The 69,290-nt window shown below is 41.2% G+C and overlaps 1 protein-coding gene across 1 annotated transcript; it reads right to left on the bottom strand.

Annotated features, from left to right (window-relative positions):
• Positions 1-31,381: 31,381 nt before the first annotated feature.
• Positions 31,382-67,487, bottom strand: gfra3 (GDNF family receptor alpha 3). Its single transcript, XM_080035048.1, has 8 exons — positions 67,131-67,487; positions 49,067-49,363; positions 45,346-45,417; positions 43,535-43,889; positions 42,734-42,843; positions 40,279-40,413; positions 39,081-39,217; positions 31,382-31,977 (listed from the first exon to the last, which is right to left on the bottom strand). Exons 1-8 carry the CDS (start codon positions 67,177-67,179, stop codon positions 31,756-31,758), a joined length of 1,377 nt encoding a protein of 458 aa, XP_079891174.1. The 5' UTR covers positions 67,180-67,487; the 3' UTR covers positions 31,382-31,755.
• Positions 67,488-69,290: the final 1,803 nt, after the last annotated feature.

Raw genomic sequence — 69,290 nt, 5'->3', positions numbered from 1 at the left:
CAGCTATCTGAACTCGGTCCTAACAAAAGGACTCAGATCACGGTCAGAAGCCAACACCTTGGCCTGTTTGGTGATGCCTCTACTGTGTACTCTTTGTGTAAGTCCAATCAATACTTGGATGAGAAATTGCAGAAAAACCTGAAATCTAGGGTTGTCCTGAAACAAGGAAGATGTCTCTCCAACCAATCAATCGGTCAGGAAGAAGGAAAGGAAAAGCCAAGTTTGTGGTTTTATTTAACCCTGTTGCAGCAATTGAGACTTTGTCATTTCTGTTGTAAATAGCTGTAAGTCCATTAATCGTGAAAAACACCAGTGCTCCAAGTACATACACACAATAGAGAGACCCTCATAGTAAAAACACTAGCTGGCTACATCACAGGTATACCAGCACAGTGACTTTGTCAAAGGGCCATAATAATTAGAAGGCAATTTTTCATGGGCTAAAATGAATCAATAAAACTGCGGTTGCTGATTAACTATCTAATTATGTGGATTGACACATTTTTGTATTCAGCTAACCATTTAAGCAATACATTATAAAGAGGTGCATATTTGAATATTCGATTAAAACAAAGCCATCGTTAGCATTAAGGAATTAGGTCAAATCCAAGCAGAAACATACAAGCTACCTTTGAGCAGAGTAAAATCTGTTTAACAGCACAATACGAGTATTGTTGGAAAGAATCACCTGCATTATCATTACTATATATGAAAAATAATCTATGGGAAGAAGTTTAACATTTAAAAAGAGCTGGGCTGTGTGGATATGGATTGAACTGATTTGACAACCCACCTACTATACTCTGATGCTGACTCGAATGTTGTTCAACTTTGATGCAGAAAAATACAAAATGACTTCTTCCACACCTAAAACCAGTGAAAAGAAACAGAAATAGAAATATTAAATGGGTAATAACCACAACAGATCTTCATGTAGCATCCCAGATCTTTGCTTTTAAGCAAAAACGTGGAACATAAGCTAGTTCCCCCCCTCTCAAATGTGAAACTGTAAAAAGCTTTTCTCTGTTTTATAATTGCCGTATTGCAATAGAATCGGTTCAGGATGAACTGTTCGGACAAATTAGGAATGCTTGTTAACTGTGATGTTTCCTCATAAGTTTTTTATGGACGACTTGATAAATCAATTACTCTAACGAGGATTAAAGCGCTTACTTGATAGTGAAAATAATCATTAGTTACTGCTCTCATATACTGTATATTTAATAGGATAGTTGTAATTTTGTGATGTAAGGTGTTATGGGTTTCACATTGGTAATACTAGTAATAAGTAAGTTAAGGCTGTAGATATTGAATCGAAGCAGCAATTTATTAAATAAAAATAATGTTAAAAAATCAACATAATGCCTCTCTAGTGCTGGATTCTCCTCTTAAATCTCTCCACACCATAGAACTATTCAATAATGTTATTCGATGAAAATGACCTCAGTGAACTGCAGATGGCAAGTTACTGACCCGTCTGATGTTTTATGGCTCCATACACTGGGCTGAAAAAGACAATGAGTGTGTGCCAGAAAAATGATAATTGTGCTCATAAACCACGCTTTTCCTGATTTGTCACCTCCTGTATGAGATATATACACTCACCGGCCACTTTATTAGGTACAGTAGTTCATTTTCTTGTTAACAAATATAACTTATCAGCCAATCACATGGCAGAAACTCAATGCATTTAGGCATGTAGACCTGGCAGGGAAAACTTATTCAAGTTAAAACCGAGCAACACAATGGGGAAGAAAGGGGTTTTAAGTGACTTTGAACATGGCAATGTTGAGGGTGCCAGAAGGGCTGGTCTGAGTATTTCAGAAACTGCTGATCTACTGGGATTTTCACGCACAACCATCTCTAGGGTTTACAGAGAATGATCCGAAAAAGAAAAAATATCCAGTGATCGGCATTTGTGTGGACGTAAAATGCCTTGTTGAAGTCAGAGGTCAGTGGAGGATGGGTATACTGGTTTGAGATGATAGAAAGGCAACTGTAACTCAAATAACCACTCATTACAACCAGGGTATGCAGAATACCATCTCTGAACGCAAAACACGACCAACCTTGAAGCAGATGGGCTACAGCAACAGAAGACCCCACCGGGTGACACTCCTGTCAGCTAAAAATCATGCCTGGTCTGATGAGTCTCGATTTCAGTTGCAACATTCAGATGGCAGGTTCAGAATTTGGCGTAAACAACATGAAAGTATGGATCCATCCTGCCACGCCACGTTCAAAGTCACGTTAACCCCCTTTCTTCCCCATTCTGATGCTCGATTTGACTACAGTACATTGTTTTGACCACGTCTAAATTCCTAAATGCATTAAATTGCTGCCATGTGATTGGCGGATTAGCTTTTTGTTTTTATAAGCCATTGAAGAGGTGTACCTAATAAAGTGGCCGGTGACTGTACAGTATATGTGTGTGTTCAACAGTGTGACAATTAACGAGTGACTATTTTTGCTGTTGCACCTCCACTTGTGATTTAAACTAAAAGGGCACGAACATTTTCAAATTAATACCTCCACAACGCAGCTCTGAGATAGAGACAAGTTCTTTTTCTGGTGATATTGTTAATTTGTGAGTGTTGGCTCAGCCAGCAAGAAACTCATTACCTGTTTTCAAGTTTAATCCATCCATTCCAGTCTGGCTGCAGTGCACATCCACAATGCCATTAAAACAACAATAAAACTCATCAAAGAGCAGGAGAGCGAGAGAGGGATAGAGAGAGAGAGAGAGAGGTAGAGACCAGGGGTGGTGGGGTGCAAAGCAGAAGATCGTGGATGGAGTAAATTTAGACTTTAAGTAACAACAGTTTCTAAACACCTGTGCCTTTGGCTCTTTTAAAAAGAAAGTCATAAAAAGCTGGATGTATATTGACATCCTGCAAACTACCAACTTCAAAATTAGTCCCTGTCACTTCACTTGAAGAGGCTTCAGGCTGACTGTCGCAACACACCACTGTTAGCTACACCTAATGAGATGCTGTGGGACAGGAAAAGACGGTTCAATCCATTTCTGACACAATGTCAAGCTCTATAAATACATGAAACCACCGTTGAAAGACATCCCCTAGACTTGAAAAACACCAGGCACCATCTTTATGTTGTGAGGTGCAGCTCAGATCTCAGCACAACGAAAACCATCATCATTATTTTTGCTTACTTGTTCTAAAACTAAAAGTCTCCATGTTGCCTGGAGTGGTGTAAATGAGTAATGAGTGGTGTTGCATTCACAATAAATGTATTTAAAGGTGGAGTCAACGATTCTGGAGAATGTTTGATGTCAAACTCGCTTTTTGTCAAAATCAGTGAATTTCTCCTTGCGATCCGCTTACCTGTACGTACTGTGTGTGCGGTGAAAAAAAATCTGGTGTTAACACCTAGCCAAGGCTCTGTGAACTGGTATGTAAACAAGGGGTATGTAAACAACGGGGGTCCATTTGCAGGGCCTAAATCACCAAATGTGTTGTTGAGACGGGAAAACGAGAATAATCCTATTGTTCCCCTTTATTAAAAGATGTAATGACATTTACATCCTATAGGGGCTGCTAGAATAGCTTTAGACTGTAAGTCTGGTTTATTTATCATTATTGATATCCTATTATGAACTGTAATGCATTTTGTGGGTATCAGTCAATTCCATTTCACTGCTTTTTGCAGAGTGGGGCTGAATTAGAATTGGGAGGAGATAGGAGGGAGAGATAGGGGGGATGAGTGGGAGCGATGGGGGTGTACAACTCCATTAGGACAAGAGTTAAAGCATAGTGGTGATGACTACGGAGCAGAGAGGAGACAGCCCTGACCAAGAATTATTAGTCAGCAGCACACTACTCAGCACCGAAAGACAGGGCCAGGGTCTCTTTGTACTATGCTTCAGTACACGTGGCGACGTGCTCTGTCCCCATGCCAAAGCGCTGCTGTAGTTGTTATTGGCAATCACACCTCTCTACCTGTGGCGGTGGCCCTTTTTTTCAAGCCCTGATGATGATGACTTGTTTCCGTTGCGGTGAGGAAGATTCTACCTGCAGTGACGACACCTCTGCCCAGGGTGGGGAGAGGAAGCACACTGTGACAATTGCATTTCCACCTGACTGACTCTGGCAGATTCCATCACACTACATGCTGTGTGCATTAAAGCTCACATTAATATGGGATTTTTTCTTATCCGGATGAGCTATTCCTGTACACAAATTACATATTAATAGCAGGTTAAAAACATAACCTAGCAACTTTTCCTCACTTTCCCTCTTCATATCACTTTTCTTTCTTTGTGTGTCTTAGGGCTCAAACACAGTGGGCCATCAGCTCTTAATGATGAAAGACGAAACCTACTGCTGTGCACTTCAGTTACTGCTATATTGTTCTGATACTGTAATGAGACTGAACGAGCAGTGTGTGTGTGTGTGTGTGTGTGTGTGTGTGTGTGTGTGTGTGTGTTATGTTATAGTTGTCTAATGGTTAGACTTAAGGGCTCAGATGAAGATTCAATTACTGTGGCCTGTTGTTGTTCGCAGCCCATGGCTACTCACATAGACACACAATCAGGCGAGGACACATTCACACAAAGGCAAGGATCCATATACTGTCACAAGATCGCCCGCACACACTTCATATAATGCCCATAGTTCATTGACTCAATGGAATTTGAATGCCCTCAACACGCAGATAAACAAGCACACACACAAGCACGCACACACTCACAACACACTCAACAACAAAGTCATTTGAGAACCCTGAAGGAGCAATATCCAAATCTGCCAAAGAGAAAAGAATGATAATTCTATTGAGAGTCAATCTCGGGGCGCTTTGTGATTATGGTTATTTATTTGGAGCCGCGCGGTACAGTCAGCTTCAGAATGAACGCAAATATCGATCTCTTTTAGGATATGAAAACACCTGCAGGCCTCAAATCATTCCTCGCACACTCTCTCTCCAAAACACATTCATTGGCTCCATCTCAACTTCTCTCCCCCTCCTCCTCCTCATCCACCACTTTAGTTTCACTTGCTCTTTACCGTCTTCTCATTTTCTTCTGAGATGGGTTATCCGGGGGGAAAAAAGAACATTGCCCACTTGTATTTGGAGAGTAGTTTGTGTGATCGCTTTTGGAACTTGTTCCCTCTCCAACCTCCGTAGACAACAGCAGCCAAATACAAATACCAATCACTTAAAAGAGTGAACTGTTGTGTATTTGCTCTATGAACGAGCAAGGCCTAAGGACTTAGGTCTATAAAGTCCGTCAATCCATCTGCCCAACACTTTTGTCCAGATTAAGATACTTCAACAACCTTCTTTCTTCTCAACAGACCAAAGTTGTTCCCATTAGAACAATAACTCTCTGTTAAACAGATTTGCAAACATATAACACTTTTACCTTTAGAGATGTTTTCATATGTTTGGGTAAGTTTGTTTTTAGTACAATACATCATTATAGTATCATTTCACAATTTGAATGCCTTGATTCCATGCAGTTCGTTTGAGCACAGCTATGCTCCCCTGAGTAGGAAACCTATTTAACTTGGTGTCTCCACTATTTGCTTTAGTGCCAAACTGAGGTCACACTTGAACATACTCATTACACTTGCAGCAATTATGTAATACACTCATTTGAAAACATCTATACTTTTGTGTTTAACATTGAAGGCTCTAAGGGCAAGTCATACTGCTTCAAGGTTTCAGCCATTTTGGTGTGTTAATAAACTGCATTTGGTACGGTTATTTACCAAACCCAATCTAAAATTGTCCAGTGCACCTATGTCTAGTAGTCAGTCCTTTTAAATTCAGTTTCCAGTCCATTCCTGTACCGGCTGGTCAAGTCATGTCCAGTCCATTCAAACACCAGTTCAATCCTGTCAAGTCGTGTTGAGTCCAGAAAACAACAGCAACTGAAATTTAAAGAGACACGCACAAAAGAAAATCAGTGGATCAATAAAGCAATAGCAATAAAGTGAGAGCAATAAAGAGAGACAGTGCTGACAAAGAGGACAGGACGGCTGTGTACTGAGGAGGAGCAGGAATATGTTTGATCAACAAAAGCGTATTGTGCTACACTAAGTTCAGGAGTCAAGCAGGCGATCTGTATAGTGGAAGTGAGTGATAAAATAAAAGTGATCCTCAGCATGGAAAGAAGTGTTTATGAATTATTTACAGGTTGGAGGGATTTACAGTATACGCCAGCTGACTTAGCTAAGGACCCTGCTTCCTCTCCTCTCTATCTCATTATTTACTCATCCCATCTTCCACTCAGTTTGACCCACACCCCTTTACACACACACTCACACTCTGCCTGTCCGGTGGATCGACGTATATAACACCGCTTTCATCTTTTTATGGCCCCCCTTTATGCCTTTCCCAATAATTTTTGTCCGTCTCTCCAAGCTTCATCTCTTACTCATCTTTCATGTTTGTTCTAGATTTTTTCCCCCAGTAATCTCTTTGCCTCTTCCTGGTCTTTCCACATTCCCTCTGTCACCTCTCCCTCTCATCGTTTTTCTTATTATTTTCTTTCATTCTGTTCATTCACTATCATGTTTCAGAGGTTGTTCTATTGGTTACCATCATCAACACATTTACTTCAATCTGAATCTGTTATGTTTCCTATATGTCTTGCTTTTTAGCCATGCTAGTTGCTTTACAATTGGCACTTTAGGCAGTCAGTCCATCAGAGTGAAATACTTTCTGTGAAATCGTAACCATTAGAGGTCCCTATAGCGGATGAATCTTTCAAATGTCGGTGATCTCTGGAATTTTCCTCTTGCACCACCATGAAAAATACATTTTTGGTTTTGAGGTAACATCTTGCCAGATATTGTAGAGGATGTGGTGCAGATATTAATTGTCTCCGGAGGATGGACAAATTCATTTTATGATCTCCTCACTTCAACAGCAGTCACCTGGTTGATATTTCTGGATTATAGTGAAATGTTTTGACAAACAGTAGATCGTTTGCCATTTAATACTTAAATGTATTCCCACAGGATTTATTTTAATATTCATCTGGTATCTTCATTGAGTCAGTTTATCAGTGAGCATGTGAGCATCCTGACATTAGCACTTAGCTCAAATTAGCACTCAAAGAAATGAAATGGGGACAAGAAACAACCTGCCCGGACAGCCTGTTTAAAAAAGAGGTGGTCTTGCAACTGCAGTCTCTTTAATCTTGTGAAGTTATCATTGATTATGTCAGCATTAAACCACAAAGGATTGGGATTCGGAAAGAACTATCTGACTTTATTGTGCGATTATTGCTGGTGATCGACTGTAATGTTACCATTTCACAATCTAATGATGAAGATTTTGGGACATTAGACAGCCGGGGATCAATTGAAAGTGTAAAGCAATTAGTTGGAATTTTGTGAGGTCAGCAGCTTTAAAGATACACTCAGTGAATTCATTATGGTGCCTAATGGTGCCCACAGAGGTGGAAATTGTGAATAACTTTGCTGGTTCGAATCAGCAGTCAATCAGTTCATTGTGTAGCTTCTTAGATAGAGATGTGTTTGTACATGTCCTGGATACATCTAGTGCCCACAAATCCCCAAATTTCTGCCAAGCTCACCGCTGTTATGTTGACAAAAATTCACAGTTGGATTTCATAACGCCAATTATGGACAAGGCTGTGAAATCCTGCAATTTGGGGACACAATTTGTACTATGACAAAACCAAGGAGTGCTGCTCTGAAAATGGAAGACTTGCATCTCAGCAAGCAAACAAAGATAATAAAGTGCCAGAGTATGTCGTCTGCTCTAAGCCCCCTGCCACAATGATCCCTTCACACCGCCTCATGATTTAAGACTGGGACATAACACACCAGATGCTCTCCTGTGGGGGAAAAAACTCATGCCATGAGAAAGGAATGGCATCAAAGGAATCAGTGAAGCTCGGATTAAATAATGCATTCTGCATGTAACTTTAAATATCCTCAGTATGGCAGTTATTTAGATGGAGAAGTTAGCTGCAGAGAAACTTTGTCCATCACAATGTGTGCAAAGTTTGTGTTTGATGTGACACACATCTTGCCAAATCTGATCTGATATACATACAATAGTTTGGATCAAACTTTGGTTAAAATCATTATTGGTGTATAGGCGTCATAGTAATGTATATAATGTTATGGAATTGTTAAGAAATACAAACTATTGAGATCCACTCATGCCTTAGTTTTTTCTACCCTTGATTTTTGTAATGTCTAATTGTCTGGGCTGCAGCTACGTTATAAACTAAAGCTAGAACATTTGATGAAATTGCATCAATTTTATCTTCCATTCGTTGGCTCCAGACCAGACTTTAAGGTGCTGCTTCTGACCTATAAAGCAGTCAATGGGTTCACTCCTTCACACTTGTCTAGTCTCAGTGCTCCTTATGCCCAATACTGGGCCCTAATGCAGGGCTCCTGTCTGTCCCCAGAGTTAAAAAGTCGGCAGACTATCGAGTCCTGTCAAGCTCCTTTCCTTTGGAACGATCTACCGGCTAACGTCAGACTATCTGACTCTGTCAAGGTGTTCAAATCTAAACTTAAAACGTATGTACTTTGTTCTATAACCTTTAATTAGTCAAATTATATTTTGACACCGTGGTGCTTGCATTTGGTTAACCCTCCAGAGGGATGGCCTCAGTCCCATTCAAATTTCACTCGAGTACCATGAGTCTGGTAACGATCGTGATCACAGTATATAAAGGATACCAGCATAGGAGCAGAAATAATCTGATACTTAATTGAATGTTATTCCAATCTTTACCCAATATTTTATAGTGTAACAAAAGCCTGTTTCGAATGGGTAATAATCTTCTGTCAATACATCACAGTGCACTTGAGTATGAACACTACCAATTTCTTCTTTCCGAGGGTAGGACATCTGAGGCAGTCCGCGAGGGTACAAGCAGCTGCAAGATGTGTGGCTCCCACTTATCTTAGATGAAAAGACAACCCAGCATGGAGATTACAGAAGCCATTTCTTTTGTTTAACTCCAGGCTAATAGAGCTCAGCACTCCTAACACTTGGCAGAGCTTGTGAAAGCACAGCTTGCTGTAAAGGTTTTTAGACAGCTTTGGAGATGTTGGCAGGCATATTACTTTCTTTTTATTCTAGCTCAAGCAATGTCCCGCTGCTTCCCGTCTCTGGGCTAAGCTAGGCTAATGAGGCCCTGGATTCATCTCTGTTCTGAACACGGTGAGATGAAACTGATCTTCTCATCAGACTCTGAGGTAGTTAATCCATATTGCGAGTCAGCTGTTAGATATCTAAAGCAAAAATATACAGGGAAATATAAAGTAAATGTCCTATCTAATAGATACATAGCCCACAGTGCAGTCCTAAATTGCATTAATGTTCACAGTAGCTGTAGCAACATAACCATACCAACACAGCACACTGGCAGTTCAGCTTTAGGGATGTTAATGCTTTTGAGTCTAGACTGAAATATCTCTATCTGTGGCTCAGGAAGCCGAGTGGGATTCCCATTAATCGCAGAGATGGTGGTTCGATATCCTTTTGAAGTGTCCTTGAGCAGGACACTGAACTGATGGGCTGCCCTCATGTCCCGACAGGCATGGTGTGTGCGAATGTGTGTAAACAGTCAAAGGGCTAAAGGTAGAAAGGCGCTATATAAATGAATTGCCATGACAGACAGACATTCAGAAGGGTCAGACTCAATGGATCAATTTGTCCAATACTTTTTTGTACTTCAAAATGGAATGATATTACCACCATTAACTTTTCAGAGTTGTAAAATCATGTCTTTATATATAACAATTGTGCAGTGTTTTGAATCTGATTAGACTTTAATTTGCATTTTGAGCATTCATCCTTTACTCCAATGACACCATTTGGATCGTAACACCCATACCTTAAACACCACGGGCTGCCAACACTGCTACAGATGTGTTGTTGGTCTAGATGCCTTATTAAGTGCAGTCTTGTTTTAACAAAGTGTTTTTTTTTATCTGAATGCCCTCTAAAAAAATCCCAAAATGCTGGACTGATCCTTTAGGGCAGATCCTGCAACAGGAATGGATGCATTGGAAAAAGCAGAGCAGAGAATGTAACTAATTGGAAGTCTGTGAACCTGGCTGAATTGAAGGCATGCATTTTTAAAGTACAAGAGAACTGGAAAATATTCTTGAGGGGAAATAAAATGAAAGAAATCCAGCTGTGACATAACTATCGACTGCCTTCTAACTGCCCATAGTGGGGTCTAATCACCGACCTTTGATCCATAATGAGCAATTACATTATCATTTCCCTGAAAAACAATGAAAGGCATTGGCCTTCATCCATCTGCATTACCAAAATTAAAGTTGTGTCACAGTTTAATTTACACTTTCAATGTGCTTCACTTCTTTTAGGGGAGGAATGAAAAGATTTGGAGATTATACACAAGTGGTTCAATCAGAATCTTTTTTTATTTTTTTGCAGTGCAGCTAAGATGTCAGGCACGTAGCCAGTCAGTCAGCCAAACAGTGTTATTAAGTTTTCTGCAATGCTTCACTTCTTCATAAAACCATAATAAAGGATCAGCTTTATGGATTCTCGTCAGGATGCAAAGCCATATCCATATTACAGTTACAATTCAGCTCATTAATTTTTGGGCATTATAATAGTTGCTGCTGGTGGTGTGTGTGTGTGTGTGTTAGGCTGACTATCCCGTTTTATTTCAGTGTATAGCTTCATTTCTGTTCGTTTATGATACTAGCTTTGTGTTGTTTGCTGTATCAATATGTAATTAGAAGCTAGGAGATACTGCAGTCTTCAGCCTGTGTGTGTGTGTGTGTGTGTGTGTGTGTGTGTGTGTGTGTGTCTAATGCCATGAAGTTCCTTTATGTGCCATCATTATACTTATGAGGTACAGACAACAGCCCTGCAGCCACTGGAGTGCACAGACACACACATACACATGCTCACACACACATACACACACACACACACACACACACACACACACACACACACACACACACACACACACACACACACACACACGGACGGTTTGCTGTTTAATGGAGCTCTTCTCTTCTTTAATGAGCGTTGTAGTCGTTCTTTTCTCTGCTGTCCCCCTCATTACCTCCCTTTCTTCTCTCTCTCTTCTTCCCCCTCTTCTCTTGCTCTTTTGTACCTGCCTCTCTTTTTTTTGTTCTTTTCTTCCTTCACTTCTTTATTCTGTGTCATCTCTCCTCCTCCTGTTCATACTTTCTCTTCCTTCTGTTGCGCAGGTCCTCCTCTTGCAGCCGTATTCTTGCCTTCTTGTCTGGATTTCCTTGTCACCCTCTTCTCATTTCGTCCATGTCTTCATTTCCTTTCTTGTCGTCTCTTCTCATCTCCTCCATTGCTCAGCAAAACAAATGGCACAAATTCACAATAACATATTGACTAAAACATTAGTGGTAAGTCAGTCATGGGAGACTCTTTGAACAACTTTGTTCTTCATTGACAAAACTCAGTATCGTGTTCTTATTAAGCTGTGACTATCGCTCTCTTCATTAACATAAAAACACAGATGACAGCTTGAGCGGGCTAAGCTTTAGAAAACATTTAGCTTGAGGAAGCCCAGTTACCTCATGCATCTTTGAAAGGACTAATTGACTGGAGCACACTGATAAATGTACAAGCCATTATTATGACAACACATTAACATTTGAACAGCTATCATCAGCATAATGCACACAACTGAGTCCACTGGCAGAGTGATTACGACTTGAAGGGTAATAAATATGACAGGTGGGTAATCTCACTGGACAATTCTGGGAAAAGTGTCAGCCAATTTACATGAAAGGGAAAACAGTTATTTTATTCTTTACAGGTCCATAGAAACGCTTGCACAAGCAGTGAATTAGAGCATTTTTCGTTAACATCATAGATCAACTCCACAAAATCAGACAGGGAAAGAGACGAGCAGTTAGACGAACAGACAGGTTGTAAGCAAGCCGAAATGTCTAAAAGATAAAACAAAAAGCAATATTGATTTTGTTTTTAAGTGTTAAAACTATGCACATAGTTTCGTAAGTCTGTGTTGGTTATTTATTCCTATCGATTACTATGACGCCTCCTGGGAAAATACATAATCTCTGCAGGCTTCCTCATTTTTGTTCCCACGAAGCATGGACACTCCAGCAGCCGAGCATAAAACAGCTGTGGCTTTTCAGCAATGTCTTCATCGTGAAGGAATTTGATCATAAACCCAAGTACTGGACCAATTGGCAAAGTCTTAAGGATACAGCGTTTCAGTAAACAAAAACACCTGCTGGAGGGGCTAGAAAGAAAGTCGTCAAAACAGCAAAGTCAGTGGGATCGTGAATGTCTCTACAAAAGTTACATTTCCTTGTAAAAATTGGTTTCTACCGCCAGACATTTCCATCCCTAGAGCCATGTTGCTGTGCCTATAGACACCCAGCTGTAGGCTATATTGCTAAAACTCACACGCATTTTTTCACATCAATAACGCAGTCTGTATATTTACAGTTTTAAGTAAATTATTAATGTACTGTGATTGTACACTCTAGCGTGTCTTAGTTAAAAAGGCATACACACACAAACTGTAATTTGTGCTCATTTATTATGTGATGTTGTGAATAGAAGGAAACGCAACACATTGTTCATCTATGCAGGATGAAACTATTCCTATGTGCCTATTCTCACATTTATATGCAGTGGTGTATATGGGCAGTCAGTTGCTTTTTTACTGTTTGACAGTCAGTTTTGCTTGAAAAACAAGAGCAACCTTGCAAGAAAAGCCAAGCTGACATGGTCTCATCCTTTCCAGCTCCGTGCCTTCAGTTATATTAAGACATGCTCAAATGAATCATGTAGAGTATTATACATTGAGGAGACCTTGTCTGTGGTTTTGGTGAGGGAAGTGAGGACATGTCTGGTTTGTGCTATTATGATCACAGCACTAATTGCACCTTCATCCAGACAAAGAAGAAAAGGCTCACCAAATGGCCCCGGGACTCAACCAATATAGTGAACCACACACATTAATGTTAGTGTTATACCAGTTATACATGAGGGCATGTGATATTATAGACAGCAAATGGAAGGTTTGTGTCCTTTTGAGTTGTCGCAATGGATACCATGGCAGCACACCTGCATCAGTCCATCTTTACTTGACAAATATAGCTCACGGTGCCAAGAAGCAAAAGTGAGTCAAGCCGTGTATGCCTCACAGAGGTACAATTAGGGCTACCCACTGAGAGAATCTTTAGATTAGGCATGCAAATGTAAATCTTGCCAATTAAACTTCCTACAGTGAAATTGGTTTGGTGCAGGTGTTCAATCCTCTAGACAAAAGTATAGATAAATATGATCCAAATGAAGCCTACTTCATCATGTCACGTATACATTACTTTGAGCTATTGTAATGCACAATTTACATTTAATTTACGCATTATCAGTAATGTCTTGCCATAAAATTCAACTTGTATTGTATTAATCTCTATCTAAAATATAAGCTTTTTTATCTATCTATCTATCTATCTATCTATCTATCTATCTATCTATCTATCTATCTATCTATCTATCTATCTATCTATCTATCTATCTATCTATCTATCTATCTATCTATCTATCTATCTATCTATCTATCTATCTATCTATCTATCTATCTATCTATCTATCTGTCTGTCTGTCTGTCTGTCTGTCTGTCTGTCTGTCTGTCTGTCTGTCTGTCTGTCTGTCTGTCTGTCTGTCTGTCTGTCTGTCTGTCTGTCTGTCTATCTATCTACATCTATCCATCCATCCATCAACCACTTTTTCTTCTGACTAATTGTGATCTTGATCAGTTAGAGGAATGCAGCAATAAGGCTCACTTCCTCTGTCGCCAAATTCATTGGCAAGCCACAGCCCAACAATTTAGGTATCCAAAGAATCTTTCTTCCACATATGGTGAAGATTGGAACAAACATGTAGAAGAAGATGGAGACAATCTGTTTTTGGCAGAATTCAGAACAGCAGAATGACTTGGCTAATACTGAAGATAACTTTTGGACTCCTTTCGACGCAACTTTAGGAAAAAGAGTTGTATTGATACATTAAACAGTTTGGGACAAATAAGAGTTGGACCTCGTTGAGTGTTTGGACTGATGGTGGAGTTTGGAATCCATTCCAAAAAATTACACAATAATATCATAGCCTACATCATTTTTCTTATACAATTATTATTAGAACTGCTACTTATCTACATACACCTTATATTTTAGGTTTGCATCTTGGTTAATCATCATGTTCAGTTACAAATGCCGTTTTGGATTTTAGAATAGCTAAACGGGCCTACTGTTGGGCATACACAAAAGCACACAGAGTTAGTAAAAATCACAAATGGATGTTTACACTTGGCCTCATATGTATGAGTCATGACAACTGTAATCTACCATATTATTCTAAGGGGGGATGCTGTTCTTCATACCTGAATATTTATTTTCTTTCTGCAATGTGCAGGTAAGGTGTATGTTTATCTGACCACAGCAATATACAAGATTAAAACATTTGGTTGAGATGGAGTTCCATTTTCTCTGCAGCAGGCAGTCATCCAGGAGATGTTATTAAGCTCTCTGCAATGCCCCTGCGTATCGTAAAACAATAATAAATTATTGACTTTATAGATTAGGCTCGGGATGCAGGCCTCATATTCAAATTATATTTGCAGTTCAGTTCCTTGGTTGGCCGGTTGGTTGAATGATTGGCTAGTTGGCTTGGTTGGCTGTAATAAGCTGCAGATCAGCAGTATTGAGTTAGTCGAATCTGGTAGAATCTATTAGTTCTGGAGAATTTCAAGTGAATGTGCAAATGCAGCCGACACTATCAGCTGGCTGCACACCTGGAGAGAGCGGGAGAGAGAGGGAGAGGAGAAAGGAGGAGAGAGAGCAGTGGGATGATGCCTAATGTGGTGTGTAATGCTGTTTTTTTGTCTGTGATTGGCTCCATTTAACCCTGAGTAACCCCCAAGCCTCCGTAGCTCCTCACCCAGCCAGCTGGATGACTGGCTGAGCCGCTGCCAACCGATAGGTCATACATACATATCGTATATGAGGTAGTGTACTTTTTGCTGCTATCTTTACCTGCTTTACGGAAAGGGAAATTCATCTTTATCTGTCCTGACCCAGTCGCTGGCTGTTACCTGGCCGTGCTGTCTCAGCCACATCTACGGTGAATCAGCACAAACCATAACCCATCAATGGTCACAGGAGGGAGATTTGGATAGGAGGAGAGAAGTGGAAAAAGTGGAGCAAGAAAAAGAGAGAAGGACCAGAAGAGAGATAGACCTACATAGGTAGAAAGTGACATCTATTCCGATACACTTGCCACATATTTCCCCAACACCCACATTTAATATTCTAAACATTCAGTTAAAGAAAAAACTGTGAGATACTGAAGAGAGATTGCTGTGGTGCGACTGCAGATCTATTCACTATATAGCGCCATGAGCAAAATACATAAATGTAGATTAGCCTACACTGTCAGCTGTCGTATTCATAGGGGATTAATATTCTGGGGAATGTGTGTGATTAAACATTAGTCATGCGGAACTGATCATTCATAACAAAAATTGTAACCGGTCCCAAAGAGAAAGGGATTCTTTTTTCCACAATCTATCGAGGATATGTGCCAAGCCAGAGGGCAGAAAACTCATTGGTATACCATGTGATAATAGCATTTAGATACAGCTCTACTTAATAGAAAAACAATGAAATTATGTGTTCAGTTAGTTATTTTAGTAAGTAATTTTTTTTTATTGGACACTCATTCCTAGCTTTTCCTAATCTTTTTTAATCCCATGTCACTCGATGATAGACAAGTGACAGCTTCTATCACAGGCCGCAGTAAGAGATATAGGCACCCTCTCAGTTGCAGCTAAAACTTCATGTAAATCACATGACACAAGCTTGCTAACATAACATGAACTTGTTAGAAAGAGGTGTATAGATTAATAAAAAAAAGATACGTTATAGAAGGAAAAGGCAATCATTGAACAGATACAGTACAACCTTGAAGGTGATGCAATCAAAAAACTTGATTCTAATGTTCAGGTAAAAATGTAGAATTTCTTCAGGTCCTTCATGAAACATGATGGAACTCCACCGCTCCTAACACTGTCACATTTAAAAAACAAGGTTCCGCAAGGTATACAAGTATAACACTTACCCCAGGGTATTATCTCACATAATGACTATCTCCAAAATAGCTTGTAAAATCCTACTATTTTCAGCTGTGAATGTAGCGAGTCATGAATTTCAGTGAACACACTTCAGTGAAATGAAACAAACAGTGTTTTAGGAGGGAACCGATAAGAGAGACGGAGCGATGTGTTTAGGGAAAGTGTTATATACAATGTGCTATATATCCTCTTTGACAGCAACACGATGCAGTTTATTTGCACAAGATTTCAAGATGACTATTTTAAGCGCTAATATATTTTTCTTCGTCTTCCCTCCTTTCTTTCTCTATTTCTCACACTGTCACTCTCTGTTTGCCCCCTTAATTCCCAGCCTCTCCCCCCTCCTCCCCCCACTCTATCTTCCCCTCACTCAGCCCTTCCGAGTAGGGCCCTATAACCAGCACTGTGATTTGATTACTCTGCGTAGCTACGGCCCTTCTTTGTTATCATCATGCCTTCATAAATGTTTAAGGAGCATTAAGGAGACGCTAACAGAGCAGACGGACGGAGGGGATATCTTAATGCTTAAATGACCATTACCCTTCTCCATTTACAGATTAAAAGCTTTACTTTGTTTCCTCCGCCTACCACTCATCCTCCCCTCGCTCCCCATCATCTCTCTCTCCCACTCTCTCTCAATCTCACTCTCACTCACTCTCTCTCTCTCTCTCTTTCTCTCTCTCCCTCTCTCTGCATATATCCGTCTGGGGCTCAGGGGAGTCTGTTTTTGTTTAGGTAGATGCAGAAGTGGAAAAGGGACTTAAGAGATAAAGGGGGTTGTGAAAGAGTGCAAGACGACTAACATTGTTTTATATATGAAGTCAATTTATTGAGGTCAGATCTGGAAATATTATTTATTATTCATGCCTGATACAATTGGTATGATGCAATATGATTGTAAGATTTGGAGCAGATAACCTCAAAAGTAATCAACTTTATTGAGAGTATTGTTACTAATGGCATTGTGGCATATCCTGGTAGATATAGACTATATGTGTTGTTTCTTATCCATCCTGGTGCATTTCCCAGGCCATGGGATTAAAGCTATATATACTTACACCATGGATATCTGAAGTCTTCATTTTTGTCATTGATTGTCAGCCCATATATCATTTAGTTCACTTTCTAAACCTGTCCACAACATGCGAGGGTTTAACAGTAGATCAACAGGAACATTGAGAGTGCTGTTTCCTAGATCAGCCTGTTCATTACGAAGGCAGTTTGCTAGGGGACTCCCATCACTGTGGACACTGAACTAATCTGTCTGCTGATTTCATGCTCCATCTTACCCTCGCTCATAACAACAAAAAAAACAGCCAAAAGGTCTGTATGCCTCAGATAAAGTGCTTCTATGGGGTTTAACCGTGTCTAAAACCTCCCTCCCTGCACACCTTTGCAAAATCCGAATGGGAGGGCTGAGTCCAGCAATTATTTGATGATTAAGAAGCATGCCTACTTCAAGCAATAATTATCCTGGGGTAGAGAGGTGGGGAACCACGCCAGGGTTTGAAGTAGGAATGTCTTGGTGTTTGTCCCAATCGCTACCTGAGTCCTTAAATATTGGATTTCTTCCATACGATACAAACTACAAAAACACTCTGGCCGTACAAAGTGGAATAGCAACTTGACAGAAGAGAGGTTAATTCCTCACAAAACGTGGCTTAGCACAGACACAAGTGTTTTGTAATGGACTGCTTCCAAACATCTGAAACAAACTCAAACCAATTGTATTTTGAGATGCTCAACCTAACCCTAACTTTACCTTAATCCCAATCAGCTATCTGTACTTTGTATAACAACGCTCTAAAATATGCAGAGATCAGCCCTTTAGGATTGGCTTTCATTTGAACTGTATTCATTCTATCATCATTAGTTTGTAGAACCAAGTGATACAGGAGGAATGCCTTTAGGGATAGATACTCTAAAATCATTTTCAAAGGAGGTTCAGAGAAAGGATCGGCATAGGATAGCAACCTCTTCCTTCCATTCACCATATCCTCCTAGACCTCCTAGGACTAAGTGTTAGTAGTGAGGAGGGTAAATCTCCAACAAAGATTGGTAAGCCTGGGGCGCTCTTAGCTCAGTTGGTAGGGCGTCCCCCCCATGGGCCTCGGCCAGCAGTGGACCCGGGTTCGATTCCAGCCCGCGGTCGTCCTCTGCATGTCACTCCCCTCTCTGCCCCATTTCAACTCTGTCTCTACACTATCAGTAAAAGCATAAAAATGCCAAAAAAATATCTTAAAAAAAATAAAAGATTGGTAAGTATCATTCCAACTCAGTAATGAGGAGAACCCAGGTCCTGTCACCATTTACAAAGCTCTATCTCAGCTGAAATCCATAATGGTGGTACATTGTTGTACCAGCAGATCTTTATCCTCCCCCTCCAGCCTTTGTCTCATCTTTCCTGAATCCTGTGTCTCCCATGCTGTCACCCCCTCCTCCCCGGAGAGGCGTGGTACATTAAGGGGACCAACGGGATGTCGAGCATCCCCCTATGGGTGTTCATGGTAAGGAAAGCATGCAGTAGATAAAGGGTGATACACCTGTAATGATGGCTGAAGCTTACCCAAACTGCAGTACTACAAATAAAATCCACGCCACTCGTATCACCCAAACCACTCCAGTGTCCCATATCCTGTCAAGCCATGAACCTGAAGTAAATGTATACAAACCATGAATACATGTATGGGACTGGGCCCTGTCAATCACAAAAACAAAAATTATCTTTGTGGATTCCAAACTGGCATGTTTAGCCTACTTTTCAGATCCGTCCATCCAAGCTGATAGAGTTCCAGGACCAACTTTGTTTGACCTGTGGGTGAGACGGTGTACCTACAGACCCTGGAAATGTATCGTGGAAAACAACGTACGTAGAAGGATGGGCTAATTTAATGACCCCTACAGTATCCATGCAAAGGTGAAAAGATAGTCCAGTGTTCAAAGACCAGAGTGGTATCTACATTGTTCCATTCTGATTCTCCAGTTTTCTTTGTATTCATCTCCATCATTTTGGTTGGTCTTATTTTGCATACATGAATAGAAAATGTTTGCAATGTCATTGTCTTTACATACAAAATAAGCACGAGTAGCCAAACTGTGTGAAGGGAGAAGAGTAAGGGGAAACAGCATGGGGTGAAAAAGTGACTTTTAAAGTGTACAGTGCGAAAATGAGTGTGCATGTGCATGTGCATGTGCGTGTGTGTGTGTGTGTGTGTGTGTGTGTGTGTGTGTGTGTGGGGGGGGGGGGGGGTATAAGATCAAAGGAAAGGAAGTGGATTTGGAGGTAAAGGGAGGCTGAGGCCTGGAATCAAACAGGGTCTCATTGGTGTGAGATGAGCCATGGAGGCTGAGAATACTCTGCTCTAATTCTGAAGCTACTCCGCAGATACGGAATGGGGATGCAGAAGGAGATGCAGAACAGACACATGATGTCTGTATGTGTGTGTGCGCACCAACACACTACACACAGCATGGAGAATGTTGCCAGTATGTATATACAGGGCTCTATCTTCCTGTCACACACATAACACACACATGCAGCAGTGTTGCTGAGGAGAAGCCAATTGGTTCTGATTTTTGCCAGTGGGGTAGAAACCTGTCTGATTATTTAATAGACCTCAGAACAGGGGGAGATATGTGTGTATGTGTGTGTGTGTGTGTGTGTGTGTGTGTGTGTGTGTGTGTGTGTGTGTGTGTGTGTGTATAAATGTGTGTGTATAAATGTGTGTTGGATACAGGTATTTCAATCTTTGTGAGGACATTTCATGTAGTCCCAAAAAATTTAAACTTAGTTTTATGTTTATAAAGCTTGTTTGGCATTTGGACTTTCAAGTTAACATAGTAAATACATGCTCACTTTACTACTTATTTTCATTGCAGTTTGCTTCAACACAGTGGTGATTCAACCAAAACCCCTTTTATGATATATTATATTCCATTTTCCAAACACCAGGGGCTCTATCATTGTGAATCGATGGCGCACAGCACAAGAGTACAGGGTGTGGCGAGTGATTTGTAGTAATTTTTGTGGCCTGAGGTGCACAGTGTAACTGCAGCAGAGTTGCAAATAGCATGGAATTAGTCAGAATACATTAACAGCTGGTGTGGCGATGACCAATCACATCACTGCTTTTTCTTTCCCTGTAAAAGCTGAACTCTATCAGAGCAGAGTGGAGCCATCTGACAAAGTTAGAAAGCAGTGTCCTTGTGAAGAGGAATTACCACGGCACTTTAACTTAATTATATTTTGATGAGACACAGCATTGAGTTTCTGTGTTGCTCTAGATGCAGGAGAACCACTGCAAAAATAGCAAGTGGGAATCAATGGAGGATGAGGTCACCATATCTGGACTCTATGCATTGCAGCACATACTAACAGCCTTCTGTAGATTAGAATAACTCATAACACAGACTTGATGAAGTGATTTGCTATTATCCATGTAGGGGCTCATTCAAATAAATTCTTATTTAAAGTCCAACTGTAAATTGCTTATTTGTTCTGCCATAACATACATTTTGCTTTGTCTATAACACAGCCTATGGGCTATGCTTTCCTAAAGGGAAGAATAAATAGTATCAGTCTAAATTGTATTGCCATTAAACAATATATGTGCCCAGTGTTTTTCTTAATTCAGTGTTTAGTTTAGGTGTAATTGTTATGTTTTTAAGTTAATCAAATGTGTCATACACATATACATACAGTATACTATACAGATACACATAACACATAAGTACTTGTTATACATAAATCACCATTTGAGATCCATTGCACATTGTGTATGTTTTGTCAGATGTACTGTTTACGTAACAGAAACGACTGGAACCAAACATTACAAAAAGCGTGTATTATAGGGGAGAACGGGGTAATCTGAGACACTTTTTACATTTGCTCCCCTCTAAGCGAGCTAAAATGATTTATCACTCAAATTTACACATTTCCCATTAATTCAGGATGTTTCCTAGAAATGGGCATTAGCAGAATTTTTTCAAGACAAAGGGCAGTGAAAATATTATTGTTTTAAAAAAAGTTGTCATGTGGCTCACTTTACCCCAGCTGTGGGGTAAACTGAGACAGACCAGAAAAATCAAGGGGGTAAAGTGAACCAGCTGATCCACTTACTTTTTCCACTCTGAAACTACCATAATAACACATATTGTAACAGTAAGAATCCTGAAAGCTAGCCACACATTCCAGAACTAATGTCGGACTAGTAACATAATGATGGGGTTGGGTCAATTAAGCGAAGCAAATTTTCCTAACACTTGAAAGTAACTCTGAACAAAATCAAATACAACATACTATAATTCAAAAGGTTTTGATAAGATTCAAATGAAAGATAGAACCCGTTAGATTAGAACACAGTCTGGGGGTCAGAACACAGGACCCTTAGAGCCAGCTTGTGTCTGGGGGTCAAAGCATAGGAAAATCAGAACCAGCAAGAACAGCCTGGGACTCAGAACACAGGAGAAGACCCAACTGGATTATAACATCAACCTGTCATACTCTACAACTAGGCCTACTCTACATTCTAGCCCTGAAGGTTACAGGGAAAGATGAGAAGGTGCTCTTTCCCTGTGGTTGCCCCAGGTCGTCTTCCTGGTGTATTTCCTTGGCATGATGGCTTTTCTACAATGTGTATGACATTAAAATAAATGTCATGTAACATTACATTAAAATATGTTTAAGACTAAACTTAACTTGTGCCTCATGGTGGGGGAAAGTGAGACAGTGGCTCACTTTGCCCCACCACCACAATTTGAGAAAAAACTACCTCTCTTAGCATTTCAGGCTAATCTTTAGCTAATATCATCACATGGTTTTTATATGTTGGTAGTTCATCAACACGTATTATATAAGTTTTTCTACATGAATACATTTGCTTTGGCACAACAGTTGATTAAGTTGACAGCAAGAAAATTTACTTTTACATGCAAAATACCTATTTTGGTGAAAAAAACATGCTTACCACAGCACCATGAGGTCCTCTCTTTCAGGGCCATGGGGAAATGAGAGGGGTTGAAAACATATATCTCACATGACCACAAATGTTTTCCGTTGCCTAGATACAGGGGGTGGCTCACATTACCCGATGCCTCAGATTCCCCCGTTCTCCCCTACATTTATTTATTTATTTATTTTTTAAACACTCATCCTTTGAAGAGTGAAAGTACTCCAGGTAGTTTCAATGGTCCTTGAAATAATAGTAATCCGGCCATAATACTTCCAGCGTTTGTGTTTGTTTACGTGTGTGTGTGTGTGTGTGTGTGTGTGTGTGTGTGAGAGTGTGTGGTGTGTTTGCGTGTGTGCGTGCTTGTTTGTGTGGTTGTTTTCCTTTGTGCCAACATCAAATGAGTTTTCAGATATCAGTGTGTTTCCATCCGTCCCACACTGACAGGCTCTATTAAAAACACCCTTGGACTCACTCTCGTCACAGTTTGACAGTTGAGTTATTCCCATGGCAGGCAGGGATGACGAGATGGAGAGTAGACAGGAGTTAACAACAACAAAAAAAGGTTTTAATGTATTTTCATTGAACTTTTATTTATTTACTACATCAGACCAATATCTGATATCGTAAATAAATCAAGCATTATGCAACCCAGCCATTCGAATAAGAACAACATGACAAAATAATTCACTAAGCATTGAATTGAGCCAGAAAGAGGAGCTCAGTGGTTGCTATTCTTAGATTATCAGATTCAGACTTTTGAGTGGGTTGAATGCGGGAAAATCAAGGTATTGTTAGCGAGCCTCGATCCTGCTGTATCAGGCCATTTCCGCGGTGTGCAATCTGTCCTGTACTTAAAACTACTGCCGGAAGGAAAATCAATCTCCCTGTAAAGCCGATTTAAATTATAGCAATCACTGCATGTAGTACGTGTGCATCATTATGTATATGTGCATGCCTATTACTGTGACCATATGTTCCAGCAAATGCCCTATACCCATTCAGTATGAGTGCCATTGGGAGACTTGATTAATGCAGACTTTCGCAGATGCGTAGAAATGTTTATTTCTAGTCATCCATCTGTGTGCAACACCGGCAGTCCGACATGTTCAAAGCAACAGTTAGTGTGGCTGTCAATCTCATTGTGGCGTGCGTATTATACATTCATGTTGTCCACTGAAATCTTTATTTTACACACTTTTCACCATAAACTATTCATAAAGTACTTCATAATAATATAATAATCATAAACACTTTTAAATGTGCTATGAGGAACTTTTGAATATTTCTGAAACAGTCTAATGTTTTCTCTGATGATCATAAATTCCATGTTACAGCAAACGAGAACATCGCTGCAAAGCATGCTATTTTTATATTGTTTTTTTTAATGCCTTTGTCATGGGTACGCTCACAGCTGGCGTAGTAAACATACTACTGCTTCTTGTCCAAAGGGGGTGCAAGAATAGCCATAAACTGAAAGTTCCTCGGAGCACCTTTAAGGGGAAGTTGTTGTTTTTTTGTTTGGCAAAGTGCTTAAAAACTTTAACAAGAACCTAACAGTTCCTTTCCAATCCAATGCCCTGTAGTACAAAACCAAGACAACAAAAGAAAGTAAATCTGCATTACAAAGTGTTAAAGTAGTCCTGTAAGAAGAGCAGACACTGGGAGTCACGGTAAAGAAATGTCAGCTTGTACATTTATTTCGTTATTCACAGGTGAACACAGCAGAGGCATGACGTGTTTCATATCCCCATTGAGGGCACATTCAGCAGGGCAAAATGTCAACGAATGATCATAAAATATAAAGATGTCATCATGCGGGGCCACATATATGCCCCCCCGGAGATACATAGTTTTTCCACCAACACAGTTTAAAACCAATTAACAACCGATCTTATCACTGAAGTCAATGTTAACTTTTATTCATTTTTTTTGGTGAGAGCCTGATTGGAGTTCATGTGCCTAGAGAGGCCTCACGTTTCACCAACAGGCAGAAAGCACAGGACCAAGAGAGCGTTAGGATGAATCACACACCAAAGTGTTAGAGCGAGGGGAAAGCCCTGTGTCAATGTGCTTCCCCAACTCTGGCACTGTACACTGACATGCTTTAGACAGTAGGGTGGGGGTGGGGGGTTGACAGGAGTTGTTTTTAAGCCTCGGTCAATGTTCTTTTAAATGGAGTACATTTATCTCCACCTTCTTGTCTCTCAAGCCTGGGCTTTAGTTTGGAATTACCCAAAGGAAAAAAGGCTTTACATTTGACAGAATGAAAGAGAGAGACAGAGAGAGAGAGATATCTGTCCATTTTCACACAGAGGGATGAAAGAGCAAAGCGAAGCAGAGTTCCCTTTCCAGTAGACAGCACAATCCGCGTGGCTGTCTGTCTTCCCTTTTTGGAAAGACAACTTTTCATCGAGTCAGTCTCTGTGCAGCGTCTGTCTTTCTCATTTCCGTGTCTGTGGCTGTGTTTGTGTATTTGTGTGTTTGCAAGAGTCATTGCCTCAATCTCCATGGCGATGATGTCCCATTCAGCCTGGCACCTGCTGGGATAAGAGGTGGGGGAGGAGGGGAGGTTGAGTCAGTCAGTCAAGCAGGAGGAAAATGTCCGCCGCGCCCTCGCCAGGTGTCGGTGTTTTGAAAGGAATCAGACGTTCCGTAGATCATTCAGCTCCATTTACCTTTTGAGATCACCCGGAGTGAGGCAAACCCAAGTGAGACCGGGGTAACTGTGGCAACCCATGCAGACGGTGACACGCTTGTGCATCTGTGTTGTCTCGAAAAAGAACCCAAAAATGAAACCATTCAAACTAAAGACAATCGGAAATGTCATTTCTTGAGCAATATGGTGAGGTATTTCCTGAAGAGTCCAAGTGTCAGTAATCCATGAGGGGATACCTGGGGGGTCCAAGAGGAAGCTCCCCTAACAATTCTTTACAAGAGGTTTAATTGTACAGAAATGTTCAGAATGTACAAGAAGGTGACTGTTACACAACTGAATACGACATAAACAGCATTAATATTCTCATATGGGCCTGGGATTTATGTGACATTATAAATAACCATTCTGATAAACTGTCAAATAAGAAGACAATTACACACACTCCCTTATTACACACAATAAACAAATAAAATGGGCAAAGCCGGTTGAGAGAAGCTGCTGTTACAAACTTCAAACACTACAGAGCTCGAAAAAGGAGATGTGTTGTCCTTGTTGAGGGGTTTCTGAGCAATATTTTGATTAAGTATAACATCACGTATATAAGTGGTCTGATCATAAGTGGTGGTCATAAGCCGCTTAAAGGGACAGCTTTTATCACGTTATTATTATTATTTTTCCACTATATTTTTGAATTTTCCGTTGTCTAATAAATGTTACTTGTGTCAAAGAAGCCACTGCTCAGCACTGTGTGTACATTAATTTGCATTGTTGTTGGTCAACAGATAGCTCCAATGCTAACTTCAGTAAACATTCAGTAAACGTTCTGTAATTAACTTGGATTATCAATCGGCCAAGTAGTTTTGAATGTAGCCATTTGTCAACTATTTCTCAACTTTTGTTTAAGTAAAGCAAGCACTTTCCACCTTCGTCAAGTCTTTTTAAAGAAGCTAAGCTAAATACATTGATTGCTGAACAAACAAGTTGAAATGTAAAGCAGCCCCAGAAGATACAACAACTTTTAACATGACACATCAAAGGGTCAGTTCACCCAAATTAGAAATAAGAAAACTGTGCAATTGGGTATTGGGGTATTGTCAGCGTGACAAAGAAAACAATGTCATATTATTAAGAGTTATGTTTTTATTTTCCCATGTTCCAGGCCTGAAGATAATCCCCGAACATATTGTTTTTGGATAGTTGCGTTGCCTTTTCATTGTAGTGGAGTGACTGCAGGAATATCAGACACACATATCCATAAAAGAAACGAAAACAATGTATACAGATATGGGAGCTACCATATGTAAGTGAGAACATGTGTTTGCTGCTTCAAGGGGAAAAGTGAACCCCCACAGTCTCCTCTCGGTACATTCTGTTATATTGTGATGTCTTGTAATTAACTTTTTAGTGGTGTCAGCTCTTCCATGACCTGACTCGACTCCTGTATTCCTCTGACAGATTTCTAACAGTATCAAAGCTTGTCATCGGGGCAAAATTGCAGCGCTGATGCAGAAGCATTTAAGTCAGTGCTTCATGCAACATCACAAAAGTTGTTTTAAAAAAGGCATTCAATTGTTGTATAGGGGACTTTTCCTTTAAAAACGTTTAAAATGTTTTGAGATCAGTGTTGCACTTTGAAAGCAGGGATCCAAAAAGCAGAGGGAGGCAAGGGGCAAAATACATTTAAGTTTAGCGGCTGTGACTGTGTTTGTGCATCTTTGTTTATCTGCGGTCATGACTGAGAAACGACGGCAATCGTGTGCACGTGTGTGTGTGTTTGTGTGTGTGCGTGCGTGTTTGTGAATTATAATTCGAAAAAGCAGGACAGAGCCTGTGTGTGTGTGTGTGTGTGTCTTTGAGTGCTGATGCGTCAGGACCTACAGAGTGTGAAATGGAGCAGGGAGGTTCAGGCTTCAGCCTTGACACACTGCAACACACACATCCCCTCTCTCTCTCTCTCTGTTTCTATTTCTTGCTCCCTCTCACATCCCACCAACCCCTCATCCTCCTCTTCTCTCCTTCCCTGATTTTCCCACTTCCATTTCCAATCCCTTCCACGGCTCCATCCTCCCTATTCTTTCCATCTCTTTCCAACTTCTTCTGTATCTCTCTGTCGCCGCTTTCTTCCATTATCTCTTTGGATAAAGCTCTCCCTGCTGTGGAGTTTGTTTTTCCCCCTGCTTTGCCTTTATCTTCCGTTTGGATGCCGTGTATGTGCAGTAGCACAGAGAGAGAGAGAGAGAGAGAGAGAGAGAGAGAGAGGAGAGAGAGAGAGAGAGAGAGAGAGAGAGACAGCATCCCCATGTCAGGCCAATGATGGATTAGAATACTAAAATACTGGAGAGGGAAAGCAGACACACTAGACTCTCAAATCTGACATGGTGTGTGTGTGTGTGTGTGTGTGTGAGAATCTACTGCACGGTACAATAAAATAATGCTTCTTTCCGAGCATACACAGACGCACATATTCTCCTTCTCTATTCCTCGCTCACCCTGAAGGCTTTCTTTCTTTCTCTATATATCTCCCCCCACCGTTCCCCTGTTGATTTAACGCATGGCTTGTCCGCTTGTTTATTCCCGTACGTATTAATGTAAATCACCGGTGTCCACTGCCTTCTCTCTCTCTCTCCCTTTCGATGTCTCTCTTTCCCCTATATAGCGTCCATCCCTCTTGTCGTCCTGACACCGGCTGTCGGCCTGACGACACACAGCCAAGACAACAATTAAAATGAACAACGGGCTTGTGGTAAAAGGCCGACACTCCGGGCCCCCGCCGGCCACGTCAATCAAACGCCCCCCCACCCCCCCTCCCCTTGATGACCTCAATTAACCCCCACTATTGGGTGGTGGGAGGTGGGGGCGTTGGTCAAGGGTTCTGACCAGGCTATCTAGTTCTATGTAACGCAATGAAAGGATGGATGGATGGAAGGATTCTGAGGTCAGAGGAAAGTGCTTATTGCCTTTTAAACTAATTTTACGGAACACTTAAGGCTATTGCACACTTGAGCTTGTATTTTTTTTCATCCAAAACTGTCCCACGTTAAAAAATAAATAAAAAACAAGTTCACGTTGTGTGAATCACATTTTACACACGGCCTCCCAAAAAATTCTGTTCGTCATTAAAGTTTTTTCGGATCAGGTGAAATTGTCTGCGTTTTTCTTTTTTTTTACAAACAAAAACTACGAACTCAGTGTGCAAGAGCCTTTAGAGAGGACATTTCAGAAGAATTTAGAAGATCTTTGCCTGGTTATTACATAGCCAGAGCTCAGTAGCCAGTAGTCACATTCCAATCATTGTTATCAGACTGAAATACATTAAAACAAATTGGTTAAATCAACCAACTCGCCCTAGATGGGATTATTATGTGTGAATGTGTGAAACGTGTACAGCCTTGATATCTGGAGTGTTGACCCTCACCTCATCACTCTCCACAAAGAAACATGGAGCTACCACGCACCAGGGAGTGGGGACTAGACTAGTGACACATCGCACAATGGGAATGTAGCCTTCAAGTGGATTTTTGTGAAGGAAGGGGAGCTTTTGAAATGCTATTAACAGCAGCAGTTGCAGCAAGAGTCATTTTAGCTGTCAGGTGAGCCATGTGTCAGCTGGCATTGATCATGGATGTATGCTGTATAGCCATGGGAGTGTAACAGCAATCTGGAGATTTACTACCTCAACTACAGTCATTTGAATCTTGGAAAAATAAACATATCACGTGTGTGTGTTTCTACCTGTTTTACAATACAAGTCAAGGTTTTTAGCACAGCGAAATTCCAACTGTGTATCCATGTGAAGGAGGTGACGCCAGATGCTTGGTGATGTAGTGACTAGTAGAATTTTAACATCACCCTTTACTTATTTATTTGGGGGTTCAATTTGACACCCAGTAACTCAAGACAGAACTTTTCCATGACTAAAGTGTAATGAAAAACACTTCATGGAGACATTTGCAGTCATTACAATAAATGAATGTTTCATTGTAATCAGTATCCTCTCTGTTATTAACACGGTGCCTGAATGCTGTTTACGACTCTTTGTTAATAGCATCAGTGTTTACGGCTAAATGTGTTGAAGAAGTATCTCGACAGCGCTTTGCCCTGGTCTCTTATTTCACTGATTGACATATGCTTTGTCTGAGGGGTGTGTTCAGACAGAAAGGCATTTGAGATCTCTGTCGGTGTGTGTGTGTGTGTGTGTGTGTGTGTGTGTGTGTGTGCGCGCGTGTGTGTGCATTTCTCAGTAGTCAACAGCACCTGCAGAAAGAGAAAGAGAGGTGAAAGTAAACTGATCTGTCACCTCTCTCTCTCTCTCTCTTTCCTAGTCCTTTCCTTCCCTTTGTGCTGTTGTTTCCTCAGTAGCTTCACAAAGCAAAAGCTCTTCTACCTGCTTTATCCTTCCTCCTCCTTTCTGCTCATCCCCTTCTCTTCTCTTTAATGTCCTTGTCCAACTCTTTCTTTCTGCTTTTTCGTTCATCTTCTCAGAACTTTTTCTCCTCTCCCAATCGCTCTAAACTTAGTTTTCTTCTCTTCCGGTCTTTAGCCCACTTTTTCTTTCCTTTTTCCTCACTCCTTTCTTGAAATATAAGAACATGTTGATGGCGGAAGATGTCGCAGATATTGTGTGGACAGTGCAAATAGAAATGTTTAATGATCAAACAAAGTACATCAAGTTCATTTTGATTCACGTTGCTAGGAGATGTACTTTTGGACCAGATCAATAAGAGTTAGCACAACCCAAGGGTTAGACGGACAAATTGTATACTTGTTGTTTGATTGTTTGATAAGCATTTTCAGGAACATTGACAGATAGGAAAATAAGAATGTAAGCAGTCAAAAGAGGAAATGATGGGGTGTGTGTGGAGTATGACCTTGTTTGAAAACTGTGTAATATATATAAATATAATATACTAAGCCTCCTAATGTCCCTGTGTCCGACTCTGAACAGCCTCTCCGATTCCTTCCCTCTCTTTTCTCTTCTGTCTCTTTGCCCTCCACCATCACTGGCGCCCCTGCAGATGGAAGTGAATTTCACACGCTACCAAGAAATTGGAAAGGAATAGGGTGACGGGGGGGGGGGGGGGGGGGGGGGGGGGGTAAAGAAATATGTCAGCAAAAGATTTATAAGACACAGAAAATCAAGAGCTGGCGATTCCCTCTGCTATATGTTTGCGCTCCGGGGTCCTTTCTGTTCTTGCTATAACACACTATTTCCTTCGACCCCTCCTCCTGTACATAAACACACACACACACACACACTCACTCCTCCACCCCCAAGGTGCCTGTCAGATGATAAAGAGATGTTGTCAGGGACTGATTATCAGCCTCCCAACTAAAAAACAAGTAAAACGTCAAACGCACAACGACCACACACAGGGACTTGGCCTTATTTTTTTGTTCCCCTTAATTTCTCCTCCATACATCTCTCTCTCTCTCTCTCTCTCTCTCTCTCTCTCTCTCACTCCTTCCTGAACTCCTTTTCATTGTGTCTCTGTGTGTCAGTGTCAGACGTATAGCGTGTGTTTTTTTCCGCCTGCCGGGGAGCTATTTGATTTGTTCTGCCGTTTTAGAGCTCATATTGTTTTCTGGTGTGTTGTTTTTATTATGACAACGTTATTCATATAGCGGCGCCCGTGGCAACTCAGGTCCCAGTCCTGAATCACAGGGGGGGGGGGGGGGGGAATAATAAAGCAAGAAAGAGCTGCATCGGCTCAATACATGGCAGGCAGTATGCGTGCAAATGTACCTGTGCGTGTGTGTGTGTGTGTTTGTAAGGTTGTGATTTCTTACAGTGTGTGTGGCAGTTCTGACATGGGTGGGGATGCAATGATGTGCAAGGCTCAAATTATAACAAAAAGCTTTTCCCGATATCCTTTATGCAATCTCTCTCTCTATCTCTCTCTCTCTCTGTCTGATCCCCGTACACAAACACACATGTGACACACTTGGCACTTGATGTTCATTAAAGAATGAGAGACAAGCGAGTCATTTGTCATTCACCATGACTGTAGAATTGGCTACGGACGGCAAGAGGACCGCTCCATTCATCACCATGATGAAGTTTGACTGAAGAGTCGTATATCAAGCGGGCTGCCTCCACCCTTCAGTCATTGTTAGCATGAGCCACAGACAGGTAAGTCGCGACCAGTGAGACAAATCACCATCCATCAGTAAGTTTAAAAAAACACAAACAAACCAACATAACACAACAAGGTTCGACTGCAGCTGTGGGGCATTCCTGTATGTGTGGGTGATCCAGTTTGCTGTAGCCTACCACTGCCAACCATTTATCTGTTGAGTTCCCATGGCTTATCATCTGCTTTAACTTCAAATACATGCTATAAAAACTTATTATTTATTGTATCGAGTTAGTCCGGATATTTGGGGTTGTTGGAAGATTCTTTTTTTTCCGATTGTTTACCCTAAATAAGTAACTATTGGCTGATTTTAGGAGAAGTCATAAATAAATATATAAATAAACAGTCTCTTCATCCTAAAAGTAAAGCTAATAAAGGTTGCTAGTTACAGTTCCAACAGTTTGCAATATCATTCTACTACTGTATATTTGCAGCTGAGCGTGCTACGTTTGTAGGCACTACAATTAATATTCACTAGACTGGTAAAGTGTGCTATGGTAAAGTGCCTTGTATGCGCTGCAGAATGGAAAGAACAGGGAAGCGTCTCATTGTTAGGACTTAGGCAGTTAGCAGTTACTTCCTCTGCTACCCACACCATTCAACCGGTACAACTGCAGCCACACCATGTTAAACAAAGTGCCGTTTTCAAAAGATGAAAAGGAAGGAAGCGAGGACAGAGGTGAAGATTGAAGGGAATGCTACTGACAAAATGTGAAGTCCATTTTCTTCATTCCTTATATTTTTAACAGCCATCAGTTCAGGATTGTTGGCCGGTCCATTAAATGTGCGTGTGTGCATGTGTAATGTATGTCTGTGTGTATGTGTGTGTGTATGTGTGTCTTCTCTATATTATCTGGTCTACCCCCAGTTGAGGGAGGCAGACAGAAGCAGAAGGAGCAGGAGTATGGCTTTAGGAGGGCCGGTGGTGAAGGTTGAAGCGCGCCCTGTGCCAGTGGATGAGCCCAGGTTGGAGACGGTGGCCCTCTCAGAGTACAGCGGGATGACGTCAAACTGCCCACCTTCATTCCCCTCCTCTTCCTCTGTCTGCGTCAGCTCCTCCTCTTCCAAACTCTCCACCACCTGTAAGGGACGTGTAAGGAAAACATTGTCAGTGCATTTATCAGCCTTTTCACATTTAACAACACTTAACAAAAACAGAACCATCATATGATGTAAAACTCTCTGACCTCACTGAGAATTCTGTGATCTCATATTTGTGAGAGGTATTAGGTTATTGTTCATTTTAAATAGAATACCACATTTCAAAAAGCAGAAATTGGTAAGTCTTAGTTTGTATTTTATAATTTGAAATTGTTGCCATCAAGGTCCCTACAGCACAGCTTTGGACGAGTATTTTGTTTATACTAGAAATGTGTTATTACTGGAAAATCTTACCACATGATTTACATGCCAAACATGCTGTGCCAATGCAGGACGTGCCATCAAAGACACACCGGCATCAAGGCATTTACCATGTATTACAGTAAGCAGATCTCATTAAAAATGATTCCTACAGATACATAATTGGAAAGTGAAGACGTGCATGTGTAATGCAGTGTTGCCCAAGCCAACAACCAAAGCCACAATACAGAATCCAATTCTCAGATATCAAATATGCACAAGTAAGTGTGTGATCTCGCTATTCTTTCTCAATCGCCTTTGATGTTGACATTAGAGTGTTTCTTTTTCCATTCACATATTTAATATAACATAATATGATTAAACGTGTGAGAGCTTATATCAAGAGAAGACTCTATTCCAGAGTGTAAAGCAGTGAGTATGATTCACTGCACTGTACAGATGTTCTTCCTCAATGATATGCACCGACATCTGGAGGAGCCCAAGGCTGATTCTGAGTTATTGTATGTAGATAGTTATTCTACTGATAATAATACACCGCTCTGACTTTTAATTCAAATGCTGCCTCTGATACCTGTAACACGCCATGGTGTTTTATTTATTTTGACTGGCACTTTCGCACTAATTTTAGACTTTTCATCATCTAGTCTGACAGTCGCATGGGCACTAAACAAGGCAGTTATCTTGCTCTCCTTAGGGGTACAGAAATGGATCATGGTTAGTTCTTCCTACATCCTGTGATGATCATTTTGGTCATTAGTAGTTAAGGCAAGGAGACAATGCAGGGGAATACAGTAAGACATGTTACTTATCATGAAACTTTGTCTGTTAATATCTTATATTAAAAATACGATTGATTTTGGATTACAATCTTTTTCAGAAATGTATGAATACATACGTATGGATATTTGATCATAAAGCATTTGTATCTCTTTATAAATCAAAAATCTAGATGTCGGATAAAGCCAGAGTTAAAATCTTTATTTAATTTCATAACATACTAGTGTCCAAAGAAGAAGATGTATCATAAATTAAACAATTTACAACACATGAACAAATCATAACCTTCAGAATTGTGCTAAGAATAATTATGGAAATTATAGTTGATGTAAGTGCTTTAGAAGTTGAGATATTAGGTTCAGAGTATTGAAAAAAAAAACCTATGTTGTTTTTGCCTGCCTGTGTATTATATGATATATTTCAAATTATGTATGCATCATAAATCTTTCCCTTCAAATATGATCATCTAATTGGCTGAAGAGCACACAGCTTGGGGCTATGTCAAAACAAAAATGCATATGTACATCTATAAATTAAAATGAACGGGAAGCTGCTATTCAAAATCAAATTAAGATGGCATGCGCCGCGCTACACATTTCATTGTCCTTGTGGGAATGCAACACTTAAAACAAAGACGACAATCTTTTTGAACATTTTTTTCCTCTCTCCCCGCAGTAAGAGCGGATACTCAGCTTTTTGAAGAGAAACTTTTCAAAGTCTGGAAAAATCACTTTAGAGAAACAAGCAAAAGCTCTGCGGAAAAGACAAGACAAGAAGCTGAGTGACGGACAGATGAGGAGATGTGCATGGTATGGATGGAGGGGGGAAGGAATGAAGAGTACATTTAAGTTAAGTTACTTTATTAGTCAATGGTTGGTTACATTGGAATTTGTCTTTTTCGCATATCCCTTCTCAAGTTACCACACTTCGGAGCAGGGTAAGACATAGTACAGCGCCCCTGGAGCAGCGTTGGGGTTAAGTGTCTTGCTCAAGGACACAATGGTAGAGATGGTGGGCACCGTATAGATGTAATACCAGCCACTGCTAGTTTAACAAATAACACCCTCCTGTACGGGGCCAGGGATCGAACCAGCGACCTCATGGTTACTGGTCGGCCACCTTTCCTCTATGCCATCCTACCACCCCTCAGAGTACGGTGAAGGCTTAAGGATGCAAGACTGAATGAACCGAGAACGGAAAGAAAAATAATGAATGAGTAAAAGAAGAAAAAGGACAGATGGAAGAAGTGAAGAAAGGATAAAAGGGAAGGAAAGAAGGAGGAAGGAGGGGGAACAGAAAGAGGGGGAGACATATGGGCATGAATACATTTATACTAATGAAGCCTGACTGATGCACTGCTCCCAACCAACACCTCATCTAATCCGCTCACTGGGAGAGAGACACAGGCCGACACACAGAGAGAGAGAGAGAGAAAGAGAAAGAGAGAAGGAAGAGAGAGTTGGAATCCCCTCTTGTCTGGCGGCCCAGATTATCTCTGGCAGTGAGGCATGCTGGGAGCCAGGGAGCAACAGCCACGGTAGATTGTGGTCGGGCCAAGGTGGTTGCAGTAGCCAGCACCGGATTGGCTTGGACCACACTTAATGGTCAGTGTTGGACAATGGGGCAGAAGCTCTCAGAACACAGCACATTTCAGCATGCCTGTGTGTCTGTCACTGTCTGCACAGTACTGAGCTGCTGGCACATTCTGACAGCATCCAACAGGACTGAAGTCAAAGCACTTCAGGGCCAAGTCTTGTCCGCGTGCCACAGACCGTGTGAAGTCTGATGGGTCGCAAGAGACAAATTCAACAGTCGCAGTCCGGACAGTTTTGTGACCCTGATCCTCTCACCAGCCTCCTTCTAAGCACCAATAAATCCATTAATAAATCCGCTTAGAATCCTTGCCTGAGAATGATCATGTTTTTAGGGTTTTCTTCAACAATTCAAAGTAATCCAGGGATAGTTGTAGTTGATAGTACATCCCTATACGCACTGCAAATAGAAGCCGCTAGTAGCTTATTTAGCATCTGTTCAGGCCTCAACTCAGGTGATAGCCGTAGGCATGAGGCATTATGAGTTTGGGTTGTCTGCAGTGGCGTAACTTTGATGTTCATATTGGTGGGGACACATTTTGGCGAAACGTCACACAATTTGGCGAAACGCCCTCGCCCCAGACCCAGCATCCAACCGCTTACTAGTTTATTAACCAAACCAGTTTTAGCATGTATCTATGTACAGTTTAGTCAAGAGTTGAGCGGCTATCAATCGTTTTGCACAAAAAAACTTATTATATTCATACATCCTTGGCTGCTTATGTTTCACAGTAGAGCCGTCCCCGACTCGGAATTTCAGTTTACGAGTGAACCGGGGAGTTGGAGCGCAGCTGAAGCGCGAGCGTGCCCGAGCCTCGGCGAGCCGGCGAGAGAGAAACAACACAGAGCCGGTGACGGCTGCAGAGAATGGTGATTCGCGCGAGTAAAAAAGACAAGATGCTCGCGGCCTACGGGGGCTTAATTGTTTCCAAGGCGACCTATCTTTACTACAGCACATAGCAGAGCAGAATCAATAGGCATATGTGCATGGACCTATAAAGAAATGGACAGCGGACTGAAAACCGTTGGAACGTTGAAGCCATTCATTCCTATGAAAGCTGCTCATTGGCGCAGGGCGACCATACAGGAAGTATTCCTGGCTTCGGCTTCCGCGTAACACGGTGCCAACACGCCCCTAAAGCGTGACGCGCAGTGTACGTTTCACTGACGTTCTTGGATGAAGAAAGCAGTGTAACCGAGTGTAACCCATGCCTCCTCCTCCCGCGAAAACAAACTGAAAGACGTTGAAAGCCGTTGGGCTAATAAAACGCTTCAGGTGGTGTTTTTAAATGAGAAAACTTCAGTTTTATTAGTACATGGTCTAAAGATAAGTATGAGCCTATGATTGATATCCAGAAAAAATTTGCGGAGACACAATCTTGTTCGCCGCTTGTATTGTGTGGACGGGGAAATCTGCCTCTGGGCTCCATGGAAAATAAGCTCCCATTCACAGCATGCAGTACTAATGGGTTGGCCACTAGTCCATGCTGGCTGCTCGGAGAAGGCAGCATCCTGGGGGCCTGCATATGTGGTGCGCAATTTGCACAGCGCAAACGCAAATGCCATTTCCTCTTTAATTTTGACCACTCTTCTTCTATAGCGTTTGACGTGACGTGACACATTACCGCCACCTATTGCCCTGGCATGATAACGTCAGTGTTTTATTCTCTTTTATTATAATGTAGCCTGTCGGCATCGGATAACCTGCAGGACAAATAAAAAGCAAAGACTTCGCTTTGCATGGCCGGTGGTCCAGACAGACATGTCCTGTCAGATCTTAATTTCCAACAACGCTTGATTAGACTAGGCCTACATACAGTATGTCATTGTCAGTGTTACAATGAGATGTTTGATTACTAACTTAAATTACCGTTGTTTGGTGAAAATAGTTCCGAATGTCTTCTCCTTTCCTTTTCTTCCCCGACATTCTTCCTTCAGCCGCATTCACAGCGCAGCAGCTGAGCTGATTGATTCCGTCCCGAAATTACAGCAGAAGCTGTTTTACCGCTCTCAAATTAAGCAACCAATCGCCGCTGACCAAAACACAACCCACGACAACCAACAGGAGGCAAAGCCAATCACAAAATACATAAGGCGGGACTATATAGAGGCAACGCATTAACCCTTTCTCGTTGTTGTCATATCCTTCTCATATTGGTGTGGACAATTTCAGCACATTTGAATATTGGTATGGACACGTCCACACCGTCCGTACGCAATTTTACGCCGATGGTTGTCTGTCAGTCCAGACAGTTCTTGAACACTTTGAGAGATTTTCGTCAAATTCAGCACTAACTCACACTTGGACTCGAGGGTTAACTGACTAGATTTTGGAGGTCAAAGGTTACTGCGTTTTTACATATTGTGAGGTTGCATTTGTGACCTTGTGCCATATTGTAGCTTCATAGGGGCTTTACCTTCTTTAAAGCATTGCCTACCACTGCTGTACTTTCACTATTCGGCAATTGTATGCCTTCAAATAGGTCTCAAGATAGAGCCCTCAGCTGAATGACTGACTCCATGGCAACATTAACCTCCCTCTTTACGTCTTCCGAAGCCTCCAATTAATGTAGCGTGAAGAATAAGAATAGAAGTCACACGATCAATGTTTTTTGACAGAAACATTTTCTCATGAACATGCTGCTTATATCCCTTGAACACTAACACTTTACTTTATCCGTTCAGGGGGGGGGGGGGGGCAGAGTTGTCTCAATTTTATCCCAGGGACCACAATAGTAGTTTTTTTCCTTTTCTACACAGAGTGCAGTATAAAGAATGCATGTTCTCGAGGGATTTCTGTGATTGCCTAATATGTCCACCTAGCTGCAATTATTGTCTACCTATTGCCCAGTGTGCTTCTGTATAACAGATGTTCAATACAGTCCTCTCTGGCTGTCAAGATTAAACAAGTATGTACGTTGATGGAAACAGCTGTGTTATATGGAAGGCTGTTATAATACTGCTGAAACTTGGGGCCTCAATCTGGTCGTACCGGAAATGTGTTCATAACATAAAGCTCAGTAAAGCTCCAGTGCTCATTTCAACAGGTTATTTGACGACCATTGGAAGCTGTTGGCTCTCAGCCTGAAATCAAAATCAGAGGTTCAGGCAACACGTATCTCAGCCGTCGTTGGAAGAATCTGAAGTATTCAAACACAGTGATGTATTGTTATATATCAGGCATTCCCTATTTCCTTTGAGTTCCGAATAACTGAATAACTTCATGAGGTTTCTCCCATCTGGATCTCAGCACTTCTAAAAACACAGCTTTGGGCACTGGATCAATCTTTTGAAGGATATCCAAAGTGCTTTGATAACTCCTGTCCCAGAGCTTCTCCTTTCATATTCAAATGCTGACTAACTATTGTGTTCTTCAACCGCCGATGAGAAGTTTGACCCGCAAGATGACTGTCAGAGAAATTCTATCTGATCAAGCAGAAGTGAAGCTGATTGCATCATTTAAAATAAATACATTTCAATTTTTTAAACGTACAACTTCCCTCGTGGCGTTTCTCATTTTACTATTTGCATATAGGGTAATTACTACGGCTTGTATAAAATGTCTGCATTAGTGCACATCACTTGTAGGCTATTGTACAGGGGTGGCTACCACTCAGAACTGTGTGTCACATCAGCGGCATATTAATATGCTATTAGTGCTGGCTAACATTATCTGAACTTCCTGCCGCTGCTTCACAGTAATAGCCTTCAAACTCAATTAATGTAATTATTACAGCGGTGAAACAACTGATTATGCCCAAAGATCATTCGTGTAAATAATAATAATATACTGCAATCGTCATTGCAATGATTTTATGAATTAATCCATGAAAGTAAACCAATGAATATATAGGATCCTGCATGTTGTAGACTTTGTATGTAAATCAAGTGCACCTTGAAGCACTTCTTTTCACAAACTGAGTGTTAGGGAACACTCACACTAGGCAACTGTCCGTGTCCAAGAGTGATTGACGCCTAACGTTTGGCCAGTGTGATTACTTTTGATAAGTTGAATCATGTATCTTGAAATTTCCAAGATTAGGCAAATATAAAACATATCGGTAAACTCAAACCCCCATCTTCTGTCTCAATTCAAAAGGAGCAAGTCCAATATGAAGTTTTGAATTTCCAAATATAAAAAAAAAACATAACTGATAATAAAAAAAGCCCCAGCTATGGAGATAAAACAAATACAATAAATAAGCAACATGCTGTGTGACAGGGACAAGATGAGTTCCAACCAAAGATAATAGAAAAAGGCCCGGGGATAAAAAGTCTGAGAGGTAATTTTGAATGTGAAGAAGGGCTATGCCTGTAATGAGCTGTGTGTGCGTGTGTGTGTGTGTGTGTGTGTGTGTGTGTGTGTGTGTGTGTGTGTGTGTGTGTGTGTGTGTGTGTGTGTGTGTGTGTGTGTGTGTGTGTGTGTGTGTGTGTGTGTGTGTGTGTACTCACGATGTTGTTGTGTTCGGGCAAGTGGTTGTTGCTCAGCAGCTCATCCTCCTGAACCAGCGGGGAGGGTCTGGGAGCAGGAGGGGGGGTGATGTCTGCAGGCAGGGCGCCGGGGCTCCCCATCCAACTGATAGAGTTACCTGCATGGACAGACACAGGCCCATCACTGCCTTTTCTGTGTGTGTGTGTGTGTGTGTGTGTGTGTGTGTGTGTGTGTGTGTGTGTGTGTGTGTGTGTGTGTGTGTGTGTGTGTGTGTGTGTGTGTGTGTGTGTGTGTGTGTGTGTGTGTGCGTGCCTGCGTGCGTGTGTGCATCTGAGTGGGCGTGAACCTACATATCTATTTGGCAGCTTTATTGTTTGAGCTGTCGGCAAGCTTGATGAATCACTGAGCTTTATGGGAAGTGCATTGACGCATCGATCCAGGCTTTAGTGTTTGGACATACAGGCTCAGTGTGTATCGACAGCCTTATTGACAGCTGCAGTGATTGAGTGACAACTGGAGGGCTTTACCCTCCGGCATCTCTCTTCTCACACCTCCTGCGCCCTGCAACAGACTTATGCTGCTGCAGATACAAACTGTATAAGTGTCTTAAAGATGCCGGGGCTGTAGCGAGTAGCTCACATAAACACATGGAGGCGGAGTTTACTTCATGCTGTGAACATCGCCGTGGGGAGCCAGCCACCCAGACAGATTCAGCAGACATCGTGCCCAAGACATTTTTTTCATTTATTCCCTTCGAGTTTTTCCTCAAAGTCTTGTTGATGGTGACACATAGCTCTAACATACTGGGAGATTTTCGCTGATTTTGGCACAAAGTGACTTTGTCAAAAAACATTCTCCAGAGTCACTGATGCAGTTTTAGGTGAACATGTGCTGTATTGGTGCATAGTCCAAATGTACTTCACAGACCAAATTAAAGGTGCTACAAGGAACTTTCAGTTATTTTTTCATTTCTTCCACCCCCTTTGGACAAAAGCGTTAGGGTTTTTACTATGCCAGCTGTAGTTTCTGGGTGAGCGTACCCATGACAAAGGCATTAAGAAAAACTTGTCTTGTTTGCTGTTACATGTAATTTGTGATCATCAGACAAAAAGATTTGACTGTACTGTAGATATATTTAAAAGTTCTTCGTAGCACCTTTAAGTAGACTACATTATATGAATAGAGCAGCATAGAAAACATGCGCATTTGTTGACTCACGCAGGCAGCTGTTGTGGGTGAACATGCGCTGCAGTCTCAGACAGTCCTGCCAGTGGTTGCCGCTGCCTTCACAGTTGCACCACAGCGACACGTCGGCAGAGCTGTTACTGATGTAGTTGGGTGTCATGATGGTACCTACAGGTCAGAGGGTCAAAGGATTAATGCTTCACTTTAATGTCAATACAATCTTCATCATAGCATTCCAATAAGGTAAACACAAACGCCATAGAAACAAATAAGGACATAGCCAAAAAGTCAGTGTGGAAGCCACAATCGGCTTCCACACTGAGTTTTACTTTGAGCCATTTTGGGAGAAAATCAGTTAATCTGCTTCATGGCACACACCAGAAGAGAGAAGATGCTGTCCCTTTTACTTCAAACAAAGCTGAAACATAGCCCGAAGAAAAACATGATGTAGACTCTGACTTTTACTCAAGGAGCTGAACGCTATCTTAAGGAATGTGAAGAGCCAGAAAGCCCCCATTTTTACAATATGTTGGAGCCTGGTTGGAGCTCTAGCAAACACCTCAGAAACACACTCTGTAGAACATACCACTTTTAAATCAAGAAGACATTTTTGGTTCTAGCATACAAAAGTTAATGAACAATGACCTCTTCATTATAATAAAGAAAAGGTAAGTCTAGCGGCATTATGATTCCTTAAGAAATCTTTTTAGCAAACTGGAGACTTTTTTGGAATAGTAAAGTTGCTAAAGAATCCTTGGAATTGCCCTGAGTTTGATATTAACATACATAAAAAAATCTCATAAGGAAAACACTGCACTGCTTTCAAAGACAGGATATGTTTTTGTAATGATGTGGATTGTGAGGGTTGTGGCTTTAAGAAAGCTATGAGCCTTATAGAAAAGTACTCCATCATTGTCAGAGCGAGCAGTAAGCCACTCAATGCTCCTCTATCCACATCTCTTGTCAGCTGTCATGCGTCCTCACTTTCGACCTGGCTTCTTCTCCTCTTTTTTCTGCTCTGTCTGATCACCTCATTCACACTAACTCTTTGCCTCTATCCCTCCACCCATCCAGTCACTGGGTTCTGTACAGCCACTTTTAATTTGAGAATAATTGATAAATACTTCTGTGTTAGAGATATATTCAACATTTCTCTTTTATGTTGGATCTACCATGTAGCAGCCACTCATGATAACAATTTTACAGTTCAACCCCAACTTCATTTCAGTCCCTCTCTTCATGCCGGCCATCATGCCCATGTGTGTTACAGCAACGATTATAGACCAGCATATGTTTTGGGCTTATTTAAAGATGTCATTTTGGTATGTGTAAGAGAAAAGGGAACATTTTCTTAGGTATATTCTCATAGCTAGACTTTTCAAAACCATGCACAATATTAATAAGAAAAGTAAAATTCACCATTTTGCATAACCATTCAGAGGAGAAGTTGTCTCTCCCAGTACATAGGGGAGTCATTGGATATGGCTATTGGGTTTAATTATATTGCACATTTTGATATCACTTTTCCAGCAAAAACATTTGTGTTTTTAATATTTAACTGAGAGGTTTTTATAAAAAGAGGTTATCAGGAATGTTGCTTCTGACAACCCACAATTTTACCGCTTTTATGTTTTAAAGCAAAAATGTTCTATTATTACCCCAATTTTCGCGCACTTGATCACACTTACCCATACGGTATGCCTTTCATATGGAAATATACAAGTAACCCTTCATTATTTTCAGATTTAGGCTGTATTTAATGTCACATAAAGTATCATTAATTTCAGGACTTGGCTGCATTGTTTCTACTCGGTGAAGGAATTTAGAGTTTGATACATGAGTAATGTCCATTTTAATTACAGAAAAAAAGGATATCTCCAAATCAATGGACTGACTTTATAATTCCACCTCCATTTCTATTTTATGAAATAATAATGGCTAATATAATCATTTAGTCTACTGTCTAATAAAATAGTCTTTTTGGAATAGATAAATGTTGCCTAGCAGCACGGCTACTTTTGTGGGTCTCCAAACTTCATGAAATTCTATAATCTGAATTGAATCACTATAAAAACACACATAAGAAATGGTGAAATGAGCTATTGCGACACAGTGTTCAAAAGAGCTTCAAAATAATGTATGTATGTCCTTGCATGCCCCCACATTCCATACACTTTGCTATTCTTTTTTCTTGACACTTCTTAAGTCGTTGGAATACATTTGCCAAAGTGCTAGATAATACCTTTCTGACTGACTAGTTTTCAGGTGTTGGTCAGAAATCAAAGTCACTGCCAAATTGCATTCCATTCAAATGCCCTAGGCCACAGGAAATGCAGGGTATTGTTTAATGACCTAGAGAAAACTTGATAAAGTTCCAAAACCTCCTCTTCTGGAAATTATGTCCTAATAGAAGTAGACTGCACACCCCTTTTTTAATGTAACTTTTCTCTTTCCCCATTTTCCAAACTGTCCCCCCTGCATCACGTACCTATGAGTCCGGCGTAGGCTCGGAGGCACAGGCCTGCTGAGTCTTTCAGACAGCCGCTGGCCGTCAGAGGAGATGGCTGGCAGTTATTAAGGAAATCCGCCAGTCTGGACCTGGCAACAACACAAACAACAAATCAACATCAAAACAAAGGAAGCGGGCAGGATATCCCAATGTGTAAGTCCAATAACAATGATTATATTTTTGGGGTATTTTATTACTTCATTACTACATTTTAAGGAAGCTATTTCTCTTTCAATATTACTTTCTATTTGACAGCCTTTGCTGTGGATCCACTTTTCCTTCAACTTTTTCCCCCTTATAAAATACTGGAGGATTATGTATCTTTGATGGCCGATACTGAAGGCCATTATTTCCAGCTGCTTGAGCTACAGAGGCAATCCGTATGCAGATTATTCTGCCAGGTTTTTCCAAAATTGGTAGATCGGAACATGCTAATTGCTTTCATTGAAGGGTCACTTTTTTATGCTATTCTAAACTATTCGCTCTTGTTCATTTGGCCTGAAACCTGACAGCATTTACAGTAGCTGACTCACAAGCCTCGCAAGTAGCAACTATGTCATCAAATTTCCTCCATTTATATTTTGCAAAAACACACAATTAAACATATTCTGTACTTCAATATGCAATGCCTTTTAATAGCATTGCTATTAAAGATAGTGTCAGCGATTCTGGTACAAAGTGGTACTTGTACAATGAACTCCATTGTACAGCCATTTAACATTTAACCTCACTAAACTGTATCAGCCCCATACATTGCCCTGGGCTTTGTGGCTAACTAACCTGCAGAGGTCGTCTCGGCGGCAGAAGCTCTGCATGTGGAGGCAGTTGTGTTGCAGCCCCTCCATCTCCTGGTAGGAGCAGGAGGGCACAATGGTTTTCCTCCTGCGCTCGCCACACAGTGTGTTGGTGCAAGGGCAGAAGAGGACGCCCAGGCTGTACTCCTCAGGCACACGCTCCAAGAAGCGCCGCAGGGCCCGGTGGCACTTGTGCTGGTTGCATCGGTTGGTTCCCGGCATTCGTTTGGTACAAGCCAGGACATATTCCGACCGCAGGGAACCACACTTCTCGTACAGGCCGCAGTCCTGTGCTGCTTTCAGGCACTGGTTCTCACCGTCCAGTTGCATGAAAGATGAGGCTGAGGAACGGGGTGTGGAAAAGTCGGTATTAGGCAAAACACAAATCACCATGTGTGTGCAGAAAGTTGGGTAGAGGAAAATGGAAAATTTCAAGCCTCATACAAAAACTGCGTAGAACGTACATCTCATAGCTATTAGTTTTTTTTTTCATCTGTGAGTTGTAAAAAGGGGTACAGGAATATGATGATGTATTTTGCTTTAAAGCCTCCACATAAAATACTGGACAAAATAAAATAAAATACTCGACCCCAGAAAAGATTAAAGGTGAACAAACTCGCAAAACTACTAAACGTTAACTAAAATGAATGAAATGAACGCTCAAATAAAGGAGAGCCTGAAGTAAAGTCCACATAGTATCCACTGAGGTATATTGATATAATCAGGAAAATGGAGGAGAAACAAATTAAATTGACAAGATACCACTGCATAAAGGTTGGGGAAAGATTAGACATAAAAATGGTTTGAAAATCCTCCACTGGGGTCCAAGATTGTCCTTGTTTGGTGTGGTAATTGGGCCAGCAAAGTCTTTGTTTGCTCTAAACCAAGCGTTATGTTCGATCCCATTACGCCACTCCTCAGTTAGTCTCTCTAGTTACTCTATCTTTATTGATTGATACATATTGATTAACATGTCTGAGGCTTAGTGATCCATTGAGCTACTTCACTGACACAATGGGTTGTAAGATAGAGCTATAGAGCTGTCTGTCATTGAATACCACCCTGCAAAAACAACCTAATCATAACAAAGTGTGTGTGTGTGTGTGTGTGTGTGTGTGTGTGTGTGTGTGTGTGTGTGTGTGTGTGTGTGTGTGTGTGTGTGTGTGTGTGTGTGTGTGTGTGTATTTTACCTTAACATGGCAAAACCAGCAAGAGCTTCACATTAGTTTCTCTCCCATAGATCAGTCTGGACTTTCTACAATCTCATCTCCATGGAGAGGAGTCTGGTCAGAAAATGACAGGGCCAATCAGGGCCCGTGTTCTGACCTAACATGTGTCCCTCATATTGGAAGGCAGCTTCTGATTGGTTCATGGAGTCATCAGTCTAGCCTCGTGAGAGCAGCCATATCTCTGTAGCTTATTTCTCAATGCAAGTTGGCGTCAACGACTAAAAGAACCAATCAGGGGCTGCCTTCATCTAACGGGGCCGGCCTCCTCCCCACAGAGATTGGAAGGAAAGGCCTGACTAATCTGTCTGACAGAAACAAATGTGCAGCTTGAAGTGTATTACTAAGGGTTAAGCTGAGGAGCGTGAACATATTCAAAGTCTGACCAATGGGGTGACCAAGAGGGGGTATAAGAGATGCAGGAGAGTTTAGCTCTTTCTGCTTTGCCTTGTGTGTGTGCTGTGCATTGTGTTGAAACAGGAGTAAAACAATGATTTAATACATATTTTAGCCCTTGAGAAAAAATCTTGTTGAAGTCTTTCTAGTCATTAACACCAGGCTATACTTTTACCTGCCACTAAGGAAGCCATGTGAGTATCCATTAGCGTGTCATCATAGGGAGATATTTCCAGCTCATCCTCCCCTGGAAAAAAGGAACACACACACATTGGCAATTGAGTGACCATTTCCGATGTGGTTCATTGATGCTTTAATTATTGTCCACTTTGATCTTGGAAAACCTTAACAATTGCAGATAATGTGAAAATGCACACAACAAAACAATCTACTCTATTTGAACGGAACGTCCCACGGACACAAGGCAGCTGGATAACAATCTAACGCAGTGTGGAACTCTGCTAGAGGACCTGAGCCACAATTCAAACCTCTTAGAGGTATGAATTGTAACTGACTGTATTGAACTAGTCAATGGTCAAGAAAAACTTAAAAAAAAAGCCAATTCCCATGAACTATGTAACATGATTTAAAGAGAAAATAAAAATGTCTGTTTGGTTATTTCATTGCCTTAAGACTTAGGATAACACTGTATGACACGCAGAAGAGTCAATAAACATACAGGAATGACACTGGTGGAAGAACCTCCAATGACTAAGAACATACGTGTAAACATGAGTCAACATCTACATGTGCAATGAGTTCAAATCACTGTAAATCATAATATGGTCATTAATCATCGCTAACCCATCCAACACAGTTAAAGCGACATCACCATGCTGCTCTGTGTATAAAGCTAATTAAACTTATTTATTTATTATTTTCTGTCTCTCAATGACGTTGTACAGTGTGTGAAAGTGAAGTGATGAAACACTGTAATTGCATAGAGATTTTCTTTATAATAGCTAATTAGAAGAACAAAGGCCTCCTCACGTGCCCTGCAGATCAGACAAGTCCCTGAAGATAAACCATGCATTTACACATTCAAATGTGTCAGCTTTTTATTCCTTCCTTCCTTGTGAATTTCCATTTGTGCATATAAGTGGAGAGGTCACACCCTAAACGCATGGCACCATCGACTATCTATGTAGACACCTTCACTTGTGCATGTTCTTATTTATAGTTCAGCAACGGATGTACACCTTTAACAAACCAACGCCAGACAGATGGATTGAATATATTGAGGCTGCATCCTTTAAATTAGATTCACTCAACAAAGTGATCAAAAACAATTCTGTACGCAACATGTGCAGACAATATCAGCATCAAACTTCATAGCAGTCCATCCAGCATTCATTAAAGGTGCAGTCAGCGATTCTGGAGAACGCTTGTGGTCAAAATCACTTTTTTTTTTCTAAACAGAATTTACACACACACACACACACACACACACACACACACGCACACACACACACACACACACACACACACACACACACACACACACACACACATTGCTGACAGGTAGCAGATCTTGTGGAGAATGAGATATTCACTGATTTTGACAAAAGATGATTTCGACAACAAGCATTCTACAGCATCACTGACTCCCAAACTAAAAAATGCTGGTGCTTAATGAAAACTCAGTGGATGACCAAAGCCATTAGGATTTTTCTCGATTTGCTAAACCACAACTGCCACCTAATAAAGCTGAAAACAGACCCTTACTTGAACATCATACCCTGATTGAGTGCTGACGTTGATTGGTGGATGTTACTATCATTTCAAAGATTTAGTTGTGAACATTTGGGTAAAAGTGAACCCTAATATTAAAGCAGTGCTCGAAGCTGATGTGGATAAGACGACCATGTGTTTGCCCTCGAAAACAGCCATTGTTCTTCATGTCAAGTCTCTGGCAGGTCTGAGATCAGTCCCCCTGAAAAAACACTCTTGTTTGTTCATGCTGGGTAGTTGATTCATCTTAGAAAACATTGCACGCTCATTATTTTAATAAAGCCTCCCATTTCCGTTCTTTCTATGAAATGAGACGAGAAGATCCATATTATCAAGCTCAAGTCTCAAGTGGAGCTAAAGTAATTACATGGTTCCACTTGTTAAGCATAAAGACCACAAACAAACGGACACAGACAGAGTTTAATGTGTATTATTTGCTATGCTAGTCTAATCACACCATGGCTCCAGCGCTGCACTTTACAGGCAGACACAAGAGTGGAATCAATCTTCTCCTGTCACTCTCCTCAAATATTTCTCAATGTTATGCTATTAATTAAAATGTTTAATAAAGATAGGCTATGAAGATAGTCTCAATGATGGATGTGATGCTTCTCCCTTCTTGATTTTCTACTTTTTTATACAATTCTATAATAATTCTAATACTTTCCTTATTACAAAGGGCTTCCTATCCGTGCAACACAACATCATAACATCAACCTGTGTCAGCCAATACTACAGCTCCACTGTCATTTAAACCTCATCAAATGGACAAAATGAAGATAAGATGATAAGGGAGGTCGAAGGGCTAAGCCAAAATCACCATGAGCTCATGTTATTGAAGACAGCTTTTGTCCAATTGTGAAACCCATTAGCAGAGCCTTGATTGACTAGTGGACCGGCCGTATGTTTCTGCAAATTATTTAAACACACTCCAAAGTACAAACTCAATCAAGAATGTAATGGCATGTAAAAGTGTTTATGTATGTAAATCCTATTCTAGGCTATATATTTATGGTAATGACATGCTAGAGCAGCCTAGCAGTGTTAGGAACTGAAGAGTGTGTAATTACACTAATGCTCCACTGACTAAGTGGCCACAGGGGAGGAGGAGTCTGCTGGCTAGTGTTAGCTCACTTACTGATGCACACATCAAACCAGCCCTCCAACTATGTTACTGTTACCATGTGTGTGTGTGTGTGTGTGTGTGTGTGTGTGTGTGTGTGTGTGTGTGTGTGTGTGTGTGTGTGTGTGTGTGTGTGTGTGTGTGTGTGTGTGTGTGTGTGTGTGTGTGTGTGTGTGTGTATACTGGCTTGGTATTATTGTCGGTTTGTCTTGTTTTCAACATCTAATCTAAATTTAAAAAAATACTAAGACCAGCAATAAATGGATCATTGCCTGTATATCCGAAGTGTGTTGTGCTTTTGTTTTATCATGCACATTTATGACATGGTATGGTCTTAAAATAATGAAGTCATACATTTTGTATGGCTAACTTGTTGTACAGCTGCCTATTTACACATCCAGCAAAAAACAGAGCAACATTAGCATCCATTGCAAATCGTGTTTGTATCCACCTGATTATATAAGATTCCCTATCCATTTAGCTCTGTTTTGGTCACCACCAACTCATGAGAAAAACATCTGGCTCATTAGCTGCTACATGCTCCACTTTGATCACCAGCGAGTCCCTGACTGTCTGTCTTCTGTTTGCTGCTGAATAGGTTGTGTACAGTAGCCTTTTAAGACATTGATGAGAGCAATGAGAGTGAAACAAAAAACTAAAGTTTTGTGCTGAAACAATGAGCTTTCTCATACAGGTTCACCACGAGAGACAGCCATTCACATAGGCCTTTGACTATATGAATACATCATTCAGAACAGCTTTCAGCTCTTTGATGAACTGGTAACCTGTCTAGAGTCCACCAAATCCATACTGGGATTGGGTTAAGCCCCTACCACCACCACCACCTTGCCCTGGATAAGCTGGTATACAAAAAATTAATGGAGAGAGGAGAGGAGAGGGAGATCCAGCTTTAGCTCAGCGCCCTCACACAAACCTGCATGGATGTCCCCCCCCCCCCCCCCCCCCCGCCCACACACACACAAACACACACACACACACACACCCACACCCCCAGCCCCATGCAGAGTCCTGACTGACTGACCTGGCATCAGGCGGACCCTCCAGTAGATGCGCAGACACTGCTCCTCCTTGCGGAAGCCGCGCTGGCACTTGCAGGCCAACAGAGCAGGGTGCTTGGCCAGCAGGGCGTCCTGTCTCTCCAGGCACTCGGCGGCCACCTGCTCCCCCAGCGGAGACATCGCCGCGTCGGCCGCACACAGCTCCAAGCCCCGGTACAGCGCCTCACACTGGGGCTCCACAGAGCAGACCCCGTGAGCTTCCACACAGTCAGTGGGGGGGGCGGGGAACGGGAAGAGGGGCGCAGAGTTCGGCAACACACCTAAAAAGGAGGAGGACAAAAAAGATAAGAGGGATATGTGTTAGAAGAGGAGGAGAGGCACTTTGAAGAATCCTTCTATTTCATCTGCACTGAAAGTCCTGAAAAACAGATATCTAAGTTGGACCTTGAATTCCTTGTCTGTCTGCAGCTGAAATGAACATTTAGTCTCATTGCGTTGCACACGTTGACACATTATTTCTGATCAGTGGCAATGTTGGTGCAGTGGGGCAGTATCATGTCACTCAATGACAGTGGTTTGGTGTCATCTGATAATGTGTGGAGGAGAGAGTCAGAATTTACAATTTAGTTTTTTTCCATTTCCATTCCAAAACTCACCAATATAAGATATATTATTTCTATTTTTTTCGGTTTTTCGCTGGAATCTCTGCTGACCTTGAACTTTAACAGTTTTCAGACCCCTCTGTCGTGCTCAGAAGATCACTCATTTTCAACAGTTCAAATGCTTATGAATAGATTGCATTAACTTAAATGTTATGTAAGTTTGAATTCAAGCTGTCATAGAGCTTCATGCTATCTCAGAATCCCTTATTCAATCTCAGACCCCTTCTACAGTATTCAAGCATCTTTCATGTGGTTTTGTTTGGTCAGAGTTTGACTTAAAGCTTAAATGAATGAAATAGTTCACACCTTGCAGGTCAGAGAATACTGTGAACCAGACATGATTCCAATAGTACCAGACAATGCAGACAGGTTGCTAACACTCATCTCACTTTCAACCCTACTTAGATCTGTTTCCTTTTCTTCTGTGGCAAATCTAACAGTACATGCTCGTCAGTCTAGAAATTCAGTCGATTGCATAGCGTGGATTATGTTCTCTTAGCTATAGTTTACATTTATTACAGACAAACAGCCATTGGGTTGTGTGTGGAATTCAGACTTTCTCTGTTGTTTTTCCAAAGTGTGGTCCATTCGATTTGCAATAGAAAAAAGGAGAGGCACCTCTGGTAAAAATCCAATAGCACAGCCAAGTGCAGAGAAGTTGTCTGAGGACAGCAGAAATGTCGTACAGGGTGGAGAAATAGGGGAACGGAAAGATAGATGGAAAAAGGGGGGAGAGGAAGGGGCAAAGGAGAGAGAGAGAGAGAGAGACAGAGAGGCAGAGACGGTGAGAGCGAGTGTTCCAATGTGAACCTTGATGGGTTGGACACGCGCACAGTATGAGGCACAATCAGCATGCACCGCCGAGAATGATATTCTTAGAATCACACAAAGATACACACATACACACACACACGCACAATCGCAAAAAAAATACACAGAGACACACAGCCGTATAGCTGCCCTGAGAGGGACCCTTTTATGTGTGTGTCCTGCTGTGAGGGAGACTGGGAGGCACAGAACCCATCATTACTACCAGAACACAATACTGCACAACCACAGGGGAGGGGGCGGAGGGGGCAAAGCAATCTGTCTAAGACACACACACACACACACACACACACACACACACACACACACACACACACACACACACACATCTCGGTGTCAGAATAAAGTGGCTGAGAGAGCATAAACAGCTTAACATTCAGTGCCGGATCACTAGACAGTATGTAAATTGAATACTGAGTGTGCTGATGAAAGACTAACCACATACATAAAACATTGTTGGTTGAACAAACAGCCTTTGTGGAGCGCCTCATCGCGACACTCCGCCACAACTCACTTTGTCCGCACACCAGACAAACCGCTCAGCACAGCGGCTTGATCCCGACCACCACTCTGACCAGAGGCTGTCCTCCTGTGTCTCATGCCAGCGTCAAATCAGCATACTTTCACACAAAAAAATCTGGGAACACTCACGCAGTTTCCCCCTTTTAACCCTATATCCTCCGTCAATGCCGGTTTCACACTCGCTCATACAAACACACATACACACGCACACATAATATACACACAAACACACACACACACACACACACACACCAGTGCAGGGTTTGAAAATGTTTGAGGTATTTTTCTTCAGTTATGGCTGAGCCAATCTCAAAGCAGCATGTGGTCCTGTTTTTATGTGTAGGTATCATCCATGTAGTACGATGCCAGTGCAAAATAAAACTACACACTGCTTCACAATTTCAGATCAACAGAGAAATGTGTTTGATTTCACAAACAATAGTACAAAGCTTCCCTTCTGTGGTATGAATGAAGACATCCCAATGGAGCCTGGGGTTACATGGTACAAACAAAAAATATATTGGAATAGAGATGGGTGCACACCGATTGCTAAACTGAGGCGAAAGATGAATAGACAGTGTGAATGGATTTTTAAAGTGAATACTTGGTTAAGGTGGAGATTAGAAAACAGTTAGCCTGGTTCATGATAGCTTTGTTTTATCAATCAAACTCTTGGAACAATAAAAGAAAAATATTATCTACAAGCGCAGAGAGGATAAGATAAGAAACGTAATGAGGTTACAGAGAGACCTAACCTCAAGGGGGGGGGGGGGGGGGGGGAATGGGCAAGCAAAGCTAATATTCCAAAATGAATTCATGGATATTTACCCTCAATAAATCACTTTGATATTCATGTTTCTATTCTTTATTCCACACTACACAGATGAGTGAATCCAGCATAAGCAAACCACTCTGTGCTGCAGACAGCGTAATAACCACATCTAAACACTGTGCCGTCTGCTGGGCTTCCTGTTGGCATTAACAGAAGAAAGTACAATACATTTAAGAATATTCTACAGAACATTCACTGCAAATAACCTAAGCAGATACTGCTAACCACATTGTGGTTGGAGATGCGCAAAGAAAAGTATTTATCTTTCCATTCGTTACATGTTATGAGTACATTTTCAGCGTGTGGGAAAATGACTGTTCAATGTCATGTGATCATGAGCCACTCGTATTTCGTTCGTGTCCTTAATCTGGCATTGACACCATTGAACAAACACTTCTAGATTGTTTAGGGGCACATCAAATGCAGCTAACACACTTAAGCATACAGTATATATTTTCCCAAACTCTAGCCAAGTCATGTTTGGGCCTAAACCTAAACATATCTTATTATGCTAATTTTCAGGTTAAACATTGTAATTTGGGTTTCTACTTAAACCTGTTTTCATAGTGTAGTGCCCAAAAAAAAACATTATATTTCTCACATTGCCATCGCTGAATCTCATATTTTCAGCCTCTGACTGAAACGCTCCATTTTAGAGCCTGTGCCCCACATTCCATAAAACCCTGTCTGCTCTAATTAGAGAATCTGGGGGTGTGTGCTTATCACAGGTTGAGGCAGTGTTTAATAAGGTTGGTAATGGTCAGTAATTATGACGTCATAAGGGGAAATAAATCTGACTGTGGCTTCAGAGGTTTTCAGGAAGGAGGAGGAAGAGAAAATGAGAGACTTGTTTTTTCTTATACTTTGGGGGTCTCTCGTCACACCGGGCACCCACTGAAATGAATAAGGTAGCCAGTGTTTTGGTTGCCTTTTTATTGTAGTGGTAGGCCTTTTGAGGAGTTTCCCAAGAGGTTGTTCCCACAGGAAGTCTGATACACGTTGTGTATGTTGCCAAGGCAGAAGGGCAGGCTGACTACAAAGAGGGCCAAGCACGGAAGTGAAGTTAGCTAACCCTAACTTTGGCAGTAAGCCTTTTTCCTCCCAGACTCGAAAAGGGTCAGCCAGAATGAAGAAATTTATTTATTTATCTTCACCGGAAAAGAACAGGGAGTAAAAATTGATGTATAACGGCCCGTGTAACCATTTCTGTAAAATTTCCAAAACCTGTTTGTCATCAGTAGACAGCAGAAGGGAAGATTACACTTTTGTTGCTACTCTGTGTCTGCAGGCGGCAAGAGGGCACTCTCCATCAGTGCTGGTGGAGTTTATCATTGTTTTCCGAGAAGTGTGTGTATACACAGCAGAGTCTGAAGAGTTGCTTCGAGGTAAACAATTATTCAGACGCATGTTGAGCAATGTTTCACTCAATCCAGCAACCACAGGTCACGTATCTTACCAAGCGTTCCAGGTTTTGAGTGGAATGTGATGCTTCATTTCCTCTGAGGAAATTCTGTGATTTGAACAGATTCAGGGACAGGGTCAGCTAGTGTTGAAATGTTTACCAGGTTACAGAGCAAAGATAAAGACATTACAGCAAGGTAGGTTTTACAACAAGTATTCAAAAAATGAGATGAACGGACTAAAATAAACATACAAACCGCACTAGTTATCACCATTATATTTTTCTGTAGAAGTATATTGAATGGACAGATGTGAGTGTCTAACTTTGGGTTAGAAAGAGGTAAATAGCATGTATTTCCCAACATGTTAGCCTGTTCTGTTGATATCGTTATTATAAAGGTGTGTTCAGACTGAACTTGAAGCACATTTTGGAGACAGCATAATTGCATATGACATCAATGGAAATATGCAAGTTGAGGATGAGGTACTCGGTGCTTTGCAGGTCGTTTCCTCATGCCTCCCTATCTCCCTGTGACTTATTGATTTCATATAGCATAGCCAGGGCTTGATGACTTATTCTCACCGGCATCACACTCCCACTGAAGCACGGTTTAAATGTACTGGGATCTAGCAGGACAGTTTTTGTTTATGGCCTCTGTCGGGTTTCAACATTCACTCAACATCTTGGTTCTTCCTTTTACGTAAGGGATTTCGATGAAAAATAAACAGGCAAACCATTCATCCAAGTTCTGGATTTATTGCAGCTTTCTGTGGTTTCACTGGAGGTTTGCCTGAGTTGCAAAAAGCGGTTATGAAACAAGGATCATTCTATCCCGGCAATACAGGGGTGAGGAATGTCTGATTTTACATGGAATTGCTTGGTTTCTCCCAAAAAACCCTGATACTTTGCCTGTTGTGGTGTAAATATCAGCCTATTAATAATACTGTTAATGAAAAAGCGTTTAATCAATCTACTTAAGCGGCCTTCACATAATAAATTTGCTTTTCACTCACTGCCATGTTGTACCAACAGCACAGTGGAGCTCAGGTATGTGCGTCATCCGCAGCATAGTGCCCAATTATTTCAAATCTAAATCGCCTAGGACTTAACACTTGACTTGACTTCCTGGCATGTAGACCACATGCAGTGGAGGGTGGCTGGCTACACCTCATCCACTGTCAGCCTCATCAACCCCTCTACTCCCTTTACACACATGATGGTGGGGCCACTTGTGAATCCAACGCAGGGCTGTACGCTTATTTTTTTAGGTGGTAGCACTGGTGCTAGCAAGCAAAAAAAATCAGTAGCACAAAAATAAATTCAGTAGCACACAAAGTATGATCGAAAACTTGCATAACCTTAACCCATGCATTTCGCTCTAATTACCTTTTAGCCTGTCATCTTGGTCTCATTTGAAACTCTCAATTAATGTCATATCCTAGTGTGTGCAGTAATAATTGTAGAAAAATTAATAGGGGTGCACTGATTGTAATTTAGACAAAATAATCTAACCTGCCTGCCAATTGCAATTTTTTGCTGATTCAGAAATATTTCTCCCCATAAAATTAATATCTATATATTTTTTGTATATACATATCATTATTATATTCATAATAATAAACATTTTTGGTAAATGTCCTTCTGTTAATTAAAACCTAACTTTAAAACATATAGCCTATTAAATAAATAAGTATACATATTGGTACAATTTAGGATAAGTTAAATAGGTTGTTGTGAATGTGTTGGGAGTAGTTCTTCAGTGGCTTATCAGTTATTTCAAACTTTGTTTAAATAGACTACTGTTGTTGACTGCTCTCTGCAGCTGAAGCAGTTGATTTTCAAGCTAGCGCACTGCAGGGCTGTGAAGCACGAACTTCCTGTTCTTACCGGCTTCAAAAAAGTCAACTCACGTTTGGCTAGTAACATGCTTTTAATGTGAAGGCGCACAGGAAATGTTTTGTTTGCACACGCGCTAACTTAACTGCGTGCCGTCTCCTTCCGGTTATTACCGTTGGTGAAGTGTAGACGCTAGGTCCCGAGCACACATCTTTCACCAGCCAAAGTGGAGGGTGGACTCAATAACTTACTTGCCTAAGACTACATTTACCCGAATTTGGAGAGTGTTAATGTAGAGCCCTCTAAGCAGTGTTGTGCAGCACTCCTCTGTGTCTCAAACAGACAGCATCTGCTCATTAGCACTCGTGCGAGTGTACTTGTATTCATCATCGCACGTGATCAATTTCAGTAGCAAATGCGATCAAAACTGTCGCACTGTACAGCCCTGATCCAACGCCATCATGCCATCGTGATGGACAATGGACTGCACTTACATACTGCACTTTTTTCTAAAGCGCTTTAAATTGTTTGCCTCTCATTCACCCATTCACACACACACACACACACACACACACACCAATGGCAGCGGCCTCCAAACAAGATGCAAGTCTTTCCCAGGGACAATTCAACATGTGGCAGTAGGCAGGGATCGAACCGCAAACTCTGTGATCAGTGGACAACTGCTCTGCCTGCTTAGCCACAGCCACCCTCTGCTTCACTGTGAACCAACAGACAATCAGGATGGGGGGGACTCCCGGCAGGAGGCAGAGAATCTGAAACAAGCGCCTCACACCGAATGTCATCAAAACCAAGAGGCTGATGGTGGACTTTAGGAAGCAGCAGGAGAGTTACTAAAGCCCCCTTAAGATGAACCGACCACTGTGGAGACTGCAACTACCTTGGGTTCCTCAACACAAAATCAGCATGGCTCTAAAGCAGTGGTGTCAAACATACGGCCCGCGAGATGATTTAATCTGGCCCGCGACTTGTAGAGCACACATTTCTGACCATGTCAAAAAAAAGTAAGTCTCTAGCCCATTCCTGTGAGGAGTTATGCATTTTTAAAGAAATAACCAACATGCTCACTCCAGCCGCTAGGAGGCAGCCACAATTTTAAAAAGCATATTTTAGCAACGTGGGAAATGGTAAATGGCAATCTTGCTTCACCGCTATTAATGTTTCCTCCAGTGCTTTATGGCAAAATAAAAACCAAAAACATAAATAAAAAAAACAATTAGTGCTGAACAATTAATGTACAAGCAAGCGCGGTGTGTCTGTGGCTCTGCGCGCGCGGAACGAGCAGGAGCATGATAGTGTAGGCCTACAAGATTTATTTCCTAATTTTCAATGCTGCTTTATTTTTATGTTTTAAATTGGGAAAAACGTATTCCAAAACAACCAATAACCTCTGTATTTAAAAAGAAATTAAACAGTAGAAGCTGCACTTTTATTTAATTTTATTTTGTACTGTCTACATGTTTGCACAAAATGTGTCCCTGTACATAGCAAACACAATTGCACAACTATAAGGTCAGTGTCTGTTGTATTTTTGTTCAAATAAACAGTTGTCTATTTCATTAGTGCGTATTGGCACCTTTGAGCAAAAAAAAAAAACAACATTTTGCTGCGGCGCCGCTCCTCCTATTCCCTTGGCCAGCAGCAACCTTTACTAAGACATGTCCTGGGGGGTACAGAGATCCCTTGTGATCCACGATAATGTAGGTTACGAATGTAGGCTGAGTGATAAAGCATATTACTGAAAATCAAAGCTAAAGATTTGGAGTTGACATATGTACGTTATTCTACTGGTCCGGCCCACTTGAGATCAGAGAGGCTGTATGTGGCCCTCAAACCAAAATGAGTTTGACACCCCTGCTCTGAAGCCTTCTACATTTGCACTGTGGAGAGTATATTGTTAGGGTAAACACACTGCCTAGTATGGATGCAGCACCCACTCAGAGGATTCAAGCACCCAAACGATGGCCTGTTGTGGTCAGGGAAGCACTAGCGCAGTCATAGGGCGAAACAGAGAGGTTTAAGAGGAACTACTTTCCTCAGGGCATCCTAAACCAGGGAAAGGACAATGCCAGGGTTTCTGATAGACTACACCTCTGATTTCGTAAATAAGCTCTCTGCTATATTGCATGTAAAGAACAGCCAAATAAACATATAAACAAATCAATCACTGTGAAGAAGTCAATGTAACATCACCTAAGGCTACTTCACCTATCACAGGTAGCATCTCAAACACCAGCTCAACATCTTATAATGATGCACTTCAACATCAATGAATCAATATCACATGAATTCTGAGGAGCTAATAAGGGACAATTACCATAAACAAACAGCACCAGATGCTCCTGGCCTTGACACACACACACACTGTTTTACGTTTTGTGTCACTTTGTCAGATTTCCTCTGAAACTTACTGGATTGGTTACAGCAGTCATGTGCAGCTAATTCACAATGTGGTTCCACTACTATGACACGTACCTGGTCAGAATATACTGGCTCTGATCCTTCTCCCTGAGCAAATGTCTTCCCCTCATATTTGTCACAAAAAACTGAAACGGGGGAAATGTGTTTAATCCGATATGAGAAGTGGTAGCGATGTGTTTCATAGGTCAGGTTTGGTGGGTTAGCACAGAGAGGATTTTTTTTTTAAATAAATAAAAAAATGTAATGGAGCATTGAGGAAAACATATGAAATAACAATGAGTGCTAAGAAAGCAGTGCTTTGGAATACAAAATAAAGACAAAATTCCATGGATTCCCGATGAAATGCCATTTCAGTTTCAAATGGATGGAGTCCACGTTTTGCGGACTTAAAATAGGTAAAAAACACAGGAAGTCAGTTAAATCATTCATTAGCACTTTACTTTGCAGCAGTAAAGCTAAACTCAGCAAACTCAGTTGCAACTGGACTTGCTGGAGATTTCTGCCAGTCTACTACCTTATAGTATGTCCAGTCGCCTATAATGTATTTCAGCAATACAAGAGTGCAGTTACTGCAGTATCCAATACATTGTCATTTTGAAAAATATGGTCAGTGTCAGTTTTTATTTGAAATACGATCTACAATTTAAATGTGAGACATGTAAAATCTCTAATCATATTCCAATTCCAGAGTAGAAGCACAAAAGGCCATGTGTTATATTTCATCAAGGGGGGCGTTTACACTGTCAGTCTGATATATACCATGCCCTATCAATAACCAGACATTTGCAGTTCAAGTAAACATCCTTTTACATCATGTATAGTGCTTCACACTAACGTTTGCTCAACTCTATGCATGCAATTGCATTCATGACTTTGAAAATCCAGGTCATGTTACTAGAGTTTCCTACATTTTTCAATTTCCATATATTTCTTTAACTGTATAGTCTTACTCAGATGATGGAGTTTGCTCACTTTTTATCATCTGTATCTGTACCTCAATATGTACCACAACAAATTTGAAGTCTCAAATTAGCTTATCACTCCAGTGAATCAGCACTAAAAGCTCTGGGAAATGCTTGTAGGTGGACCCAAGTTGGGAATCTTTAGTTGAAATAACATGCCCAAGGTATAACGTAAAAAAAGACTATCATGCTTTGGTCATTGCTTATTTATTTGCTAACAGAAAATAGAGAGAAATAGCAATCTACACCAAATGGGAGGTCATGACATCAAACCATATCAGACGTAATGTGTAGAAACTATCTACACCATATACGGTAAATGGAAAAATAGTGGTTGAAGGTAAGGCTGTGTGCTGCCTTGTGAAATTGCACATGCATTACTGTATATTACTATGACGTCTATTAGGTTGCCACTGCAAATGTACAGAACAATGACAATTCCACAATGTATTTCAGGATTGTCTGCAGAGGTTGTGTTTCAATTTTGATTCCGGACACATAGTTTGATAGCATTATCCTAACTCAACGTTCACCTATAGCCTTTCCTGGAGATCCTAGAAAGCCTGTGATTAGAATACATCTTAGGGTCGCAGCATGGACTTTAGCTCCCTATTTCTATTGCTTCTTTAAGTAACAGCTGTAGTTGAGAGCCAATAATTGGAGTCTGGGTGACCTTCTAACAGAGCAAAAAAATCATCAAATTGGTAAAATTAGTTCTGCAGCACCAGGGTAGGTCAACCAATCTCATAATATATTCATTTTTTTTTTCATTTGTGGGAGCTAGAGCATGTGGAGTCTGAAGTTTGCAGAAAATCAAAAATATGAGCTGAGCTTTGGTTCCCCTCTCTGCCACCCCATGCCAGCAACTACACAGTACTCTACCCTCCTCCACGTTAAACCAGGACCATTTTTTACAGGAGTCGGCGTGTCACCTGAAAATCTCTAATCACATTTCACAGACACTCAGAGACCCAGAATCATTAAGCCTCTGCATTCTAATTTCCCTCACTTCCTTGTTTATGAAAAACGGAGGTAATAGAGGGGCTATAATTGGTGTAATTGTGATCAAAGAGCTAAATAATGGATATTGTCTGAATGGTTGCAAAGGTCCCAGACACTGATGAATGTCTCACCTTTTTTTTCTCTACATTTTGCAAAGTAACTCCTGCCGTGTCATTGTGTATTAGATGAGCTGTTGCCTCTCCAGTCCTAGTGCTTTGACAAAGTGACACTGTTATCACTCAGTGGTTTTCACAAGAAGATGGCAGTTTAGGCCTATACAGGATAATGATCGAGGGGTTGTGACAAACAGTAGCACTCCAAACAAACCCATATACTGGAGACACAACAGGAAGTCAAATATCATTGAATTGAACTAAACTTCTCTCAAATATTGATGCTATTTCTGACGTGCTTTCGTATTTTGCTGTATCTAGTAGTTGGACAACTAATTCATTAAGTGTACTTGTTTTTAGCAACATCTACGGCTTTTCTTCAGTAAAAAGAGCTTTGTAAAAATATTTTATAGAAATACAGTCATATGAAAAAGTTTGGGAACCCCTCTCAGCCGGCATTATAATTGACTCTGCTTTCACAAAAAAAAATATAAAAGTGGTATGTCTTTAATTTACCAGGAACAGCTAAGTACTGGGATGTTTTCCAAACAAAGATGTTTTGAAAAGCAGTATTTGGTTGTATGAAATAAAATAAAATGTGAAAAACTGGCTGTGCAAAAATATAGGAACCCTTGTGGTTTTGTTGATTTTAATGCCTGTAACAGCATGTAAAACTGATGACTTTAAACACAAAGTTGGTTGGATTATGTTGTTAAGCCTTGAACCTCATAGAAATGTCTGTTTAATCATGAGAAAATGTATTTTAGGTGCCTAAATGCAAGTTGCACTTCTCTTTGACTCTCTGCTGAAGTGAGACAGAATGGGATCATCAAAACAGCTCCCAAAAGATCTGAAAAACAAAGATTGTTCATTGTCATGGTTTAGGGGAAGGCTGCAAGAAGCTTTCCCAAAGGTTTCAATTGTCAATTTCGACTGTAGGGAACGTTGTCAGGAAATGGAAGGACACAGGCATAGTGGCAGTTAAACCCTGGCATGGCAGACCAAGAAAAAAACAGGAGCGGCATAAGTGGAGGATTGTGAGAATGGTTGCACACAACCCACAGATCACCTCCAAAGACCTGCAAGAACATCTGGCTGCAGATTGTGTATCTGTACATCGTTCAACAATTCAGCGCAATTTGCACCAAAACATCTGCTTTTTATAAAGACCAAATAACTTAATTTTTGTCTCATCAGTCCAAAGCATTTTCTTCCAATATGAAGCTGGCTTGTCTAAATTAGCTTTTGCATACTCCATGCAACTGTATTTGTGGCGTGGGCGCAGAAAGGGCTTCCTTCTCATCACCCGGCCATACAGATGTTTTGGTGCAAATTGCACTGAATTGTAGAACCATATACAGATACACAATCTGCAGCCAGATGTTCTTGCAGGTCTTTGGAGGTGATCTTTGGGTTGTGTGCAACCATTCTCACAATCCGCCGCATATGCCGCTCTTGTACTTTTCTTGGTCTGCTAGACCTGGGTTTAACTGCAACTGTGCCTGTGTCCTTCCATTCCCTGACAACGTTCCTTACAGTAGAAATTGACAATTGAAACCTTTGGGAAAGCTTCTTGTAGCCTTCCCCTAAACCATGACAATGAATAATCTTTGTTTTTAAGATCTTTTGGGAGCTGTTTTGATGATCGCATTCTGTCTCACTTCTGCAGAGAGTCAAAGAGAAGTAGAACTTGCATTTAGGCACCTACAATACCTTTTATCCTGATTAAACAGACCTTTATATGAGGTTAAAGGCTTAACAACATAATCCAACCAATTTTGTGTTTAAAGTCCTCAGTTTTACATGCTGTTACATGCATTAAAATCAGCAAGACCACAAGGGTTCCCATATTTTTGCACAGCCAGTTTTTCACATTTTATTTTATTTCATAAAACTAAATACTGCTTTTCAAAAAATCTTTGTTTGGAAAACATTCCAGTACTTAGCTGTTCCTGGTAAATTAAAGACATACCACTTTTATCTTTTTTGTGTGAAAGCAGAGTCAATTATAATGCCGGCTGAGAGGGGTTCCCAAACTTTTTCATATGACTGTATTTGCAGAAGAAAACATAAACACAAACATGTAAGATAGCTTTTTGAGGCCAAGGTCCCTTGTCAGTAAACATTTTACTTAACACTGATTTTTTTTAAGAGATGTGTTGTTGAAAATTAATATCAACTTCCCATGGGTTTAAGACCCCATATCATCTGCTTCTGTGCCTCCTACTTCTTGGCAAGTAGGAAGACAGGTAGTGAGACAAATGTGGAAAGGAGAGAACGTAATTGACACTTCAGCGTGTTTCCCAAACATATTTAGTATTTAAAGGAGCAAATTAAATGTCTGGCAGAGATAATCCGGCCAACAGGGAAGGCAGTCTGTCAAAAACACTAACTGGGGAGATTGTGGGTCCAGCCACAGATCTGAAGCCAGTCTCTGACACATCTGTCATCATGATAGCAGATGGGCCTGAGGTCAGGAAGCGACTGACCTGGGAACAGCCCAACCCCTGACCACAGAGAGCAGCCGTACCTTCAGGGACCACTGACTCGTGTCCGTCACTGACTTTAAGGACACACGCACACACACACACACACACACACACACACACACACACATACACACACACACACACACACACACACACACAATCTAAACGCCTGTTCACACACTTGACACACACATCGACAGAAGCAGAAGCCAACACACCATCTGCTGCCCCTGTGTTTGAGTTCCAAATCCCAGTTATCAACAAAACACACAGAAGACCTCCCAACTAACCCCTTGGACACAGCATTCCCTTTGAGAAGAACGCTATCTCATACACACACATACACACAGACACAAAGACACACACACACACACACACACACACACACACACACACACACACACACACACACACACACACACACACACACACACACACACACACACACACACACACACACAGACACCTATGTACACACACAGATCAGATGGGACCAGGTGGATGGAGTCCAGGTAAAGTTGCTCACTTTTCATTAAATGTGACAGAAGAAGGAAGATGGATTTCCTCACTTCTTTCACCAAGTTCATTCCCCTCACACACTTTTAATCCTCTTCATCTCTCTCTCTCTCACTCTCTCTCTCTCTCTCTCTCTCTCTCTCTCTCTCTCTCTCTCTCTCTCTCTCTCTCTCTCTCTCTCTCTCTCTCTCTCTCTCTCTCTCCCCTGACCCGGGATGATGGCCGCTCCTATTCCGAGCAGCTTTTTACACTTATCATCAAAGCAGGTTTATGACGCTCATTTCTCCGGCCTCATTGCTCTTCATAGACGTCATCGTCTGTCACTGGAGATCAATACAGATAAGCCGTTCTCTCTCTCTCTCTCTCTCTCTCTCTCTCTCTCTCTCTCTCTCTCTCTCTCTCTCTCTGTCTCTCTCTCTCTACCTGCTGGACTCCTGTTTTTCAAAGCAAACACTCCTATGGTACTGTGGAATTATTAATAATAGGTGAGATAGCCCACACTTTTTAAAGACCTGGTACCCGTGTGTGTGTGTGTGGGAAATGTATGTGCTTTAAATTGGGGTGTTTAGGTAAAGTAATATATTATTTTGCTGTGCGACTTTTTGGTGTGACACGGCTTTTAAGAAAATAAGCCTTGAGGACGTTGTGATGATGTAATCAGGGTAATCTTGTGTTGTTGTTCTCAGAGCCTGCATAACCAATTTGAAGATTGGAGTTGAAAGATGCAAGCATAGGGTCCAATGGAAGTTGCTAACGGTTGAATTATGGGTATTGTAGGATCCAATTTTTTCCGGGCCTTAGGTTAGAATTTTGACTTTTATTCCAAAACATTGAATCGACATGAATACATAAGCATCAATATATTTCAAGGTTGGAAATAACTCAAGTGTTTTTTTTAGAGCTATTGCATTTTTATCTGGACTGTGTGTTAAAGTAGTTTGATCACAGATTATTCAAATACGAATACTGATTGGTGCATGGGAATATGCCACAATGCCCCGCCCACTTCAAACCAGTAAAACGAACCCAGACAAATGCAATGTCTTCACCTCATAATGTCGACCCAGTCACTCTGACTGAGGACTGAGAAAACAAGTTTCCGAGGGGCCGTTTTGATCTAAAGGGGAAAGGTAAATATCACCTGTGGGCGGCTTACCTCCCTAAGTATCGGTATCAGTATAAGTCTTTAAAAACCCACTAGTGGCGTCTGGGCTAAAACGAGCCCTGTCACGCACTTTCCCGAGCCCTAAACACACACACACAAACACGCACACCTGCCTGCACACCGATAAGACGTCAACCACCGCCGCTCCAAATGTGTTTGCACACCGGCGTCGGTTGACTGCACTTCCTCATTGAACGACTTGAACAATTTATTCTGACGCGCCGCTGAATCCGAGGGGGAATTTAGATTGAGATTGAAAAAAAAACGAAAATCAGACACGACCTGAAAGCCTTGAGGGAGAGGGAGAGAGAAAAGGCGGGGGAGGGCGGGTAAACTGTGGCACGGACACAGCGAGATATATGAGCCTGTCACTCAACATTACAGTGTCACTACAAGCTGGACAATCATTAACATGGCTAATGAACACATCAGGGCCGTGCTGCAGTACAGAGTAGACCACCCTCACACAAAGGCACTGTGGGGGAATGACATTAGCCCTGCTCCAGGAGGGATATTATCCACTGTTTCACAGTCAGCGGTATGTGTGCGCCAGGGGTAACTTACGTCTGCTGTTAGCAGGGGGTACCTGGCAGGGCTGCGGAGTAGCTCAGCTCATTTAAAACAACGTAGAAAGAATGGTTCTTTAAAACATGTGTGTCTGGGGTGAAAGACAAATGGACACATCTTTAAAATTGGTGAGAGGCTGATCTTTAGTCGTTCTATTTTCACAATAAATACCAACTGTGGGTGTCTGACTGCATATGACACAGTTCAGCCTTCCACTAGCTTGAGTCAGTTCTAACACCTGTCATTAAAAGTTAATGAAAAGCTAGAAATAACACACAACAGAAAGCTTAAGTCATGGATAAATTGTTAACACTTTCCATTTCTGCCACTCCAAGAAGTGGTAAAAGTACAGATGCAGACTAAACTGCAAAAAAAAAAAAACAGCAAATGAAAAATTTATCCAAACATCAACAATACCAGAATCTCTGGCTTGTATCTGTGTTTCAGACACAAACAATCAATTATAGTGAAATACTGTCCAACAATGATGTTGAAGGGGAAGCCCATCTATCTGATCAGACAAAGGATATGGACATATCCTAGAGTACACGACAGATTCATACAGTTCATTTAAAAAAGCACATTTGTTGAGTACATTTGGTCGTTTGGATTGTTAATTAAAATCCACATCTCAGAGAGTGAAATGGGTGTTTGGAAACGATTGAACTGATCAATCAAAACAGATTCTTCATCATCCACCTTCAGGCAATTTCATCAGCTTTTCTCTTAACGGTAGACTTGAATTCTAAAGAAGAGCCAAAAACACACATGTATGGGAGGTAACAAATGCCATAACGCATTACCTCAATAATGACATGGTGTCTAATAACACTGACAGTGAATAATGAACTGAAGCTTGATATATCACAAAATCTCTCCGAAAAAAAGTGATCACATGTTTGTCGCAGCTGTACTCAGAACACTTAACCTATCCGTGATGAATGTAATTAAGTATGTAATAAGGAATGGAGAACATCCCTTTAGCTCTGTGGCTAACGTTGCCTTCACACCAGTGACTCTCAGTAGTGCCATATAATGCCACAAAATGTTTGTTTTACGCTCAGCTACAACCCCCTATGTGCTGTAAAGAGGCCTTTTAGTTTCAGTTGTCTTTGCATTTACAAGCTTTCAGTGGCCACACACAGACTGTAGGGTACAATACTCTTATACAAAAAAAAAACACACAAACAGAGAGGGAATAAACTCAAGTCAAGGTGAAAAAGCAACATTAATGACAGTTATAAACCTGGTTTACATTTTTAGAAAAGTCGTCTTTTAAATTTGGTTTGAATTTGGAAAAGTGTTTCCATGTGTACGTGATAACATTCAAGGTTCAGTTCAAGGAATCAAGGTGGAATTTTCTATCTTTAAAATAACTTTTTAGCTATAATCATAACATGTATCAATGATATACTGTAAAGGAAGAAATGTTTAGAGGTATCGTAAAAAACTCACCCCTACCAGGGTGGTAGTCCAGTAACTCTTCAAAAGGTTTACTGTATGTCAAAAATCAAGCTCGAGTCTAGTGGTTCTTTGGAGAGCATTAACCGTACTGTGATGTTGCTGGAAATGTTCTTTAAAGGTTATACCATTGCCATAATAAAGAAACATCTACAGCATCTCCAAAGCTGTAAAGAGGTCCGTAAAGGCGTATAAACTATATAGGCACAATAGGGGGAAGAAAATCTCTAAAATGCATCACTTTTCACTCACCATACAAACAATGGAAACCAATGATTCTCTGATGTCTAAGTAAATACACCTGAGATAAAGTAGTTCAACACCTTAATTATTGCGACATGCAGGGCTTCTGTTGCATGGCTTTGTCTTTTAGAATTACGTACCTACTCAATTCACCTTTCTCGACATGCACATTTTAGGATATGATAATATGTATTTACTGTCAATGTAATGTACATAATGTGGGCATTAGGCAATTCTTATTCCGTATGCATCATGAAGATTTCTTTTTTATACTTAAAATATTCATGAAAAAAATTAAAATGTATTTTATGTTTCCCTCTGCAAATGGGTCAACATCTGGAATTGAAAAAATAAACATAACTTCAAAATGAACTAACATTGGAAAGAAAAATGTGTACGGTATTATAATGACTATACCTTGGGCTCATATAAATCATTCTTGGTGTACTGCTAGGGCCAATACAACCAAATTCATATTCAGTTTGCTAAATATTCAGGCAGTGGTTCTGGGTTCACACATCATTCTAAAGTTTCAGTCCGGGGCATGGAGCTGGAAGGGCGTAGCCTGGAGACGTTTAGGACAAATAGCGGAGCGATTATTGACCTGCTGAGCACATCAGGACTGCAACCAAAAACTGAAGTATTGAGACCAATTGTACTTTAGGATTCAAACAGTAAGTGACGGTCTTATTTAACATTATGTTAATGGATAAAAAGTTATGAAGGGAAAAAACACCACACACTTCTTTACATCCGCGTGGCTTTAGGAGCATGAAATGAATCAAACCAGCCATAACACCGCACCTCGGAGTAAAGGAAGAAAGTGGATTGATAAAAGAAGAAACAAATAGCCTGGCTACTCTCTTTACTTTGAGAAAAACGTGAGGCTACAAATGAAGTGTGACTTAACACTCTCCATCGTCTCCATCTAACTTGCAAGTCAAGGACCATCCATCCAGACAACGACTGTGATGTTGGTTCAAGTGTTTCAGAATCACCATCAAAATAATTCTCTCGTTTACTGTCATAATAAAATCGCTAAACGTACCTGAGATGAGAAGAAGAAGCCAAATTCCCAGGAGAATCATGTTTGCCATTTTGGGGACAACGGGGGGGTTAAATAGGGGGACGGGACTCCGTGCGTCCTCGGCTGGTCCAGCAGCACCGCTGTGCGCCGCGCAGACAGACACCCAGCCTGGCCGCTACATTCACCGCACCGACCCCTATCCGTGCGTCCGGTCCTTTTGTCCGCTGCCTGCGACGTTAAAGTCCCTTAATAAGTTTCAAATCCCAAGACGAAAGGCTTGAGAAGCCACGGAGGAATGTGTCGGAGCAAAGTACAGCCTCTACGCGCAGGAGATGCAGCCTCTATATTAGTGCGTGCGAATGTTGGCGCTCCACACCGCACTACTGGATGGACAAAATCAACTATATTGGATGGAGGAGATGTCAAGCGTCACCGGGCTGCAGCTGTGCCCGCGGACAGTCATCACGACGCGGCTTGGCTGGTGAAGGGGTCCCGGTGTTACTCCCGGTACATTCTGCGATCATGATGTTGACAGACAGAGGAGGCTGGGGTTATTAACTGGTGATATCCCTCCCCCCTCCTCTCCCTCCTCCTCCTCTCCTCAGATCATCATCATCATCACCACCATAACCTTTATCATATATGTGTACAGGCCAAGGGATGAAAATGGGATACTGGGGTAACCATAACTGCAATCAGATATTTTAAGTTGAATGTTTATGTTAATTTAGATTAATGAGGTCCTATATGGTTATGCCTTTGTATATATATTTATATATATTTATATATAGCTATATATATTATTATTATTTTATTTTTTTCTATACCAATTGCACATAACTAAATACCCAAAAGTTTTCAAGGATTTGATTGCCTCACCAGCAGGAGTGTTGACCCTATACACTTATACAGCAACAACATCTTCACTGATTATCAAGATGCTTCAAAGTTCATATCATTTTACCTACATACACTAAGAAGTGTCATTTGATAAGAAGTATGTTGTTTTTACACACCTGACATGTGGTCAATTGATGCACCTAAACGTGTATACTCCTTACAACTTAGTCCAAATAAGTAATTTATTCATGTAGCCAATTGTAATTTAATACATTTTACTAATATAATTGACTATTTTGCTAATCACTTTACTTCAGATTGCTGTGTTGTTCACTCCCATGTCTCTCATCAATCTTCTGTACAGCAGTATATGGCATTGAATTAGTCTCAAAGGTCGTGCACAGGAAAACCACGTGCATCCAGAGTAAATGAGCGTGCGGAACAGTATCAAAAGTGCACATTTCTGCTCCGCGAGCACAGGCTGTGACGAGAGCAAGCTTGACCCTCTTGAGCCAGTACGACTTTTCGGCCCGGGCTACTCTCTATGAGCGTCAAATAGGCTATACACATAAAGAAACCTTCCTTGGACATCGTATACCTCACCTTTAATACTCCCTAGAATACAGTCAATCTTTCAGAGACATATATCTTTTCTGTATGTACTCAAAGGATGTGTTATAGCCAGCAACATATTTAAACATGAGTCTGAAAGATGCTTACATGTGTTACATGACATTCCCATGAAAAATGGCGGTATATGACTGTGTCAATGATATTCTTTGTTTTTTTTCTGGGGCTATCTGTGTCACTTGACAAACAGCACAGCCAATCAGAGGTCATGGTGAGTGTCATAAAGTCGCCAATCAAAGGAGGGATACATCTGCCATGCTCTACTTTTACCCCGCCTACAAAGTCTGAAAAGTCAACTTGTTGGGCGCAGATTGACATCGAGCGAATGTTGAGCACTCGCCCGCACGTTGAGAGGGCTGAGGTCAGCTCTTACTCGTCACTGCCCTGTGTTTGCGGAAGCATTTGTTCTCGCAGTGCAGAAATAATTAAATGACTAATTAAATGCCATACAACAGCAGCAGCATCAGCAGCAGCTGTTTTTAGTGAAAAAGCTCTGATGAAGCCACTGTACACGACCTGCTCGGCTGCAAACAGCATACACACACAGACACAGACCAGCTGGTGAAAAAGTTTAGCAGCTGATAGGCAACAGTTCCCTTTTACATTAGCCATACCAACACTATGTTAATACATAGAAACTATAGAGTGGAACTGATGTCGCCCCCATGAGGAACTCTGAGTAATAACAACAACACTGTGGGCGCATATACA

This window comes from Ammodytes marinus (assembly GCF_949987685.1).
Source record: "Ammodytes marinus genome assembly, chromosome: 10".
NCBI classification, from domain to species: domain Eukaryota; kingdom Metazoa; phylum Chordata; class Actinopteri; order Uranoscopiformes; family Ammodytidae; genus Ammodytes; species Ammodytes marinus.
Note: the sequence above shows the minus strand (reverse complement) of the source record. Positions and strands in the feature narration are given on the sequence as shown.

What these genes read in the sequence shown, in the direction of transcription:
- gfra3 (XM_080035048.1), bottom strand. Translation starts at nt 67,179, where the DNA reads ATGGCAAACATGATTCTCCTGGGAATTTGGCTTCTTCTTCTCATCTCA. An exon ending in CATGGCTTCCTTAGTGGCAG is followed by an intron (nt 43,890 to 45,345) that starts GTAAAAGTATAG and finishes CCCGTTCCTCAG; the next exon opens with CCTCATCTTTCATGCAACTG. An exon ending in CGCCGAGACGACCTCTGCAG is followed by an intron (nt 42,844 to 43,534) that starts GTTAGTTAGCCA and finishes TGTTGTTGCCAG; the next exon opens with GTCCAGACTGGCGGATTTCC.